Below are 72,089 nucleotides of genomic sequence, written 5' to 3'. Positions count from 1 at the left end.
GGCAGAGATTTCTTATCTTTGTGGCTTTTGCACCTACCCCAGAGGCTGTCATACAGTAGCCATCTAGTGTTTGTTGAATGAATAAACAACTGACACACCTTCATTGCCATCTGACCTTTGAAGAAGTGATCTCACAGCCTCCCTTCTGGTTTCCAGAAAGAAGGGGGGAGTATTCTTTGTTGAACCTTCAGAAAAGTAAGCCAGACAAGGAAAATGAGGATGGCTGGGGAGAGGAGAGGGCGTGTTAGGTTGAGGGAACTGCCTGTGCAAAGGCCAGGGGGCAAAAAAAAGCATGGCACATTCAGGAGCTGCAAGTAGCTCTGGATAGCTCCCCTTCAGCCAGTTGCAGCAAGACACTGCTTTCTGAGGCATGTACCTCTGGAAGGCTCCCTACCTATGACCACAAGTTTTACCTTTCCCCAGGCCACCAGGGTAGCAGAACTGAGCAGTAGAAGGTGTGGCCCTCACTGGGTGCTTGGACCCTGCGCTGCCAGCCTAGGAGTTCATTCTGCCCTCTCAAAATGGTACCAGAAGGGAGCCTGTTAGATCACCTCTCCAAGGGTCAGATGGGAATGAAGGTGTGTTACTCACTTATTCCTTCAACAAACACTAGATAGCTGCTCTATGACAGCCTCTGGGCTGGGTGCAAGAGCCGTAAAGATAAGCAAGTTTTGTCAAGTCCCTGCCCTTCCTGAGTCCCCAGCAAATGGGAGACAAACATATACGTAGGTAATTATAGAAAATCCTGAATAACAATGGCTTAAGCAAGATAAAAGTTTATTTCTGTCTCACATTAATCAATTACAGAAGTAGGCAGCTGCATGGAGTGCCATACTTTTTGGAGATCCATTCTACTCTCTGTTCTTCCACTTGTTCCTCCACTCTCCACAGCATAGAGCTTCCACTGTGTGATCCAATATGGCTGCTGAAGCTCCAGCCATCTTATCCTCACTCCAGCCAGCAAATGGAGGAAATGGGAAGAAAAGGGCACTCTTTCTCCCTTTAAGGATACTTCCCAAGAGTTTTCCACACCTCTTAACTCATGTCCTATTGGCTAGAATTTAGTCAAATGGCTACAGCTGTCTGCAAAATAGAATAGGACTATAGACTTCTTCCAGGAGTCCATATGCCTGGCTAAAAATTGGGAGGCCTATCACTAAGGGCAATGAGGGAAAAAGTCATCAGGGGCAACTAGCAGTGTCTGCCACAAATCAGTACCTTTCCTGGATAAGAATGTCAGAATTCTGAGCTAGGAGTTTCCATCACTGCATCTCTTTTGGGCACGGGGTCTCTGATGTGTGACCTCCATCAGGAAATCTTAGGTTGTTGGTGGTGATTAGAAGGCTGGCTTCTTGTAGGCCCTAGATCCCAAAGCCGACTCCCCTGCCCAATCTGCTTTCTCCCTTTTTCCTTCCCGAGTATTATTTCCCAATAGATCTTTTGCATCCCTAACTCCATCTCAGCTTCCGCTTCCCAGAGTCTGACTGGCCAGGGGGAGCCACAGACATTGTGCATCATTCCAATCTGCTTATCTGACAGCGCCTTGCTCTGCCCCTTCTCCCAGCCACTGCTGTGGGTTCCCTGCAGGCTTCCACCAGTTTCCAACAGGTACAACCCAACAGTGCCTCCCCTCTGCCTGTGCCGTGCCCCTCCCTTCCTGCCAGGGTTTCTCTGATGCCGCGGCCTGGGACTTCCACCAGTACCTGTTTGATGCTCAGGCACCTGTAACCAGGAAGTGCACAAGGCCACCTCTGACTAGTAGCAGGAGGCAGCCAAGGGGTAATTCCTTCTCCCTTCCACCCCCAGGTGTACAGTGCTGAGATACATTTCGTAAAGCCCCTGAGATGTCCCAGTGCGATGAAACACAGTCGCCTGCAGGGGTGGCCAGTCTGATAATGCATCCTTGTATGGGCTTTCCCATTTTCCCTGTTTCTTTTCCCTTCCTCCCTCGTTCTTGCTCCCTTGGGTCACTTCCCCATAAACTGCCTGCAGGAAGCCTTTGTCTTGCACTCTTCTTTCAGGGCAACTCGGTCAAGACACAGGATGTATAGGCAAGCCTTGCCCTCCCTCTGTTCCACTTCCCCTTTGTTGTCGTTAGTTGACACTGAATCTACTCCGACTTATGATGATCCCGTGTATAACAAGACGACACATGTTGCCCAGTTCTGCACCATCTTCATGATCCTTGGTATGTTTGAGTCTGCTGTTGCAGCCATTGGGTCAATCCATCTCATGGAGGGTTTCCCTCATCTTCACTGACCACACCCCCTTTATCAAACATGATGTCTTTCTCCAGTGATTGGTCCCTCCTAATGAAGTTTCCAAAGTAAGCAAGTCAAAGTCTCAGACAATATTCTGTGATCCATAGGGTTTTCATTGGCTAATTTTCAGAAGCAGACTGCAAGGCCTTTCTTCCTAGTCTGTCTTAGTCTGGAAGCTCCGTTAAAACCTGTCTGTATGGGTGACCCTCCTGGTATTTGAAATACTTGTGGTATAGCTTCCAGCATCACAGCAACATGCAAGCCACCATGACAAACTGAGAGATGGGTGATGGCCTCTTTCCCTTATGTATCAGGAAATGTTTCGAAGACAATTTGATCTGAACGTAGAAAACCCAAATTCAAATCCTAGTCCCACCACTTTTCGACTATAAGTCCTTGGGTTCTCTGTGCTTCCACTCTCTGGTGTGCAGGTTGCAGGTAGGCATGCTTACACCCTGGGCCAGTGACATGTTGCACACCTTCAGGGGCTCTGTGGAATTGTGCAAGCATAAGGTCCTACTTACACAAAAGGGTTGAATGAAAGTGTGCAGATGTGTGTAACATGCTGCTTGGCACATAGTAGAAGCTGTACAGAGTTTACTTCCCTTTCTTCTGCCATTATTCTGGGAACTTCCTAAGATCAAGGAATCTGTTTATCTCATCAGACTGAGAGCTTGCTGAGAGCCAGAGCTGTGTCTCCTTCATCAGATAGGGAGCTTTCTGAGGGCAGAGCTGTGTCTCCTCCTCAGATCAGGGCTCCCTGAGGCAAGGCTGTGTGTCCCCCTCAGACTGGGGCTCCCTGAGGGCAGGGCTGTGTCTCCCTTAGATTGCGGCTCCCTGAGGGCAGGGTTGTTTCTCTCCCTTACACTGGGGCTCCCTGAGGGCAGGGCTGTGTCCCCCTCACCCTGAGACTGGGAATCAACTTGAGAGCAGGGCTGTGTCCCCCCCACCCTGAGACTGGGAATCAACTTGAGAGCAGGGCTGTGTCCCCCTCAGACTGGGGATCCCTGAGAGCCGGTGTCAGGAACTTCCCTACTCCTTCTTCTAGCTGACTAGCCTGATGCACTCCCTTACTCCATCCCCACCCTACCAATTTGTCAGTCTCCCTTCTGCCTCAGAAGATCATTTTCCTCTTTTCAGGCAAGCATGCCCTTCTCCCTTGTCCCTGCCTCTGACACTATGGCTGAGTCAGGCACCCCCTCTTTTCCTCCTGCCCGAAGAGATGAGGATTAACACATTGAATTACACTAACTGCAGTTTACCCTTTGGTGGTTAAAAGGGATAGCAGGCTTCAGGCGGAGCAATCCTAATTACAAGGCAGGACCACTGTTTTTTTTTTACCAAGAGACAAAAAGGATGCTCTGTGCCTTGTCCAAGCCCAGCCAGGGATATGTAAAGCTGGCAGAGGCTTCTAGGGAGCTGGAGTCAGTTGGGCTCCCCTGAGGAGTTCCCTGAGTTCTACCCACCTTTAAACTGACAGAGCAGCCTGGGGAGAAGAGTGACCTTTGCACAGAGGAAATGAAATCCCTCAGCACACCAGGCTCATTAAGAGGCATCAGTGATCCAGAACCACAGTTCTCTTCCCTCAGAAAACACAGAGGCTGCGGGCAGAACAGCATCCCGGCGGAGGCTGGAGTGGGGAGAGGTTCACAGAGCCTCAGCCTGGGCCGCAGCCCCGTCCACCTGCCTGGGACTCACTCCTGCAGAACCACTTCCTGTCCAGGGCCAAGGACCCCAACTTGCCATCACACCAACAAGAGCCAAAAGTTATGTCTGGCAGGCAATCTTGGTGCCCCTGCAGTTTTCCAGGACATTCTTCCACTTTTTATATTTATGTTCTCCTTCATTCCATCATTTTTCCTCTTTCTTTCTATCCTTCCTTCCTTCAGTCAGTTATTGAGCACAACTTTGTGACAATGCTCAGCCCTGGGGATATCACAGTGAACTAGAGGGACAAGGACCCTACCATCATGAAGTTTCATTCTAAAAGAGGGGACCAACAGTAAATAAATAATGATACGGAATAGTGGCTCATATGATTTTGATGGGTGTTTGGCATAGGGTGTCTTAACCAGCCGGGACAGATGCTACAACGTGGGGTTAAAGTCTTCTATCATAAAGCTAGAAGTGACTAGATATTGAGTTCGTATGCTTCATTCACTCCTTCATTCCTTCCCTACTTATTGAGCCCCAAAATTTGCCAAGTACTGTCTGGGTGGCAAGGAAGCCAACAAATCTCTCTCTCTCAGGAAGCTCATTTTCCAGAGTGGGAGAGAGGCAACAGACACATTAAAAACCTTAAATGGTTCTGAAGAACCGTTGTCCCAAGTCTGACCCCCAAGTGCCAGGCATTTGTGTTGTGTTTTAGAAGCTTCATAGACTTTATTTCCAGCACCCATTCTGGGAGACACAATTATTCCCAGCTCACAGGTGAGGAAACCGTGGTCCCCATGAGGGCAAAGACTGAGTCCTTGGATGGAATTCTGTGCTGCCGAGGGTGCTCGGAATAAAGAAAATAATACATTCCAGTAGGTCAGAAAGAAGTCTGGTACCCATCACCAGCTGAACGGATAAACAAAATGTGGCACATACAATCAATGGGGTGTTATTCAGCTATAAAGAGAAATGAAGTCCTGACAGATACTACGACATGGATGAACCTTGAAACATCATGTTGAGTGAAATAAGCTAGACGCAAAAGGGCAAGTATTGTACGATTCCACTTACATGAAATATCTGTCAATTGCCATTGAATCAGCTCCGACTCAAGGCAATCCTATGTGTGTCAGCGTAGAACTGGGCTCCGCAATGTTTCCAATAGCTGATTTTTGGAAGTAGATCACTAGGCCTTTCTTCCGAGGCACCTCTGGCTAGACTCAAACTTCCAACCTCTCACTGAGCAGCCAAGCGCTTTGCCCATTTGTACCACTCTGGGACGCCACACGAAATATTAGAATTGGTAAATCCACCTACTCAAAGAAAGATTAATGGTTACCAAAGGGTGGGGGAGGGAGTGGTAGGGAGCTAAAAATAATATTTTTGTTAATAACTCACAAGAGACCCTGGACTCAAAGGATTTTTCTAGGAAGGAATTTCCAGATTCCTCTAGAACTTTAAAAAAAAAAAAAAAAAGAAGAGCCTGCCCCTTCACTGGGACAGGGAGTCACTGTGAATACGCTAGTCCACTGTCCGCCTTGTTGGCTGCCGTGTCACCTGCTACGCACCTGATAAACCATCGCCGAGGGAAGGAAGGACGGTTGCAGGACCCCACACTCGCAGAAGCTCTGCACGGAGGCACATTTCTTTTCTTGATAGCGACAGTTCCCTGAGGCCTTGGGGAAGAAATCATTTTAAATGTAATGATTTCTTTTTACGTATGTCTATTGACTTTCCTCCATGTTCCATTGGCATTTTCCAATTCTTAACCAACAGAAAAGCACAGTTACACCAATTCCAAGCAAATGAGGACATACATATTCATCAACACCATCTCTCTGCTGCCTGAGCAGGGATGCTGCTCCACCTGCCAAGCTCGACCTTTCAGGCCAGCATCGCTTTGCGGGTGGGACTTCCTGTCCCTTCCTTCTCCCACTTCCACGTCTTGTTCCTGAGTTCTTCAGTCAGGGTGTGTCTTAGTTTCCTAGCGCTGCTGGGACAGAAAAACCAGAAGTGAGTGGCATTAAGAACAGAAATTTATTTTCTCATGGCTTGTTGTTAGGTGCTGTTGAGTGGATTCTGACTCACAGCGACCCTACAGAACAGCGTGGAATTGCTCCATAGGGTTTCCTAGGCTGTAATCTCTGTAATCGGTATGGGAGCAGATTGCCAGGTCTTTTCTCCTATGGAGCGGCTGGTAGGTTCGAACCATCAACCTTTTGGTTAGCAGGGGAGCGCTCACTAACACTGTGCCACCAGAGCTCCTCTCATAGTTCAGAAGGCTAGAAGTCCAAATTCAGGGCACTGGCTCCAGGGCAAGGCTCTCTCTCTGTTGCCTCTGGGGGAAGATCCTTGTCTCTTTCGGTTTCTATAGCTCCAGTGTTCCCTGGTTCCTTGGCAATCTTCATGTGGCATTTATCTTTCCCCCACAACTGTTTGTGCATGTACTCCTGTGTCTAATCTGTGGTGATTAGGCTAGGGAGCCCTAGTGGCACAGTGGTTAAAGCGCTTGACTGCTAACCAAAAGGTCAGTGGTTTGAAACCACCAGCGGGAGAAAGATGTGGCTATCTGCTTCTATAGAGATTTACAGTCTTGGAAACCCTATGGGGTCACTATGAGTTGGAGATGACTCCATGGCAGTGGGTTTGGTTTTTCTGAGTGTAGTGATTAGGCTTAGGACACAGCCTATCCTGATGTGGTCTCATTAAAATAACAAAGAAAATCCTATTTTCAAATAGGATGATATCCACAGGTATTGGGGTTAGGATTCCAACACATATTTTGGGGAGAAACAATTCAATCTCTAACAGAGTGAGAAAAGGAGGGACATAAACAAGACTCAACTCACAGATTTCTGTTGTGCTGCTCAAAGCCAGGAACAGATGTCGAGGCCCGACAGGTGAAGCTGCTGAGTCAGGTAAGGTCTTTGTCTCACCCTTGAATTTAAAGGACCTTTGTTCAGGTCTGACAGTGTGTACTTAGTGTTAGGACTCTGGGAAAGTTCATGAAAGGCTGCTGTGGAGGCTTACATGTAAGTCAGGAGCAAGAGGCAGAAGGGACATCACAAGGTGTATCCAGGTATTTCAGATTTTTAAACACTCAAGACTTTGGATCAAACTGTTTTATCTCTGAGCCTACAATGAGGATCCCTGTTCTTGTCTCCCATCTAGAAGGTCAGGGTGGCCATATGGACCACAGCTGGTACTCTATCCATACTCCCTCAGGTGCACAGCAGCCTACTTTCACATGCCTGAACCTGAATCATGTTGCCTAAGGCGCTCTTTGGTCTCTGGAACCCTCTCTGCCTATTCATGGCAGGCTGGGATTAATGGAGAACTAGCCTCAGGAACAGCCCTCAGAAGAAAGATTGATGGGAATTGGTGCATAAATATCCCAGCTCCTTCACCACAGAGTGGGCTAAGGTACATGTTCTACACTGAGTCCTAAAGCTCCTAGCAGTTGCCTCAGTGGTCACCTTCTCCTTACCACACACAGTATTAACTTCCTTCCCTTTCCTATTCCACTTCCCATTCCTCTTTCTGTGTTCCCTGGGATCATCTCCTAAATAAGCTACTAGCGTTCAAGTCCTTGACTCAGGGTTTGTTTAAGGGGAACCCAAATGAAGACAGCAGCATCACTGTTAGGTGTGTGGGTTCTAGTGCTAGGCTGTGTGGTGTCAAATCCCAATTTTGCCACTTACTAGCTACCTGATCTTGAGCCAGTCACCTAGGCCCTCTGTGCCTCAGTCTCTTTGCTTGACAAATGTAATAATGACAGGCCCTACCTCATACAGATGTTCTAAAGATTCCATAAAAATCAAACCCACCGCCACCAATTTGATTCCTACTCATAGTAACCTTGTAGTTCTGAAGATTAGATGAGTTACACATGCAAAGCCTTACAGTATTTCCTGGCACATGGTAAATGATGCTTTAACACAAGTCCCACAAGGTTAAGCACTTTTTCATTCTTTTACCCCCATGAACGCTATTGACTGGACAACGGAGAGTAATTGGCAAGTATGTATTGAATTGCCCCCCTTTGTTCCTGACCTTGGCTGACTCTGACCCCAGGTGTTCCTGACATTGGTTTAGAGAACTTAACCTTCCCTCCTTCATTCCTGACTACACATTCGAATGCTGAGTCTGTGTCCTCAGGCCCTGGTCTCTGGTTGCTATCCTATCTCTGGATATCTGCATCACTCTTAGGTTGTATATACCCGCCGCCATTGAGTCGGTTCTGACTCACAGCAACCCTACAGGACAGAATAGAACTGCCCTCTTGAGTTTCTAAGGCTGAAATCTTTACAGAGGCAGACTGCCATGTCTTTCTGCTGTGGAGCAGCTGGTGGGTTTGAACTGTTGATCTTTTGGTAGGCAGTGAGCACTTAACCAAATGTGCCAAAACAACTATTGGCTTCTGGAAGGGGAGTAGTATATATATATATATATATCATTGCTTCCTTTGCTTAGGCCAATAGTTCTCCTTAGGCAGGGGGGCCTGAGACTATGACTCTGCCCTCTAAAGGCACATGTCCAGGCTGGGGAGGAAAGCCTGTGGTGACCCAAGGTTGATGTCTTCATATCACATGAAGCCTTTTCTCTGGCTTCCATTCCCTTCACCTTGGGCAAGGGGCTGACAAGAAGCCCAGGGCAGCCTCCCTTAGGATTGCAATTTCTAATTAGTCTCTGCTCTTGAAAAAGAGTAAAATGCTACACAAATATAAGTTGTTAATAAAAACAGTTAATCTTGTTGGGGTTGAGGATGGGGGTGGCAGGGCCTCTTGGTCCTCCTTGTTGGAGGCAGCACAGTAGAAAACAGGACTAGAATAAAGTGAAACAGGAGGCCAGCCCCAGCCCATTACTGACTCACTCTGTGACCTTGGACAAGGCATGACTTCTCTCTGGGCCTCAGTGCCCTCATGATAAAATGAAGATTTTAAAGCTCCTCCCATTTCTGATTTCAAGGGAAGCCTCACGAAGGATTGGAGGTAGGGGGACAGATATTTAACAGCTATTAATGGTTAAGTGCTCAGCTGCTAACCAGAAGGTTGGTGGTTCAAATCCACCCAGTGGCTGTGCGGGAGAAAGACCTGAAGACCTACTCCATAAAGACAACAGACTAGAACACCCTCTATTCTGTCACACGGGGTGGTTATGAGTTGGAATCAACTTGACAACAGTAGCAACAACACGTGTCGGGGAAGTTCCACCCATGGATGATGACCCTGTTACACGACGATTGCCTCTCATTTTACAGATGAGGACGCCACGTTTAAAGGAGTTAGATAACTCACCTAATGTCACAGCATTTGTAATGGCGGAGCTGGGGTGCCATCCTTTCCATTGTAATAGGCTTGCTCCCTGTTACCTCTGGCCAGGTGAGGAGGAATCTTCCTTCTCTCCCTGAAGCTCATTTAAGGAGTCATTAGGAATGAACACGGGCTGGGAGGAGGAAGTGTGCGTGTATGCCTACATATCTTCTTGTGTGTGTTTGTATCCTATCTTGTGTCTCTAGGCAGACCTCCTGAATTGGTTTTCTTTAGCAAGGAAAACAAAGCCTGCACTTTCCAAACTCCAAATGCTTTAAAAAAAAAAACCTGCTGGAAAATCCATAACAATTAACCAGATCCGCCTGGGAAAGAAAAACCTGGAACCTGCTGAGATGGCCCTAGCAAAGGCAGGATATTCTCCAGCTCTGGTTAAAAATTCAGAAGGAGCATTGGCATATGATATGAGGTGCAGTCTTTTACTAAAGACATTTAATGGCCCACAATTCAATTTGAACTGAAAAAATCCCCCCAATGACTCCTTATAAAGTCTTCCTGAGTCCTAGGTCGATATCTATGGGGCTGGTGAGGAGCAACTATTGATTAGCTGTCTCCGCCAATGAGCATTACAAGCCAAAGAGATTGGAGGGGAGGCAAGTGCGACGTTACAGGGGCAGCACCTAATAAAATTGGCACCTATTGACTGGCCGTGGTGCCGTCCAGGCCGGAACAAAGGATGGCTAATGCAGGGACTGAGAGCTAATCAAATTCCCTGGGAGCCCACTGCAGACAAATGAATCCTCCTACAAGGAGGCACATAGCAGGGGGCCCAGAAGCCAGGTTTCCAATAATTTCAAGCCAGGAGATCTTGGGCTGTGAGGTAAGCCCTGATCTTCCAAGACTTGAAGATTCATTGCCTTTGAAGCAGTTCAGATCACATAAAAAAATCTGTTACTGTGATACCACGTTTGTCCTATGCCGCTGATCTGATAACCTCAGCCATACAGAATATAACAAGAATTCCAGAGCAAGAAAAAAAATGGCTTTTAGGCATTAAAAAAAATCACGACAAAGTCTATGCACTAAAATACATATACTATTTATTCAAGGGAGGAGCCCTGGTGGCACAGTGGTTAAGAATTACAGCTGCTAACCAAAATGTCGGCAGTTTGAATCCACCAGCTGCTCCTTGGAAACCCTGTGGGGCAGTTCTACTCTGTCCTAGAAGCTTGCTACCAGTCAGAATTGACTTGAGGGTAAAGGGTTATTCAAGGGGGATCAATTCAGACTCTCATTCAGAACCTATGAACTCTTGTTTTATACACAATTCTAATAAACTTATTATTTTTTTCCTGGTCTCACATGCCATTTGAGTACTACAACAAGTAAGACTGAAGGAGGCAAAGATGGCAATCCCGCAACAGCAAGGTTCCTGAGAGTAATTGTACTGATAGCTTACTGAAAGGGCTAAGGCAGAGGAACTGCAAGACTGAGGTGGACAGCAGTGTAACTTGGAACCATTCAGGGCACGGACAAATATCAGCAGTCCCACACTGCTGAGTCCCCAAGATCTGCAGCACCCAACATGGTACAACAATCCGTGTTGATGACCGGTTATCAAGAGCAGTTTAGATCAAGTACGGTTACTTCTGTTGTTGTTGTTGTTATGCGCCCATCGAGTCGATTTTGACTAATACTGACCCCACGTGACAGAGTAGAATCAACCCAGAGAGTTTTCTAGGCTGTAATCTTTACAGGAGCAGATCACCAGGTCTTTCTTCCTCAAAGCTGCAAGGTGGGTTCGAACCATCAACGTTTTGGTTAGCCGTTGAGCATTTAACCATTATGCCACCAGGGCTCCTAATACAGTTTCTCCTAGTAGGCCCTTTATTAAACTTTCCTCAAATTATCCTGGTTGGAGGGGTCATTCATCTCTTTCCAGTTCCATTAGGACTCTAATGGGGACAGCTAGAAAAAGAACTATTTTTAAAAACTCACATTGTTTTTAAATAATTGGAGTTTTCTCCTTTAAAAACCGACATTTTGGCAAATATCCTTTTCCTTTTGAAGGAAAATCTTCATAAAATGCATCCCTTATTTTCTCGTCTTCTTAAAGATTGGTAACTGCACTTGATCTAAACAGTCACGAACATGGATTGTTGAACCGTGCTGGGTGCTGGAGATCTCGGGGACTCAGGAGTGTGGGAATACTGATATTTGTCTTTGCCCTGCATGGTCCCAAATCTCAGAGCTCTCCACCCCGGTTTTACAATTTCTCTGCCTTAGCTCTTTCAGTAAGGTTATGGACCTCTTGGCTGTTGGCAAGGTTGCTACTTTTAGCACAGCCATCCTTACCTACCTCAATCTTATTTGTTTAAATCCATTGCCACCCAGTCAATTCCGACTCATAGCAACGCTATAGGACAGAGTAGAACTGCCCCATAGGGTTCCTAAGGAACGGCTGGTGGACTCGAGCAGCTGACCTCTAGGTTAGCAGCTGAGCTCTTAACTACCGCACCACCCTGGCTGCCTTATTTGTTCGCTAGTACTAAAATGGCATGTGAGACCAGAAAAAAATCAAGTTTATTAGAACTGTGTATAAAACAACGTGGAGTCTCTGGGTGGCACAAACTGTTACTCATTCAGCTGCTAATGGAAAAGTTAGAGGTTCAAGTCCATCTAGAGGTGCCTTGGAAGAATGCCTTGACTACCTATTTCTGAAAATTCAGCCATCGAAGACCCTGTGGAGCACAGCTCTACTCTGACACACGTGGGATCGCCACATATAGAGGTCATCATGAGTCAGAGTCAATTCTGAGGCAAGTGGTTCGGGCTTTACAAAGGTGTGGGCAGGGAGGCACACACAAGGGGGCGTGCTGTGACCCCTCCAACAGAAGTCCAAAAAAAAGAAAACTGATTGCTGTCGAGTCGATTCCAACTCATAGAGACTCTATAGGACAGAGGAGAACTGCCCCACAGAGTTTCCAAGGCTGTAATCTTTACAGAAGCAGACTGCCACATCCTTCTCCCGAGGAGCAGCTGGTGGGTTTGAGGTTAACAGCCTAGTGTTTAACCACTGCACCACCAGGGCGTATCATTGCAATCTTGAAATATGAAGAGCCTGAGGAGAGGGAGACAGGGAGGGAGAAGTAGAATAGCCTGAAGTTCAGTGTGGTCACTAGGGGATGCGGGGAATGAGGACCACACCGAGTGACACTGTCAGAGGGAGTGACTCCAAAATGACTGTCTATAAAATTTTTGTGCATTGTTTCAACAGAAATTTATTATTTTTTATAAAAATATCCCTGTAGTGATTTACAACAAAAACATTTTTCGTAAGCCCCGCCTACATGCATCAACATACCTACAAGGCGAAAACCCAGGGGGCATAGTGGTTAAGTGTTACGGCTCCTAACCAAAAGGTTGGCAGCTCCAATCCACCAGGTGCTCCTTGGAAGCTCTATGGGGCAGTTCTACTCTGTCCTATAGGAATCCACTCGACAGCAATGGATGGGGTTTTTGAACCTTCTAATGTGCTCCGGTCAGAGCTGTCATTATTACCCAGTTAAGTGGTTTTGTCCGCACTCGCTACAAGTACATGTTGTTGTTTTCATGGCTGCTGGTGTTTTTATAGCCGTTGATTTTCTCAAACATTCTGATGTTTTAGCTAAAATATCGTGGTAATTAGTATTTGTGAACCTATATCAATAACTTTTTTGAGAAAGAAGTAATAATTAAAGGAAAATGAGAAAACTTTTTTAAAAAAAAGGCTTCTCAGTTACTAATAATGTAACCAATAATGTAATTCAATGCAGAAAAATGTCACAAAACAAGCTTGTTTTAGTATTCATATAATCGAAGAAAAATTACATTTAAGAAATTTGCAACTGTATTTATCATATATTATTCTACCATTAAAATTGATAATAAACATTACTAAGGATTCCATATGGTCTGGTACCGGAGGAGGTCCATGTGGGGTGGGGCGGTGACACCATGAGTTACTGCACTGAGTGACACCAACCCTAGTGATGCCACTGCCAAGAGCTCGCTCTCTTTCTCTATACAATCTGCTCCCCACTTGCTAAACTCAACCGGAGGCCAGACATCAAGGGAACACATGGTTAGAGTGCATGGTTTTGGCCTCCTGGGGCCCTGGTGACACAGCGGTTAAGGGCTCATCTGTTAACCGAGAGTTTGGCCGCTGGAACCCACCAGCCAAGCCCCAGGAGAAAGATGGGGCAGCCTACTTCCCTAAGGAATACAGCCTTGGAAACCCTATGGAGCAGTTCTACCCGGCTGCTTTGAGTCGGAATTGACTCAATGGCAATGGATCTTTTTTTCTTTTTTTTCAGGTTTGGGGCAGCAAGCAGCATGGAAGAGGGTGGAGAGTGACCATAGGATAGTAGCCAGAAGACTCCCTCCTGCCTTGCCTTTTCCAGGCCGTTTTGTCCATCCCACTATGTATTGGACACAGGAGCTTGAGGTAGTTCGCACCTCTCCTCAACTCCCCCCCGCCCAGCTCTGGCCCCGGTTGATCCTCTTGTCTTCCCCAAAGCAGGGCAGACCTGACCTAAAGTTCCCAGTTCTCCAACCCCTCTGTGTCCCACAAACATACGTGGGCGTCCGCATCTTCAAAAAAGGGCAGAAACTCATTTCACACCCTAAGACCTTTCAAAATGGAGCCCACCCTTTATTCTAGCTCGCCCAACCAGAGAGAATCCTGCGCTGCTGCCACGGCCGCTGCCACCGCCGCCGCCACCGCCGCCGCCACCGCCACCGCCACCGCCACCGCCACCGCCACCAGTGCTGAAAAGAACAGAGGTGGCCACTCTGCACCTGCACAGACTGATTTGCACCAAACCGATCTAATTAGCACATTCCGAGCTATAATTAGGCTTCCAGGGGAAGCATGCCAAATGCCATTAATTATGGATGTGATCTTAAATTATTCACTTGGAATGTTTTATTTTCCTTGATATGCCCCTTTCATCTCCCACTAACTTTTTGTCACATCCAAGAATAGATCCCATTAAGCCTCCAAAAGCGGAAGTTTGTTATGTTAAAGAAAAAGTAAACTGAAAATTAATCACTTTTTTTTTTTTTTTCTCTAATAGTGGTGTTGATGGTGATCAGGAAACAGCCAAAAGAGAAAAATAGACCCCGTTTTCTTCCCTACCTTTTCTTTCTGCAGATCTTTGGTCCATTATGGTTTTTTTTTTTTTCTTTAAATTTTCTTTATTTTTTTGTTGTTGTTGAGAGTATACACAACAACCCATACATCAATTTAACAGCTTCTACGTGTACAATTTAGTGACACTGATTACATTCTTTGAGTTGTGCAATCATTCTCACCCCCTTTTGTGGAGTTGTGCCTCCCCCATTAACATAAGCTTACTGCCTCCTACATCTTTCAAGTCAATGTTGTCAATTTGATTCCATAGAGAGAGTTCTTAAAAGAGTATAGTGCCCAAGGCAGACATTTTTTACTAATTAAGCTAGGCTACTATTTGGTTTTAAGAAGACTTCAGGGAATATTTCTGGTTCAAGGTTCAAGGATTATCTCAAGACAATAGTTTCAGGGGTTTATCCATCCTCCATGGCTCCAGAAAGTCTAGAATCTTGAGAATTTTAAATTCTCTTCTGCATTTCCCCCCTTTTGATCAGGATTCTTGTATGGTATCTTTGATCAAAATGTTCAGTAATGGTGGCTGAACACCATCCAGTTCTGGTCTCATGGCAAAGGGGGCAATTAGCCACACAGCCCATATCCTCCTCCTATTTTTGACTCTCCTTCTTCCTCTGTTGTTCCACGTTGAACAGAGACCAAGTGTTGTCCCTTGGATGGCTGCTTGCAAGCTTTTAAGGCCCCAGGCACTATGCAATGAATTAGGAGGTAGAACAATTGCACTAAATATGTTATTAGGCCAATTAACTGGGATGTCCCATGAAACCATGACCCTAAACCTCTAAACCAAGGAACCAAATCCCATCATGTGTTTGGTTGTACATAAGCAGCCTCAGCAGCTACTTTTTTTTTTTTTTTTAGCCATTGTTGTAATATATCTATCACACAACCTTTGCCAATTCAACTGTTTACAGGTCTACAACTTACTGACAGCAATTACAATAATTGGCTGTGCAACCCTACCCTTAATCAATGTGATTTTTCCATCTCCATTAACTCCTTTTCCCCCTCCCTCCCATCCCTGGTAACAACTAATAAACTTTGGTCTCTATACATTTGCTTTTTCTTGTCTTTTTATATAAGTAAGGTCATACAATATTCATCCTTTTGTGATTGGCTCATTTTGCTCAGCATAATGTCTTCAAGATTCATCCATACCGTAACATGTATCAAGACTTCATTTCCCGTACTGGCTGAGTAGTATTCCACTGTATATATGTATCACATTTTGTTTATCCATTCATCTGTTGATGGGCATTTAGGTTGTTTCCACTTTTTGGCTACTGTGAATAGTGCTGCAATGAACATTGGCATACAAGTCTGTTTTTGAGTCTCTGCTTTCAAGTCTTTGGGTATATACCTAGGAGTAGAGTTGCTGGATCATATGGTAGTTCTATTTTTAGTTTTTTGAGGAACCACCACACGGTTTCCCCAGCAGCGCAACATTTTGCATTCCTACCAGCAACGAATAAGGATTTCAATTTCCCTACATCCTTACTAACACTTTATTTTCTTTCTTTTTTTATCTCCCCCATTCTAGTGAGAGTGTAATGTTATCTCATTGTGGTTTTGATTTGCATCTCTCTGATGGCTAAGGAGGCTGAGCATCTTTTCATGTATTTGGTGGCCATTTGAATGTCCTCTTTGGTGAAATGTCTATTCAAGTCCTTTGCCCATTTTATGGTTGGGTTGTCTTTTTATTGTTAAATTGTCAAAGTTTTATATATATTTTGGCTATTATATTCTTGTCAGATAAATGGTTTCCAAAGATATTCTCCCAGTCAGTAGCTTTTCACTTTTCTGATAAAGTCCTTTGATGAACAAAAGTTTTTAATTTTTATGAGGTTCCATTTATTTTGTCTTTTGCTGTGTGTGCTTTTGTTATCATATTAGATAATCCATTGTTGAAAGCTGTCATGGATTGAATTATGTCCCCCAAACATACGTGTATCAATTTGGCTAGGCCATGATTCCCAGTATTGTGTGATTGTCCACTATTTTGTCGTCTGATATGATTTTCCTGTGTGTTGTAAATCCTATCACTATGATGCTACTGACATGTATTAGCGGCAGTTACATTGATGAGATCTACAAGATTATATAGTGTCTTAAGCCAATCTCTTTTGAGATATAAAAGACAGGAGCTAACAGACAGACATGCGGACCTCATAAAACCAAGAAGCAAGAGCCAGGAAAATAGGAGGTTCTTTAGACCTGGGGTCTCTGTGCTGAGAAGCTCCTAGACCTTGGAAGGTTGAGGACAAGGACCTTCCTCCAGAGCCAACAGAGAGAGAAAGCCTTCCCCCGGAGTTGATGCCCTGAATATGGACTTCTAACCTACTAGACTGTGAGAAAATAAACTTCTGTTTGTTAAAGCCATCCACTTGTGGTATTTTGTTACAGCAGCACTAGATGACTAGGACAAAAAGTGACAGCATTGCCCCAGCTTCTTATTCTAAGAATTGTATGGTTTTAGTCTGCACATTTAGGTCCTTAATCCATTTCGAATTTATTTTTGTGTATGGCGTGAGGTAAGAATTCTGTTTCTTTGTTTAGCATGTGGAAATCTATTTTCCCCAGCACCAATTATTGAAGAGACTCTTCTTTCCCCATCAAATGGACTTAGCATCTTTGTCAAAAATCAGTTTGACCATAGATGTATGGGTTTATTTCTAGACTCTCAATTCTATTCCATTGGTCTATGTGTCTATTGTTATACAAGTACCAGGCTGTTTTGATTACTATACCTGCATAGTATGTTTTAAAATTGGGAAGTGTTTGAGTTCTTCTATTTTGTTCTCTTTCAGCATTGGTTTAGCTCTTTGGGGCCTCTTGCCTTTCCATATAAAGCTGAGGATTGGTTTTTCTATTTCTGTAAGGAAGGCTATTGGAATTTTGTTCAGGATTGCATTGAATCTATAGATCACTTTGGGTAGTATCAACATCTTAACAACATTAAGCCTTCCAGTCCATGAACATGGAACAGCTTTCCATTTATTTAAGTCTTCTTTAATCTCTTTCAGCAGTGTGTTAAAGTTTTCGTTGTCTAGGTCTTTCACGTCCCTGGCTAGATTTATTCCTACGTATTTTATTTTCTTAGACGCTGTTGTAAATGGAATTGTTTCTCCAGTTTCCTTTTCAGGTTTCTTATTGCTGGTGTAATAGAAACCCAACTGATTTTTGTTTGTTGACCTCATACCCTGCAACTTCACTAAATTCCTCTATTAGCTCTAGAAGTTTTCTTGAGGACTCTTAGGGATTTTCTCTACATAGGATCGTATCATCGTGAATAGAGATAATTTTACTTCTTCTTTTCCAATCTGGATACCTTTTATTTCTCTTTCTTGCCTTACTGCCCTGGCTAGAACTTCTAATACGATATTGAATAGAAATGGTGAGAGAAGGCACCCTTGTCTTGTTCTTGGTTTCAAGGGGGAAAGCTCTCGGTCTTTCTCCATTAAGTATAATGTTGGTTGTTGGCTTTTCATATATGTCCTGAATTGGATTGAAGAATTTACCTTCTATTCCAAACTTCTTTAGGATTTTCATCAAGAAAAAGTATTGGATTTTATCAAACGTTTTTTCTGCATCTGTAGAGATAATCATGTGGTTCTTTTCCTTTGTCCTGTTGATATGGTCTATTACATTGATTTTCTAAAGTTGAACCATCCCTGCATTCCTGGAATTAATTCCACTTGGTCATGGTTTATGACTCTTTAAATATGCTCTTGGATTCTGTTCACTAGTATTTTGTAGAGGATTTTTACATCTATATTCATAAGAGATATATTGGCCTGTAGTTTTCTTTTTTTGTAGTACCTTTGTCTGGTGATCAGGGTTATGTTTGCTCAATAGAATGAATTAGGGAGTATTCCTTCCTTCTCTATCTTAGGAAAGAGTTTAAACAGTATTGGTGTCAATTCTTCTTTAAATGTTTGGTAGAATTCCCCAGTGAAGCCATCTGGCCCAGGACTTTTTTTTTTTTTTTTTTTGGATGGGAGGTTTTTGATCACTGATTTTGACCTCTTTACTTGCTATAGGTCTGTTGAGACTTTATGTTTCCTCTCGAGTCAGTCTGGGTAGGTTGTGTGCTTCTAAGAGCTTGTTCATTTCATCTAGATTATCCAGTTTGTTGCCATACAGTTGTTTATAATATTCTGTTGTAATTCTTTTTAGGTCCATTATTGTTTATCAATGCCACCTTGCTCATTTTAAATGGGAGCCCGGATGTGGATGTCTTAGGCAAGTTGCCCAGATGCAGACCCTGAGAAAATAATTCATGTGTAAATCATTTATTTAGGGAACAGGGAAGAGAGTGGGGGAAAAAGGATAGCAAATGGCAAAATTGTCACGAAAGGAGAGACTGAAAGGGCTGACTCAATAGGGGGAGAGCAAGTGGGAGTACGGAGTAAGATGTATGTAAACTTATATGTGACAGACTGATTGGATTTGTAAATGTTCACTTGAAGCTTAATAAAAGTTAAAAAAAAAAGTATAGCAAAAAGGAAGAAGTCAAGTAAGGTAAACTCTCAGGCAACACCCCAGCCTCAGCCTGATTGGCAGAGAACTCTGTAACATGAATTACACCTCTGAATTTGTAAGGTGAAGGAGCTGGGTTCTCAGGCTGCACTAGTCAGCCACTGACTATGGACTGCTGGAGGTGGAACAGATGTAAACCACCAGGCACTTGCCTGCTGATTAAAAGGGTAGACTAAGAAGTTCCAGTAACCCAAAAGCAGGATTTGAAGACAATTCCAGGTATAGGGTATGAGAAGAAAAGTACACAGAAGCAGGGAGAGTGGGCACACAGAAATGATAAAAGAATCTGAAGGATCTGGGTCAAGAACCCACCAAACCAGTTGCCTTTGAGTTGTTCTGACTCACGGCACCCCATGTATATCAGAGTAGAACAATGCTCCATAGGGTTTTCAGTGGCTGCTTTTTTTTTAGAAGACTACCTGGTTTTTCTTCCCCAGTGCCTCTGGGTGAACTGGAACCTACAACCAAGGGGGTTAACAGTTTGTACCAAAGGGACAGTGTCAGCTAAAGGAGCCTCAATAGGACTGCGGACAGATAGAGAATGGAGAGCAATTCCTTTTTGAGACTCAGGAGATCAGCATGACTGTGTGTGGTCTGTCAGCTCAGATGCACTGAGCACCCACGTAGACCTACCACTGTGCTGTGTGCTGTGGTGGAGATACATGCAAATCCTGTTGCGCTTACACTCTCATTTCAGAAACTTGTCTAACATAAATGAAATAAACAAACAAACAAAAAAGGTAGTACAGATTAAATACAGAGATGTGTGGTTAAGACAAATTGATAGAAAAGGCCCTAAATATGGTGCCAGTGATTGTTGAAGGGGTCGGAGAGTTTCCCGCGAGAATTAGAACTTCAGCTGGGCTCAGAAGGATAGAAAAGAAAGGTACTAATTTCTCACATATAATGTTTTGTACTTTACAAAAAAGTCTCTCATCTATTGTTTCATTTAATCCTTGAAATAGGACCCTGAGGAGGTGTGATGGTTAATTCTATAAATTGACTTGGCTAGGTTAAACTGCCCAGTTGTTTGGCCAAACACCAGGCTACTCGCTGTTATAAAGTGCTGCTGTAGTTACATGGGTTTAAGGCAGTTGGTCTTAAGTAAAGCAGATTACTCTCCATAATGTGGGTGGGCCTCATCCAATCAGTTGAAATCCTTAAGAGCAAAAAGGAAGTTTTTCTCAGGGAGTATTATGCCTCCAGACCATACATGGACATTTTAAAGGCTAGAGCTCCTGCACTCTTTACTCTCCCCATTGCCTGGCCTATGGATTTGCGGATACAAAGCTTCAGGAATCTACAGCCTTTCACCTGACCCATACATTTTGGACTTGCCGTCACCGAAAATCACATGAACCAATTCCTTTAAATGAAGCTCTCTCTCTCTCTTCTATCTCTCTATCCATATATGTACACCAAAAAAACCAAACTCGTTGCCGCCAAGTCTCTCCGACTCACAATGGCCCCATATATTGCAGAGTAGAACTACTCCGTAGGGTTTTCTTGGCTGTAATTTTTTTTTTTTAATCTTTATGGAAGCAGATCACTAGGTCTTTTTCTATGGCACCACTGGGTGGGTTTGAATTGCCAACTTTTAGGCTAGTAATTGAGCACAAGCTATCAAGTGCACCACCCGGGGACTATATATAAAGTATATATATAACACCAAAAAAACCCTCAACATATATATAAATATTGGAAACCCTGGTGGCGTAGTGGTTAAGTGCTATGGCTGGTAACAAAAAGTTGGCAGTTCAAATCCTCCAGGCGCTACTTGGAAACTCTATGGGGCAGTTCTACTCTGCCCTATAGCGTCACTATGAGTCGGAATTGACTCAACAGCAGTGGGTTTAGTGGGATATATAATATATATAAGCCCGGAAAAGGCTTATATGAGGAGGAACTGTGGCCCTCCAGCAACAGCCAGCACCAACTTATTAGCCATGAGAGGGTGCCATCTTGAAAGTGGATCCTTCAGGCCCACTCAAGCCTTCAGATGACTGCAGCCCTGACTGACAGCTTGATTGCAACCTTATGAGACATCCCAAGCCAGAGCCACCCAGCTAAGCTGCATCCAAATTGCTGACCCAGAAACCATATTTGTAGTTGTTTTAAGCCACTGAGTTTTAAGGTAATTAGTTACTCAGCAACAGATAATACAATCACAGCAGAGAATCCCAGGTCCCCAGTGAAAAGGAGCCTTCTTGGTCTCATCTAAGGTACATGTCAGCACAGTGTCACAATACAAATAACAGAATACCTGAATCCAAAAGCTTTTGAAAACATTGGGAAGCTTTGCTGAAGGCTCTCTTTCAGGAAGGAGGAATGAGGCGGGAGTTACATTTCATGGCAGAGAGCAAAACTCCTTAAATACCTTCTTCACCCTGTTCTCTCCTTCTGGAAAACACTTTACAAGTCTAGCCTAGCTATGGGGCCCTGGTGGTGTAACGGTTAAGTGTTCGACTGCTAACTGAAAGTTTGGGGGTTCGAACCCACTCAGAGGCTCCATGGGAGAAAGACCTGGAGATCTGCTTCCGTAAAGATTACAGCCTAGAAAACCCTATGGGGCACTTCCGCTCTGTCACAAGGGCTTGCTATAAGCTGGAATCAACTCGATGGCACCTAACAACAACAGACAGCCCAGCTGGTTCTCTAGTCATGCCTCCCCAATCCTCCCATGAGTAGCATCTGTCTCAGTGTCCTGCGCCTACATGTCTGTCACTCATGGCAGGTACTACAGAGGCAAGTTGCCAAGCAGTATAAATACCCTTAGAAGTGGGGATGGCTGTGATCCTTTACTAAGTTGGTCCTTGTCACTGCAGTAAGAGCAGTAGTGAAGAAGCATGCAAGGTCACTGAGAGTCCAGAGGAGAGCATGCCTGTCTGCTGGGGGTCACAGCAGTTTCACAGAGGGAAGAGCACGTGAGCTGAGACATGAAAGATGCCAGGAGAATGTGCAGCCATTCCTGGTCGAGACCACAGGTTGTGCAAAGGCACCGCAACCTAAGAAAAGCAGGTGTGTTTGGGGAATGGTGCCCATGGCACCTGCACCTAGAGGGAGCTCCAGGGTTCAGAGGTTTGTGGCTAGCCTGCCTGGCAGGGTGTGGGATTCTCAGAGCAACTTGAGTTGGCCTAACCTTGCGTTGTTCTTCTCTTATTGGAAAACAGCCCTATGTGGGGATCGGTTTGGTCATAATATAATGGTGAGGTCTTTGCTAGCAAGTTTGCCTCTCTGGGCCTCAGGAGGCTGTATACAGTCAGGAGTCTCAAACTTGAATTAGCTTTTTCACTTGAAAAACCAAACCTAACCCATTGCTGTGGAGTCAATTCCAACTCATAGCTGAGTCCTCAGAGTCAAGGCAGCACCTAGGAGGTCTGCATTTTAAGAAGGCTCCCAGGGGCTCTTGCTGCAGGTGGTACTCGCATTTCAGTAGCTTCCTAAACTGTCTCGATGCTAAGAATTACCTGGGGTGCCTGTGAAAAACCCAGGTTCCGGACACTGCCCGGTAAGTCAGTTGCAGGACCAGCTGCATAGGCACCATGTGGGGATTTGTCATACATGCAGATTCTCAGGCCCCGAGCTAGACCTACTGAATCAGAAACCACTAGTGGGGCCAGCCGTTTGTTTTAACAAGCCCTGTAGGTGATTCTGATGCATGCAAAAGGAAGAAAACATTGGCCTAGAGTTTGCATTACTTAACAGTCACCTAGGACCCTCTTAACTCTTGGTGCCTAAGGTTTCAGAAGGCCTGGACTCTACCCAGCTTGCTCCGGGCCTCTCCAGGAAAAAAAAAAAAAAAATCCAGGAAACAGCCTTGATCTCCCATTTATAAGCAAGTAATATTTGGAAGAGCCGAGGACCAGGTAATTAAAATCCTCTGCCTCAGAACACGCACACGGATCCCTCTTCCACCTTAGGCCTCTGGGTGCTCCCCTGAGAAGAATGGAGGCTGTGGAGAACTTCTCAGATCCAAGGTTTACCGAGAATGAGGCCGGGTCAGCAGGGTCTACTTCCTTTTATTAATTCATTCCCGCCAGCTGCCATCTCATTTTCTGGAAGGCAACCCGCGGAGCCTGACTCCCTCCCTCCTTCTTCCCCACAATCTCACCCTCTCCTTCCCTCCCCACCACTCTCCCAGACAGGAGCCCCTCTAAAACTATAACAAGGAGATTAGAGCAGGCTGCTGGGCCCACCAGTCATTGGGAAAATGGAAAGCTCTCCTGTTGCCCTTTTCAACACATTGTTTAATTCTGGGGCAGAGCCGTTATCTCAAGGCTTGATGGGGAAAAGGTTCCTAGCTTCTCACTCCGTTATGGGGGCCCCATAAGACCCTCTATTCCTTCTCATCTTTCATGCCAGTTTACCAGTTGCCATCATGTACATTCTGACTCTTGGCAACCCCATGTGTGTCACAGTAGTACTGTGCTTCACAGGGTTTTCAATGGCTGATGTTTTGCACATAGATTGCCAGGCCTTTCTTCCAAGGTGCCTCTGGGTGGACTCAAACCTCTAACCTTTCAACAGCCAAGTGTGTTAACTGTTTGCACCCCCCAGGGACTCCTCCTCTCTCATAAGAATGCCTAAAACCCCACCCCCCAACATCAGCACAGCATTCCTCCCATCCTGTCATCTTACACAGATGCTTCACCTATTTATTCATTAATTCACCATTTATTTGTTAAGCACCTTCCTATGCCAGATTTGTGCTAGGAGCTGAAGATGCCTGACATTGCATATGACACTGAAAAGGAAATATTTTAAGCCTTCGCAGACAATGCTTGACCCTACTAGCTTCATCAGAGCTGCCCAATAGCTGACAACGGTACCTTGTAGGTAGAACGGATGGGGCCTTGCGAGAGTGGGGACAGGCAGTGAGGTAGGGCATTGGAGGAAAACTTGTCTGACTTCAGCCCAGAAACACGTTTACTGAGCAGTTAATGTGATCTAGGAATTTCATTAGGGGCTCAGAGAGAGGCAAAGTACAGTCTGAAATTCAAACTCCAGGCCTCATGAGGTGTATCTTGCAGTGTTCTTCCTTAGTTTTCTAAGAGGCATCCCAGTATAGGGGGCAAGGTCCTGGTTTAGCAAACAAAAGAACTGAATACAAATTCCATTCCTTCTTCTGGCTGTGCTCTTGGAGAAGTCACTTTATTCTGTAAGCCTTGCATATTCTGTGGTGGGGGAAGGGATTACTCTGTAAAATTGGAGTTGTCATAACTGCTCTGTTGTTAAGAGCATATGAGACAATTGTGGCTGTGCTTTGCTATGGAGAGCTGTAGATATGTATTCATTCTACAAATATATATTTAGTAGGTATATGAGCCTATGAGTACTCTGTGTTTTCATGAGCCCTGGTTGCACAGTGGTTAAGAGCTACAGCTGTTAATCAAAAGGTCAGCAGTTCAAATCCACCAGGGCAGTTCTACTCTGTCCTATAGGGTCGCTATGAGTCGAAATTGACTCGATAGCAAGGGGCTTTTTGTTTGTTTGTTTTATCTGCTAACTGTGAGGGTAGAAGTGGTTCAGTGGTAACAGTCTTGGCTTCTTTGTGGGAAGCCCAGGTTTGATTCCCACCCAATGCCCCTCATGCATCGCCGCTGCCCATCTATCAGTGGAGACTTGTGTGTTGCTAGGCTGCTAAACAGTTTTAAGTGGAAATTCCAGACTAAAATGGACTAGGAAGAAAGGCCTGATGAAACACAGCCAATGAAAACCCTGTGGATTACAAAGGTCCAATCCACAACTGATCACAGGGTTGGCGCAGGACTGGGCAGTGTTACTCCTCTGTGTATAGAGTCCCTGTGAGTGGGGGCCCACTTGATGACAGCTAACAACAACAATGTGCTTACTGAAAGGTTGGAGGTTTTAGCCTACCCAGAGGTACACTGGAAGAAAGGCCTGGTAACCTACTTCTGAAAAGCCAGCCCTTCGAAACCCTGTGGAGGACAGTTCTACTCTGACACACATGGGGTTGCCATGAGTTGGGGTTCACTCCACAGCAACTGGTTATGTGCCAGCCATGATTTAGGCACTGGGGACACATGAACACAATGGACAGAAATCCCTGCCCTCATGGAGCTTCCAGTCCAGTGGGGGAAGATGGGCAACAAGCAAATAAATATATAATGTGCCCATGGGTGTCAAGGATTCTGGAGAAAAGTGAAACAGAGTTAGGGGGCTAGGAAGTACTGGGAGGGGGGTGCCGTTATTTTATATAGAATGTCCAGAGAAGAAAATTGACAAAGTGATATTTGAGCAAATGGGGAGAGGGTCACATGGTTATCTGCAGAAAGAGTATGCCAGACAGAGAGAAATACAAGGCTACCAACGAGGTGAGAGTCAATTGTTAAAGTTTCAGTAATTTTGCTAGCCACTTGTTAAATACAAACCAAATCAAACCCAACCTGTTGCCATCAAATCAATTCGGACGCATAGCAACCCTACAGAACAGACTAGAACTGCCCCACAGCGTTTCTAAGGAGCAGCTGGTGAATTCAAACTGCCAGTCTTTTGGTTAGCAGCTGAGCCCTTAACTACTGTGCTACCACAACCATAATTAAAAATTAAATTAGGGTTCGGGGCCAACATGCCACCCTAGACAGACATACCATGCTGTCCCTCTGCGGCAAAGACCTGAAAATTAAGTAAAACAGTACAGACATCAATCCTGGAACCCTGAGCATTAATGAAGGGATAAAGAACTAGATCAAACACTGAATGGAAAAAGAAACTGAAGGAAAACAGAGAACAAGGAGAGATACGGAGTGGAGGTCCCCTGCCAACTAACATGGCCATCTTGAAACACAGCCAGCAACAACCCCAGACAGGGAGTACAAAAAGGCCACTACACGGAGGTCTCAACAGGAGACAGAACACCCGGTAACCAGAGAAACATGCTTTCCCGATCCTCACCCTACTGGCAAGTAGAAGCAAGAAGACACCCCCCATCCTGCCAGCCCCCACTGCTGGGGTCCGTAATACTAGTACCCGCCCAGGCCTGCTCCACCCCTTCCTGCTGAGCAGCTTTTTTTTTTTTCTTTTTTTCTCCCTTCCAACTAGCTCCATATGCCACCTCACCCTCTTTCTGCTGGCTCCCACCATATCACCATGTTTTTTTCTTTTCTCTTTTTCTCCCTCCCACCTGGCTCCATACACCACCTCCTCTCCCTTTTTGCCAGCCCCAGGGTCCACCCCACCCCCACTCGCTGGTCCCCACTGTGCTGCTGCAGTGAGAAAACCGCCAGCCCACTGCCACCATGGGTCAGCCTCACCCCCACCCACTGCTTCCGCCACGCCATCAGTTTTTTTTTTTTCTTTTCTTCCTCCCTTACATCTAGCTGTGTAAGCCCCCCTTGCCATCTCCTGCTGAGTGACTTTTATTTTCCTTTTAGTCTTTCTTCCTTTTCTTTATCCCTCCCACCTCACCCCATACACCACCCCCACCCTTCCCACCAACCCCTGCCATACTGCCATTTTTTTTCTTTTCTTTCTTTCTCTTCTTTGTTCCTCCCACTTAGCCCCATATACCACCTCCTCCTACTTCCCACTGGCTGCAGGATCTGACCTGCCCCCAACCACTAGCTCCCACTGCACTGCCTCCTTTTTTTCATTCTCTCTTTTCTCTTCTTTCTCCCTCCTAGCTAGCCCTATGTGCCACATCCCCCCCCCTTCTGTCAACGCCACCACACTGCCATGTCTAGAGCGCCACTGACATTCAGGTCTGCCACCATACCAGGCTCAGGCCGCCCCTCCCCTCTTGCCACTTGAAAGGCTGCTGAACAGTGGGAAGCAAGCATGTACCAATCCCCTTACGACGCCCCCGCCTATCTGACAAGGGGCTGTGAACACTCCCACACTGCTGAACCAACATCAGGAGTCAGACAGTGCTTGCCCAGTTGACCTCAGGCACCTCACCAAACCAGAATACAGCAAAGTGGGCTCGCCCTGCCTGCTGCTGCCCTGCCCACCCACACAAGGTGGTGAGAGCTATTGTACTCACAGATAAGCAAGCAGCAAAGCACGCCTGGCCTACCCACCCTGACATATCAAAACTAAACGAAGAAGCAGAATGAAACAAATGAACATACAACCAATAAATAAAGAAAATGATTCCTTAATGTCACAGAGACAGCAGACAATGTCAAAACATATTTAAAAAAGCAGGACAAGATGGCTTCAGCAAGTGACCAAAATAAAGAATCAGATGACTTTCTGGTAGAAGGAAATGCATTGGAAACACTTGATATGGAAATCAAAAGACTAATATTTAGGGTTCTCCAAGAGATTAGGAAAGAGATCAAGGAAAACACAGACAAAACCGAGGAAATAATAGACAAAATCATGGAAAACACAGACAAAACCAACAAAAACATAGCCAAAATCAAGGAAAACAAAGCAAATAGAAGTCAAGAAAATAATACAAGAACAAAAACTCAAAATAAATAAACAATTAGAAATCATACAAAAACAGCAACTAGAAATCTAAAAGATAAACCAAAAAAAAACCAAACCCAATGCCATTGAGTTGATTCCGACTCATAGCGACCCTATAGGACAGGGTAGAACTGCCCCATAGAGTTTCCAACAAGCGCCTGGTGGATTCGAACTGCCAACCCTTTGGTTAGCAGCCGTAGCACGTACCCACTACGCCACCAGTGTTTCCATCTAAAAGACAGACAATAAAATTTCAGAAATGGAAAACTCAACAGAAGGTTTTAGGGGCAAATTTGAAACAATGGAAGACAGAATTAGCAAGATTGAAGACAAATCTATGGGTGCCACTTTGAGGAAAATAAGAGAAAAGAATGAAGAAAAACTAAGGATTATGTGGAAAAACGATCAAGAGCAAAAATCTGCACCTGATTGGAGTTCCAGGACAGGGGAAGAAAACGGAAAATGAAGAGAAGATTGTTGAAGATTTGCTGGCAGAAAACTTCCCAAATATTTTGAAAGACAAAAAGCTGATCATCCAAGAAGCTCAGTGGACCCCATAAGAATGGATGTCAAAAGAAAGCCACGAAGACATATCATGTTTTGTTTTGGCAAAACAAAGAAAGAACTCTGAGAGCAGCTTGAGAAAAATGGAAAGTCACTTACAAAGGGAAACAACAAGACTAAACTCTGATTACTCGGCAGAAAGTATGCAGGCAAGAAGGCAGTGGGATGACATAAAAAATCTTAAAAGAAAAAAACTGCCAACAAAGAATAATATATCCTGCAAAACTCTCTCTCAAGTAGGTTGGCAAAATTAGGACATTTCTAGATAAACAGAAATTAAGGAATTCATAAAAACCAAACAAAACTTACAAGAAATATTAAAAGGAGATCTTCAGTTAGAGAACAAATAACGTCAGACAACAACCTGAGTCTAGGACACAGGACAGCATCAGCCAGATACCAACCTAGGTAGAGAACTCTCAATAATAAAACAAAGCTAAAAGACCTAAAACAGCGAAACATCTCGAGATGTCAATCTGTAAATGATGACAATATCAAAACAATACAAGGGGATAGAAAAATACTAAATAGGCAATAGATAAGTGGTAACTCTTGTGAAGGGTAAGATAGTATATGATACTGGGGAAGCCACCACAACATGTACAAGGCAAGGTCATGGAAGCTTCATAGACTCATCTAAACTCCCTGAGGGACTGAATTACTGGGCTGAGGGCTGTGGGGACCATGGTCTCAGGGAACATCTAGCTCAGTTGGCATAACATAGTTCATGGAGAGTATGTTCTACATTATACTTTGGTGAGTAGCATCTGGGGTCTTAAAAACCTGTGAGCAGCCATCTAAGATACTCCACTGGTCTCACCCCTTCAGGAGCAAGGAAGAATGAAGAAAACTAAAGACACAAAGGAAAGATTAGTCCAAAGGACTAATGGGCCACAGCTACCACAGCCTCCACCAGACTGAGTCCAGTACAATTAGATGGTGCCCAGCTACCACCACTGACTGCTCTGATAAGGATCACAACAGAGGGTCCTGGACAGAGCTGGAGAAAAATGCAAAACAAAATTCTAATTCACGGAAACAAACCAGACTTACTGGCCTGACAGAGACTGGAGAAACACGAGAGTATGGCCCTCAGATACCCTTTTAGCTCAGTAATGAAGTCACTCCTGAGGTTCACCCTTCATCCAAAGATCAGATAGGCCCATAGGACAAAACGAGACTAAAGGGGCACACCAGCCCAGGGGCAAGGACTATAAGGCAGGAAAGGACAGGAAAGCTGGTAATGGGGAACCCAAGGTTAAGAAGAGAGAGTGTTGACATGTCATGGAGTTGTTAAGCAATGTCATAAAACAATATGTGTACTAACAGTTAAATGAAAAGCTAGTTTGTTCTGTAAACCTTCATCTAAAAAACAATTAAAAAAAATATATAAGGGGGAATAAATGGTGTAGGTATGGAACTTTCAACTGCAGAGCAGGTCAAGGTGATATCAGTAATAAAATACTGGTTCAAGCTTAGGAAGATAAGAGTAAATTTCAAGGTAACCACAAAGAAAGTTAAGAAGCCCACTCATCAAAATAAAAAATAATTAAAAAAGTATAGAGACTCAGTAAACACAAAATCTATAATAACAAAAGAAATGAAAAGAAAATCCACAAACAAAAGGAATTCAGGACAGAAAATAAGAGGAACAAAGAAAACACCAGGACCAAAAAGGAACAAAAATACCCCAACAATATAACAGCAATAAACTCATACCTATAGATAATCACATTGAATGTAAATGGCTTAAATGCACCTGGAAAGAGACAGAGAGTGGCAGAATGGATGAAAAAACACGACCCGTTAATATGCTGTCTACAAGAGACACACCTTAGATACAAAACAAAAATACATCAAAAATCAAAGGATGGAAAAAATGTATCATACAAACAGTAACCAAAAAAGAGCACAAGTAGCAATGCTAATCTCAGATAAAATAGACTTTAAGGCAAAATCCACTGTAAAAGACAAGGAGGGACATTATATAATGATTAAAAGGACAATCCACCCAGAAGATGTAATCTTAATAAATATTTGCACACCCAATGACAAAAAAAAAAATTTTTTTTTTTTCAGGGCTCCAAAAAACATAAAACAAGCTCTAACAGCTCTGGAAAGAGAAATAGACAGTTCCCCAATAATAGTAGGAGAAAATGCCATACTTGGTAAAGGACAGAACATCTTGAAAGAAACCCAACAAAGATATGGAAGATCTAAAGGCCTCAATCAAACAACTTGACCTTATAGACATACATAGAACATTCTACACAATAGCAGCAAAGTATACATTCTTTTCCAAAGCACATGGAACATTCTCCTATAGAATAGACCACATTTTAGGCCACAAAGCAACCACGATAAAATGCAAACCATCAAGATAATACAAAACATTCTCTCTGATCACGAAGCCATAAAAGTAAAAATCAATAACAGGAAAAAAGAATCAAATACATGGAAACTGAATAACACCTTGATTAAAAACAATTGGGTAACAGAAGAAAACAAAGAGTGGATCAAAAAATTCCTAGAATCAAATGAGAATGAAAACACACCGTACCAAAACCTTTGGGACACAGCAAAGCCAGTGTCCAGAGGTCAATTTATAGCACCAGAGGCACACATGAAAAAAGAAGAACAGTCCAAAATCAAAACATTAGTCCTACAACTTGAACCAATAGAAAGAGGGCAGCAAAAGACTCCCACAATCACAAGAAGAAAGGAAATAATAAAGATTACAGCAAAAATAAATGAAATAGAGAACAGAAAAATAACAAAGAATCAACACAACCAATAGTTGGTTCTTTGCAAAGATCAACAAAATTGACAAACCATTGCCAAACTAACAAAAGAAAAACAGGAAAGGAAGGGAATAACCCACATAAGAAATGAGATGGGGGACATTAAAACACTCAACTGAAATAAAAAGGATCAAAACAGAATACTAAGAAAAATTGTACTCCAAGAAATTTGAGAACCTGGAGGAAATGGATAAATTTCTAAAAACACGCTACCTACCTAAACTAACACAAAGAAAATCTGAGCAGACCCATAACAAGAGAGGAGACTGAAGAATTAAAAAACAAAACAAAACAAAAAACTGCCCCCCTCCCCCCTCCCCCCGCAAAACCCTGGCCTAGACAGCTTCACTGGAAAATTTTACCAAACATTCAGAGAAGATTTCACACCAGCACTAATCAAACTATTTCAGAGCATAGAAAAGGAAGGAATATTCTCAAATTCATTCTATGAACCAGCATAACCCTGATGCCCAAACCAGGCAAAGACACCACAAAAAAAAAAAAAAAACTACAGACTACTATCTCTCATGAATATAGATCCAAAAATTCTCAACAAAATTTTAGCCAATAGACTTCAGCAACATATCAAAAAATAATATCCCATGACCAAGTGGGATTTATATCAGGTATACAAGGATGGTTCAATATTAGAAAATCAATCAAGGTAATCTACCACATAAAGAGAATAAAGAAAAGAATCAAACTATCATCTTAATAAATGCAAGGAAGACATTTGATAAAGTCCAACACCCATTCCTGATAAAAACTCTGAATAAAATAAGAATAGAAGGGAAACTGTTCAACATAATAAAGGGTACATTTACAAAACCAATAGCCAACATCATTCTCAACAAAGAGGTTGAAAGCTTTCCCCCTGAGGATGGGAACAACACAAGGATGCCCTTTATCACCACTTCTATTTAACATTGTGCTGGAAGTCCTAGCTACAGCAATAGGGCAGGAAAAAGAAATAAAGCCCATCCAAATTGAGAAGGAAGAAGTAAAACTATCCCTATTAACAGATTATATGATATTAAACACAGAACCCCAAAGATTCCACAAGAAAGTTACTTGAATTAAAAGAAAGGCTCAGCAGAGTAGCAAGATACAAGATCAGCATACAAAAATCGGCTGGATTCCTATACACTAACAATGAGAACTTCGAAAAGGAAATCAGGAAATCAACATAATTTATAATAACCCCTAAAAAGACAAAATACTTAGGAATAAATCTAACCAGGGAAGTAAAAGACCTATACAAAGAAAACTACGAAACACTACTGTAAGAAACCTACATAAATGGAAAAATGTACCGTACTCATGGATAGGAAGACTCAACATTATGAAAATCAATTCTACCCACGGTGATCTACAGATATAATGCAATCCTGATCCAAATACCAAGAGCATTCTTTAACTAGATGGAAAAACTTATCACCAACTTTATATGGAAAGGGAAGAGGCCCCGGATAAGCAAAATATTATTGAGGAAAAAAAAAAAAAAGTAGAAGACCTCATACTACCTGATCTCAGAACCTACTACACAGCCATAGTAATCAAAATAGCCTGGTACTGGTACAATGACAGACGCATTGACCAATGGAACAGAATCGAGAACCCAGACATAAATCCATGCACCTATATAGTCAGCTAATCTTTGACAAAGGACCAAAGTCCATTAAATGGGGGAAAAGATAGTCTTTTTAACAAATGGTGCTGGCAAAACTGGATGTCCATCTGTAAAAAAATGAAACAGGACCCATACCTCACACTATACACAAAAACTAACTCAAAGTGGATACAAGACCTAAATGTAAAACCTAAAATGATAAAGATCATGGAAGAAAAAATAGGCACAACACTGATGGCCCTAATACATGACATAAGTACAACATAAATTGTAACTAACAATGCACAAACAGCAGAAGATAAACTAAATAACTGGGAGCTCCTAAAAATTAAACACTTATGCTCATCAAAAAGAATGAAAAAGACTTCACCAAAAGAGTTAAAAAGGGAACCTACAGACTGGGAAAAAATTTTGGCTACAACACATCCAACAAGGCCCTAATCTCTAAAATCTACGAAATACTTCAACATTTCAATGACAGAAAGACAAATAATCCAATTAAAAAAATGGGCAAGGGATATGAACAGACATTTTACCAAAGAAGACATTCAGGCGGCTAACAGACACATGAGGAAATGCTCAGGATCATTAGCCATTACACAAATGCAAATCAGAACTTACGAGATACCATCTCGCCCCTACATTACTGGCAGGAATCAAAAAAACAGAATAACAAATGTTGGAGAGGCTGCAATAAGATTGGAACTCTATGCACTGCTGGTGGGAATGTAAATGGTACAACCATTTTTGAAAACAATATGGTGCTTCCTTAAAAAGCTAGAAATAGAAATACCATACCATCCAGCAATCCCACTCCTAGGAATATATCCTAGAGAAATAAGAGCCGTCACATGAACAGATATATGCACACCCATGTTCATTGCACCATTATTCACAGTAGCGAAAAGATGGAAACAACCTAAGTGCCTATCAACAGATGAACGGATAAACAAATTATGGTACGTACACACAATGAAATACTACGCAATGATAAACAATAATGATGAATCGGTGAAACATCTCACAACATGGGCAAATCTGGAGGGCATTGTGCTGAGTGAAATAAGTCAATCACAAAAGGACAAATACTATATGAGATCTCTATTACAAAAACTCAATAAAAGGTTTACACTAGAAAAAAACAATCTTTGATGCTTACGAGGGAGGCGAGGTACTGGGGAGGGGAAATCACTAACTGGATAGTAGATAATTGTTAACTTTGGTGAGGGGAAAGAGAACACACAATATAGGGGAAGTCAGCACAACTTGAGCAAAATAAAGTCATAGACACTTCCTAGACACATCCAAACATCTTGAGGGACAGAGTCACTGGGGCTGAGGGCTGTGGACCATGGTGTCGGGAGACATCTAGGTCAATTAGCATAGCATAGTTCATAAAGAAAATATTCTACATCCTACTTTGGCAAGTAGAGCCTGGGGTCTTAAAAGCTTGTAAGCAGCCATCTAAAGTAAATCTATTGGTTCCATCCTGTCCAGAGCAAAGGAAAATGAAGAAAACCAAAGACACAGAAAAATATTAGCCCAAAGAACTAACAGGCCATATGAACCATAGCCTCCACCAGCCTGAGCCCAGAAGAGCTAGATGGTGCCCGGCTACTACCATTGACTGCTCTGACAGGGATCACAATAGAGGGTCCCAGACAGAGGAGGAGAAAAATGTAGAAGAAAATTCAAATTTCAAAAAAAGACCAAACTTACTGGTCTAACAGATACTGGAGGGACCCCCTAGACTATGGCCCCCAAGCACCCTGCCAACTCAGACCTGAAGCCACTCTCAAAGTCCACCTATAAAGCAAACAATAACACATGTGAGGAATGTGCTTCTTAGTTCAATCAAGGACAGTAGACCAAATGGGTAACTCCTACCCAAAAGCAAAGATGAGAAGGCAGCAAGGGACAGGAAAACTGGATGAACGGACACAGGGAACCCGGTGTGGAAAGGGGGAGAGTGCTGACACATTGTAGGGGTTGTAACCAATGTCACAAAACAATTTGTGTATACATTTTTGGATGAGAAACTAATTTGTGCTGTAAACTTTCACCTAACGCACAATAAAATTAAAAAAAATTAAATTATATAAAGTTACTATTAAACACATTGTAGCAAAAAGAAAGATAAATACCCAAAACCCATTACTTTTTAATTATTTAGTGACATTTTACTATTATCCATGCTCTTGAGGTTGTTTACATCCATTGTAGGTGTGTGGTGGAAATGCTATATAGTGGTGAGCTCAGTGACATCATGTAGGTGTAGCCTGATATTGGCCGCGGTAGGAATATTTACACCATGGAAACTGGCAAACACTACAAATCATGATTTCCCGTCTCTTCCCCCAGAGAGCTGATTGTTAAAATTTCCCAGTCCATCACTGCCCACAGCCCCTACAAAGAGCATCGGAGCCAGGCGCTCTCAGATTGTTCTGTGGGAATAGAGGAGGTGGGAGTTAGTGCTTAGAAAAATCTCAGATTCAGGTACAGGAAATCAGGGTGTGTTCGGAAGGACCCCTAGCTCTGCCCCACTCCCCGGGTCCCCGTATCTCCTGGAGCTGCCCCTCCTGCATTATTGTCTTTCTGCCTCCACTTCCCCAGTGGACTGCAGCCAACTTCCTTATTCCCACGATTCAGTCAAGAGCCAGGCAAGCTTTCTCTAGCACCCGTCCCCATGTTTATAGGGAGGATAATGATAATGGTAACAATTAACATTTGTTCTTCTTTTAATTCTCTCAACAAGTCTATCAGGTAGACATGGTTATTGTCCTGTCTCACAGATGGGGTAACTATAGCACAGAGAGATTTAGTAACTTGTCTGAAGTCTTTCAGCTAGGCCTGGGATTAAGAAGCATTTTCCCCAAGCAGTTAATTAGTATCTGCCTTGAGCAAGGCTAGGTGACAAAGGCTGGTGGAAGGTGTGTATGCGAAGAGGTGGGAGGGATTGGTGAGGACAGGCTGTGCAGGAAGTCCGCGTCGCCCTCTCTAGTAGCTCAGAGTCTGCTGTTCTGGTTTCTCACAAAGGGTTAATGAGAAACTGAACATCTCTGGGTCAGCTGTTATGTCACCAACATCCTTTGTAAGAGCATCTAGGGAATAAATCCCTCTTGGAATGACAAATTGCTCTTTGTGAACTCTGAGCAGAGACCACCCTCTTTGGAAGAGAAATCTCATCTCTCCAGATAAGCTTGTTTGCTTTCTTTTATGTGCTACCATGAACTATATAACCTGACCATAACCATCTTAGAAATTTGTATCCTGTAAGCTCAGTGTAGCTCTGTGTAATGGGTTATAGAAAACATAAAGGCCCAATGGAAATTTCCACTGAAGTTGGGAGTGATCTTTCTTCCTGGGAAAATACTCTTGGACAAGAAAATAAAAATTATTTTGTTTGCCTGAAACCATAAAGACAAGAGTGTTAGAGGAAGGAGTCAAGGGACTCCTGCTTTTCTAGAAGTTTCCTGATGTTCAGAAGATCTTGAGGGCACTGATTCCCCTGGCAAGAAGCACAAGATCTCCAGAACTGAGGATCTATGTTCAAGAGATGAATGGAGTCAGGCTAACACCACTTGGAAAACCAGAAATTATGGGAATAAGCACCATTGCATCCAGAGTGAACTGATGTTGAAAACATGAGGTCCATGTGTCTGGGGGCTGAGTGTGTGATGGGGGCTCCCTACCTGAGGGTCAGAGGTGACCCTCTCAGCACATATAGCTACTGGGGGTAGCTGATTGACAACATGCACTTGTTTCTGGCTCTAGGAGACAAACCAACCTCCCCAAAATCAGAACTCTTAAGTATAAGGTATTTTCCTTTTTGCCTGGGCTACTAGGATATTCACAGGTAAAATTAGTGTTCAGCTAGTGACTCACTCATTCCAGGTTCCTGACATGTCTACTTCTTGGTAGCTCTTTTTTTGGATCCTTGTTAATCTAGTTGCTGTCAAGTCAACTCTAACTCATGGTGACACCATGTGTGTCAGAGTAGAACTGTGCTCTATAGGGTTTTCAATGGCTGATTTTTCAGAAGTAGATCACCAGTTCTTTGCGCTAAATAAGAATGGAGGCAGCATATGATACAAAAATACAGTCTTTTTCAAAGTCAATCCCTACCCCTAAAGAGTAACTCTTCATGAGTCCTGGAGAAGGAGGAGCACTGGTAAAGGGGGTCTTTGTACCTCTCTGCATGGTGTACTGCTCTTCTCTCCTCCAAGACCCTCTGCTTCCATTACATGTTCCTCTAATGCACTTATTCCCCAAACAGCATCAACTCTTCCACATCTTTCAGGCTCTTGCCTGCTCAAATCTGTCCATCCATTCATCTGTCCACCCATCCACCCATCCACCCATCCACCCATCCACCCATCCACCCATCCACCCATCCACCCATCCACCCATCCACCCATCCATCCATCCATCCATCCATCCAACCATCCATCCCTCCCCCCAACCACCATCCCCCCAACCACCATCCCCCCCACACACCCACACACCCACCCACCCACCCACCCACCCATCCATCCATCCATTTATTCCCCTCCACTATCTCAGCAAACACTGAGCACTTTTCCTCTGTAACAAAACAAGGGTATAAATACAATCAGGAATTGGTACCTACCTTCCAGCAGCCTTTGTATCTAGTAGGTGAGATAGATTTGCCAATAGGTAAGTTCAAGAGGTGTTAAGAAAGCTGGGGAGAGAGTATGGGCTCTGGGGCCAGGCTGCCTGGGTTTCAAATTCTGGCTCCACCATTTAATAGCTGTGCAACCTTGGGCAAGCTACTTGACTTCCATGTGTCTCAGCCTTCCCATCCGTAAATGGTGTCTCCGATGTACCTACCTCAGAAAATGGTTGTTCTGACTACCTGCTGCTACGTAATGAAGCACCCCAGCATTTTGCTACATCTCATGATTGTGTGGGTCAGTTATTTGTTCAGGACTTGGCTAGGTAATGTTTCTGTTCCAGAAAGCATTCGCTGAGATTGCTCTATGATATTCATCTGTCCTGGAGGGTTCAAGATGGCTTCTCTCACATGGCTGGCACCTTGCCTGGGATGGCTGAAGGCTGGGCCCAACCAGGGCTGTCAATGACAGAACTTACATGTGGCCTCTCCAATATGGCAGTCTCAAGCTAGTCAGACTTCTTATATGGCAGTCGAGAGCTCCCAAAGAGAGTTTTCCAAGAGATGGAAGCAGAAGCTGCCCGTTTCTTAAGGCCCGGTCTAGAAATTGGCATGCATCACTTCCACCTCATTCTGCTGGTCAAAGTAGACACAGGACCTGCCCAGATTCAAGAGACTCAGACCCACCTCTCCATGGATGGGTAGAATTTGTGGCCATTCTTTAATCCACCACAGTTACATGAAGATTAAATGAGTTAATCCATGTAAATCCATGTAAAGCAGACAGTGCAGTGACTGAAAGAGGAAGGGCCATACAGGTGCCTGTTGTTACTATTATCACCTCTGTGCTGAGTCTTAGAAGATGAATTTATGCTTTCAGGGTAAAGAGGGAGGAGTTCCTGGGTACCACAAAGGTTAAGGTACTCAGCTGCTAACCCAAAGGTGGGTGGTTCTAGTCTACTCAGAGGCACCTCAGAAGAAAATCCTGACAATCTACTTATGAAAAATTAGCCACACATGGGGTGGATATGAGTTGGAACTCACTCAATGACAACCGGTTTTTTAGCTTGGGTAGAGAAGGAGCTATGAAGAGCTGGGGAGAGTTCCAGGTAGATGGTGCTGCTTGTGTATACTGGGTCTTATGGGCAATTTTATAGGAGTCCTGGTCTCTGCTAATTCAAAGTAGATGATCTAACCAGCCAATATATGCAAAATATGTTGCTGTTGTTAGCTGCCATTGAGTCAGCCACAGACTCATGTCAGCCCCATCACAAGCACTACACTGCCTGAGCCTACACTGTCCTCATGGTGGGTTTAGAATTGGACCATTGTGAACCACAGGGTTTACACTGGCTGATTTCCAAAACACGTAGCTGACTAATAATTGATGGGTCTCACGTCCTTCTGGGGAAAACCCAGGAACCCAGCCTGGTAGGAGACACTGGGGCCAGGGTATTACCTGGAAGCCTCCCCCCTGGCACAACATGCAGGGTTAGCTCTGAGTAGCCACTTGTGTGGCAGGCTGGGCTCACAGACCCCAGAACACGCGTGTGACCAGAGACGACTGCGGGCTGCCTGCCTGGCTCCCCCTCCCAGCACCCGCTGCCTAATTGGAAAGGGCCTTTTCAACATCTTAGCAGAAAACGCAGTTTTTCTTTCCTTGATGCTGTGATTTGACTGGGAGTTAGCAAAGCATCAGTAGAATCCTAAATGTCTATTTAAAAAAATCAGGCCTTCATCTCAGCTTGGCACCACAGGGCTCCCGCTCTCCCTTTGAGGGAGAAAGATAAAACGCCTTCATGCGTGTCCCCCTGCCTGCAAACGCAGGCTGGTTAAATATCCCTGGTAATGTCTGAGCTGTGCCAAGGATTTTATCTCTTCCCAGTAACAGCTCCTGCCTTTAAAGGGCTTCCACAGGGAGGGGCTGTAAAGCGGATGGAGGAGACAGGCTAAAGAAAGGCTTCAGGAGAGGAGGGAGCATCTCAGAAGGCAGGGGTGGCCATGCTAGGGGGCCATGGTGCCTGATGCCACGCTAGACCCTTTACATAAATCGTCTTATTTCATTCTCCTTACACTAGGGGTGGGAGGTGGGGAGGAGGGTTATTTTTGTTCTCTTTTATAACTGAGAAACCTGGAATGGTTGAGTAACCTGTCCAAGGTCACACCCATGAACAGTACAAACTATAAACAAGCCTTGAAGGAAACATGGCATGAAAAGCATAGGCTTATGGGGCTCAGTCTACTCAAGTGTGTCTGACATCTGTGCTTTTTATCTGTGCTGCTAGGAAGTACACGGGTCTTCTCCACCTCCTCCTCATTGCCCAGCACCCCATTACCAACCCACAGATGAGGGAACTTGATCTCAGGGTTCCCACTCTGGGCGGGGGCGGGGGGGGGGAACCCATGACTGGTGCCACAGCTTGGTTATATGGTGACTTAGGAAGACCTCAAATCATAGCATGCACTGAGTCTGAATGAGGGCATAAAACCATGTCAGAGAACACAAAGTGTGCTGAAGGGAAAGGGAAAGGGACATTTTGACAGAGCCTTAAACGGAGGGAAGTTGGGAGGCAGTGGATAGATCCTGGTGCTGCCCAGGGAGCCAAGAGCTATGGGTTTACATTCCTGTCACATCACTAAGTCACCACTACATGACCTTGGAAAAGTCCGTCTCCACTAGGAACCTCAGTTTCTTCATTTTCAAGAGAGACTATGCTCTAAGCTTTCTGAGATCCATTTTAACCTCATACTCTTGGATTCTGTTAGGGCCAGTACACACAGCTGCACAGGTCGTTCACTGCACAATTCCAGGAAGGTGCCATTCACAGGCTATGCGCAAGTTGTATATTGCTGTGGCCCTTCCATAAAGGGGGGATATGGATATGCAAAAGCTGGACAATGAATAAAGAAGACTGAAGAAGAATTAATGGCTTTGAATTACGGTGCTGGTAAAGAATATTGAATATACCATGGACTGCAAGAAGAACAAACAATTCTGTCTTGGAAGAAGTACAGCCAGAATGATCCTTAGAAGGGAAGATGGTAAGACTTTGTCTCACATACTTTAGACATGTTATCAGGAGGGACCAGTCCCTGGAGAAGAACATCATGCTTGGTAAAGTAAAAGGTCAGCAAAAAAGATGAAAACCCTCAATGAGATGAAAGACACAGTGGCTACAACAATGGGCTCAAACATAGCAATGATTGTGAGAACAGTGCAGGACCAGGCAGTGTCTCCTTCTGTTGTACATAGGATCCCTATGAGTTGAAACTGACTTGATGTCACCTGTTGTGGACTGAATTGTATCCCCCCAAAATGTGTTTAAACTTGGCTAGTCTGTGATTCTCAGCATTATGTGATTATCCACCTTTCGTCATCTGATGTGATTTTCCTATGTTATAAATTCTACCTCTATGATGTTGATGAGGTAGGATTAGTGGCAGTTATGTTAATGAGGCAGGACTCAATCTACAAGGTTAGGTTGCGTCTTAAACCAATCTCTTTTGAGATATAAAAGAGAGAAGTAAGCAAAGAGACAGGGGGACCTCATACCACCAAGAAACAAAAGCCAGGAGAACAGCGTGTCCTTTGGACCTGGGGTCCCTGTGCTAAGAAGTTCCTTGACCAGGCGAAGATTGATGACAAGAACCTTTCTTCAGAGCCAACAGAGAAAGCCTTCCCCTGGAGCTGATGCCCTGAATTTGGACTTGTAGCCTCCTAGGCTGTGAGAGAATAAATTTCTCTTTGTTAAACCTGTCCACTTGTAGTATTTGTTACAGCAGCACTAGATAACCAAGGCAGCACCTAACAACAACAACAACATGGGTAGAAGAGAAGAAAGGACATGAGAGGGGGCAAGGAAGGGAGGAGTTCCAAGCAGAGGGAAGAAATGGGCGTGGCAAATCTTTTCTCCAATTAAAAGATAAACAGTTCTTTATACTGCACAAAGAGGTGATCAGGTGGACACGTCTAGGCCTGCAGAGGGAGGTCTGTAGGGTATGTCACCAAGCACACTCCCTACCCCATCTGATCTAGAGTGCCAGACTTTGTCCATTTGGGAAAGATCCTGTTCTTGGTTCTCAAATGTAGGCTCACCAGTTTTCAGAGGCAGCTTCTTATGGGGCTTCTTCCATGACTGAGCCCCATAAGTCTATGCTTCTCTTGCCACAGTTTTTTCAGGCTTAAGTATGCAGTTTGTACTTGTTGATAAATTGTCTCAAGAGAAAGAACTGTGTGTCCTTCTCAGACTAGGGGGCTACTAGAAGGCAAGGGCTGTGTGCCCCCTCAGACCAGGGCTCCCTGAGGGCACGGCTACGTCTCCTCCTCAGACTGGAGCTCTCTGAGGGCAGGGCTGTGTCTCCCCTCAGACAGAAGATTCTGTGACATCAGAAGCTGTGTCTCCATCCTTCATTCATCCGTTTAATACTTACTGATGACCTCAGTAAATATTGATTTTACTGATCAATGCACTGTTCTAGGCACTCAGAATATTATGTTGAAAAAGACAGACAATATCCCTGGTTTCATGGAGCTGACAATCTAATTGTGGGAAACGACAATTAACAACACCCGTGGTAAGCAGTGAAGAGCCCTGGTAGGGCACCTGGTTAAGTACTCAGCTGCTCAGCAGCACAGTAGAAAGACTTGGCGATCTGCTTCCGCAGAAATAACAGTATAGAAAACCCTATGGGGCAGTTCTACTCTGTCCTATAGGGTCACAATGAGTCCGAGTCAACCTGATGATAACTCACAACAACAACATGGTAAGCAGTGATCAGTGTGAAGAAGAAAATGAAAGCAGGGTCAGTGGTGTGATCATGTGGGCTGTGTGTGGCTATGTCAGCTGGGGTCTTCAGGTAAGGCCTCTCTGAGTAGGGGCTTCTGAGCTGAGTTTCAAATGATGAACAGGAGTCAGCCATGGGGAGGTCTGCGTGAAGAGTATCCCAGGCCGAGAGAACTGCCAGTGCAAAGGCCCTGAGGTGGGTGGGAGACAGGGTCGAGAAGAAGGTCAGTGTGTCTGGACCTTGTGAGTGAAGGCGGGTGGTACAAAGATGAGGTTTGAGAGGTTGGGGGGTGGGTTCTGTGGGGGCCACCATGAGGAATGAGAGCTGCCAGTGAAAGGGCTGGGATTCCACCCATCCCATGGGGCAGACGGGTGCTCCCTAAAATTTCTGTGGCTTTTCTGTAACACTCTGGCTAAGCTCTGAATGTCTGCAGGTGAAGACTCTGTCTCCTGTTCCCTGCTCAGAACATGGAGCAGGCAAAATTCCAGAGGCATTTGAGGGGAGAGATACTAAGTGGTCAGCTGGGTCAATATTGCCTTAATGAGAACATGTGCTTACTCTTATGATTGCAAGGTTTCTCCTCTCCATTTTAGTGACCAAATAATACAACATATATGTATGTCATGGGTTGAATCATGTCCCACCAAAATATCTGTCAGCTTGGCTAGGTCATGATTCCCTTGTATGACTGTCTATCATTTTACCTTCTGATGTAATTTCTCCATGTGTTGTAAATCCTATCACTATGATGTAATAAGACGGATTAGTGGCAGTTATACTGATGAGGTCTACAAGGTTAGATGGTGTCTTCAGCCAGTCTCTTTTGAGATATAAAAGAGAAAAGCGAGCAGAGAGACAGGGCACCTCATACCACCAAGAAAGCAGCACTGGAAACAGAGTGCGTCCTTTGGACCTGAGGTTCCTGTGCTGAGATCCTTCCAGACCAAGGGAAGTCTGATGTATCACAAGGACCTTCCTCCAGGGCTGGTAGAGAGAGAAAGCCTTCCCCTGGAGCCAGCACCTTGAATTTGGACTTCTAGCCTACTGGACTGTGAGAGAATAAACTTCTCTTTGTTAAAGCCATCCACTTGTGGTATTCCTGTTATAGCAGCACTAGATGACTAAGACTACATGTATGTATATATGTATATATGTAAGTGTGTATATATATATATATATATATTTGCAGTTGACAGGATGTTGATACATTGGAGTACTACGTAAATTTAAAGAAGTCATAAAGAACATTTTTTACCTTGGTGAAAAAAAAAAATTCCTCGGTAATAGCAGAGGAAGTATGCCACCAGGGCCCCGCCTGCAGTGCCACCTCCCCCCCCCCCCCCCACTTCCCCAGGGCTAAACTTCCTGCCTTTCCCCAGCCTTGTTATTGCAGACCTGGTCCCTGGAGTGCAGCCACTCATTTTCTGATCCTTATTAGAATCATAATCAAGCTGGCAAGAAGACCTCTTTGGCTCCAAGTTTGGACTTAGAAATAGGGTGCCTGAGAAGCAGGCAGTTAGGCAGACACTGGAAGACACGGCCCTCACCTCCCGCCTGTTCCCGCAGCCCCACGGTAATCACCAAAGTCCAGGCCACTCTTCTGCCTTTTCTCTACCCCCACAGCATGGAGAACTTACAACAGACGTTATTTGGTACCTGGCCTTCCCATGGACCCCCCCCCAAAGGTGCTGTTAAGAGGCTAGGCTATGAAGTCACACTGACCCATTGTTGAAGTTCAGTGAGTCAGTGAACCTCTCACGTCCTCTGTTTCCTCATCTGTACAATGGGGATAAGAGTACAGGCAGTCACCCAATAGTTACAAACATACAATGGCTCCTAACAACGAAGGGGTGCTACTTTGTGATGTGCATTAAAACGTTATTATTATTACAGTATTATTATGTTAAAGATGTGTATCTGGAAGTGTTCCTTTAACTTTTTTTTAGGCAGAGAAAGGTACGCTATATTCTATACACTAAGACAAAAATTTGACTGACATTAGATGTGAACCATACCTAACTATTCCAACTTACATACAAATTTGACTTAAAGACAGATTTAGAAACTGAACTCGTTTGTAATCTGGGCACTGCCTATATGTACTTTGCAGGGTGAAATTAGATAACAAATACATAGAAGGGGGTTCCATACATCGTACTAGCTGCTGTGAGTCCATTCCAACTCATGGCGACTCCATGTGTATCAGAGTAGAACTAGCTCAGCTCAACACCCAGGTAACAGCCTCCATAGCTACTCTACAAACCCAAATAAATTCATCGGCAGCTGTAGTACTTCAAAAACCGAAGAGGATTAGACATGTTGGCGGCTAGCCATGGGGGTATATGTGCCATGCTAGGTGAATAATGCTGTTTTTGGGTGAACCAAACTGGCCAAGTCCCAGAACATATCCGCCACTTTTTAGATAAGGCCAGACAACTCCAAACAGAAGCCGAACAAAGATGGAGCTCTTGGTCATCCATCTGGTTATGGGGATCTTGGCTAATACTGTTCCTTGGCCCTTTAATGTCTTTGATTCTTCTTTTGCTGTTTGCACCATGCCTCCTTAAAATACTAACTCATTTTGTATCCTCCAGATTACAAAAGTTTCAATTACAAATGGCTGTAATTCAGACATTGTCAAATAATGCAAGTCCCGAAAGCCCTTTGGATCAAGGTGCCCAACACTTCCCTCCTTGGCTCCCAAAGTCAAGCAAACCCCCACTACAGAACAAGTGCCTCTTCTGGGGCCAGCTCTATGCCCCAATGACAGCAAGAAGTAGACAGAAGACAGACCACCCTCCTTCAACAACCCCAAAGATTTGGGAGAATGGCACTTGAGGGAGGAAAGATGTAAGAGGCTGGGGAAGAGCTTGCACTTGGGAAGAGGAGGAGACAAGGGCAGTGACATTCCTCAATAAGATGGTCCCTACGTAGTTAAACATTTAGCCAAGGAAATGGTCCCTGTAGGGGTCCCTAACTTGGTAAGGTCCCTAACTTGATAAGGTCCCTAACCTGATAAGGTCCCTAACTTGGTAATTAAATGTTAAGCTAAAGAAATAATCTCTATAGGGGTCCCTGACTTGGCTGCTAAACGTTAATAGAGAGAGATAAGAGACAAGAAGGGTATAAAACCCTAAGAAAACGACCATCGGGGCTCTCAGACTTTTTCTATAACTGAGTAGCCTGCTTGACGCTCCCTAGTCAAGTGTACTTTTGCTGCTAACCCTCTGCTAGCTAATAAACCTCTGCTCGATTGGCACTATTTGTCTCAGTGTTTGAATTCTTTCCTACACCGAAGACAAGAACCGAGGCTATTCTCTGGTAACAGGACTATGCTCCATAGGGTTTTCAATGGCTGATTTTTTGAAGCAGATCACCAGATCTTTCTTCCAAGTGCCTCTAGGTGGACTTAACCTCCAACCTTTCAGTTAGAAGCCTAGCATACTCACTGTTTGCACTACCCTGGGATTCCCCATGCATCATAATAAAAAAAAAATAAAATCATAATAAGTAACAATTATTAGACTTAGTACATGCCAGGCACTGTGCTTAATTTTTATAAGGAACATCTCATTTAGTCTTCCTAACCTAGTGAGTCCCCATTTTACAATTTTGTCTGCATTTTGCAAATGAGGGCACTGGGGTACACAGAGGCCATACAGCTCTTTTAGGAAGGCTACTGGGTAGTAGTTTTCAACCAGGGGCGGTGCTATCTCCCTGGAGGGCATCTAGATATAGGAGTTTGTGGAGTTTGGTTGTCATGGTGGCTGAGGCCACAACTGAGAGGGAAGGAGGTAAGGATTCCAAGTAGCATTTAGTATTACTAATCTTCCTGCAATGCATGAAATAGTCCTACTCACAGGAGGATTGCCTAGCGCAATAGTGTCCCTGACTTAAAAAACACTAATTCCAGAACAATCCCTCATTAACAGATGCATTAGGGGCAGAGCTAGGACAAGAGCCAAGTCCCCACGTTGACCACCAACCCCTTCACCACACAGAACCCAAGCCAGAATTTGAACCACTTTCGGGGGAAGACCAGTTGGAAGCACTGGATTGGTGCTTCCTCTCAAAAACACTGGGTATGGCTCTGTGATCCCCCACCTCCCAGCCTAAAGAACAACACTGTCACCCAGCCCCGGCTTGAAAGATGAAAGCCATTATCTTTGATGGGATTCTCAGATTTTCATGGCCCCCCCCAGCCATCTCCCACGAAGAGAAGGTGATGATAATTACATTTTTGCTCTTCATACCCTGTAATTAATAATTGCAATTAATCCGGCACACTTAGTCAAATAACACAGGGCCAATTGGCTGCCTTGTCTTTCTCCTTTTGATTGAGACAATCTGTGGATCCGTGTTCTCAGAGGTTCTGCAGCCTGATGCAGTTAACTCAGCGGGACCTGTCAATGCTGCTACATGGCAATTTGCGTGGCATCTGGAGAGCTGAGCAATGGAGTATGACCAGGGGAACTGTGCCTATTCAGATGGGGGCTGATGGGCAAAGAGTCACAGTCCTGAGTTCTGGGCAAGGTGTTGGACTAGATCTATTTAACCTTGACTCATCTGGATGCAAGACAGAGCATCTGAGGGTTTATTCTGGTTCCAGATGAAGGTCAGCCTCCTGCTCCCTCCTTTCACTGGGTGTGAGAGGTGAGTCGTGGACTGGCTCCCTTCTCTTCTTGCCCCAAGGGATTATGGCTGGGAAACAGCTAGAGAAGCCTGGGCTTGTTTCCCACCATTGTAATCTTGGCCTCTATCTAACCATCTTTCTCAGATCACAGTGGGTCCTAGAACATCTGTCCCCCAGGAGGTCTGGGTTGAGGAATATCAGATGGCTCCCCTATCCTCAAATCTGTTCCTGAAGGCTGTTCCTGAAGGCTTACTATCCATGGTGTCTGAAATTCTGCCTTTGCAGATTCATTCCTTTGGGACCAGGTGGGGTTACTTGTTTGAGTTCCCCAGTTATGTCAGTTAGGATTCTTTTCATGACAGATCATAAATTTAGAATCCTTTAAACGATAGAACACTTAGCTTGTTCTTAGGTAAAATGACAATTTATAGACTTTATAACTGAAAAGTTTAGAGAGACTGGCTTCAGGCATGGTCTAATCCAGAAGTTCCCATCATCTCCAGGGCTCTATCTCCCTTTCTCTGTGATTCCCTAGTCTGGTCTACTCAGTTTTCTCTTCTGGCTAACCCCTTCTACACCACGGTAATAACTGTGGCTACAGCACCAACCAGAGACACACAGGTTCTCTCTCAGAGGTTCCTATAGAAGAAGAGGAAATACCTCTTGAGAAGTCCCAAGCAAACATCTCTTCACAACCCATTGACCCAATTGGGCAATGTGCATCCTATACCTCCCTCCCCCAATAAAACACTGTGGTCCAGGTGCTGAGAAATGTTGACTAACTCAATGCCCTCAGGAACTACCCTTGAATTCAGCTTAAGGTCCACCACACCCAAATGATACGGGAGACAATGGGGAGAGAGTAGTGCCCCAAAGGAAAGTCTGGATGCTGTCGGTTAGGAGAGCAGGGAAATGCAACCAGTAAGTGTCCACTCACCCACTGAAAACCAGTTACCCCTGGGCAGTATCATAACACTGATTACACAGAACAGGAATCAACAAAGGCCCTTGGGCCAAAGCATGGATTTTTGTAGACAGCTTTTATTGCAGCACAGCCGCGTGCATTTCTTTGCATATTGTCATGGTTGCATTCATGCTACAACAGTAGAGTTGACTAGTTGGGACAGAAACCTCATGACCCACAGAGCTTAAAAACATTTACTATCAACCCCGTTAGAGGAAGAGTGTGCTGACCCCTGACTTAGAATGTTAGGAATAGAAGGGGGATTAAACATTTTCTTAACCAGTTGGTGTTGAGTTGATTCTGACTCATGGCAACCTCCTGTGCATCAGAGCAGCACTGGGCTCTGAAGAATTTCAATGGCTAATTTTTCAAAAGTAGATCACCAGGCCTTTCTTCCAAGGTGCCTCAGAGTAGTCTCAAACTTCCAACTTTTTGGTTAGCAGCTGAGCACGTTAACTGCATCATCCAGGGTCTCCCTATAAAATCAAGTCCGGGTCAAATTTGGAGACTTGGACTAGATGGGGCACAGGGCATTTTTAGGGCACTGAAGCTATTTTGTATGAGACAGTAATGGTGGACACAGGACATTATGCATTTGCCCAAATCTATAGAACTGTACAACACACAGGGAACCCTGATGTAAACTATGGACTTTAGTTAATAATAGTGCATCAATATTGGCTCATCAGTTGTAACAAACGTCCTGCAGGAATGTGTTGTTGTTGTTGTTGTTAGGTGCCACCGAGTCGGTTCCGACTCATAGCAACTCTGTGCACAACAGAACAAAACACTGCCCGGCCCTGCACCACCCTGAAAATCGTTGTTATGCTTGAGCTCATTGTTGCAGCCACTGTGTCAATCCACCTCGTTGAGGGTCTTCCTCTTTTCCGCTGACGCTGTACTCTGCCAAGCATGATGTCCTTCTCCGGGGACTGATCCCTCCTGACAACATGTCCAAAGTATGTGAGACGCAGTCTCGCCATCCTTGCTTCTAAGGAGCATTCTGGTTGTACTTCTTCTAAGACAGATTTGTTCGTTCTTCTGGCAGTCCATGGTATATTCAATATTCTTCCCCAACACCGCAATTCAAAGGCATCAATTCTTCTTCGGTCTTCCTTATTCATTGTCCAGCTTTCACATGCATATGATACGACAGGTGCACCTTAGTCTTCAAGGTGACGTCTTTGCTCTTCAACACTTTGAAGAGGTCCTTTGCAGCAGATTTACCCAATGCAATGTGTCTTTTGATTTCTTGACTGCTGCTTCCATGGCTGTTGATTGTGGAGCCAAGTAAAATTAAATCCTTACTTTTACTTTGCAGGGATGTAAGATGCTAATAATATAGGAGAAACAGTGTGCGGGGGGAGGGTGTGTGAATATAGGAACTCTCTGCTTTCTGCACAGTTTTTCTGTACACTTAAAACTGCTCTAAAAAGTAAAGTCTATTCAAAAGAATCTGGGGGATGCACAGGTCTGCTCCACCAGATCAGGAGACTTGGACTAGGGTGTGGGCCAGAAGGAGGAGCAGCCTGGGTCTGCGCAAGCCCAGGCTGAGGCTGCGGTCCCATTGTGCTTCCTGCTCAGGGGGCCTGCTCTATCCTCCAGCTGCCTCAGTTGTGAGTGCCCAGCGAACTCTTCTGAACCCTTCTGGGGAAGAAGGTTCATGCCCTTGAGGTCCAGGTAAAATGCCTCTGGTGCTCCAGACCCCAGGGCAGGTCTTGCATCTTTGCCTTCATTCACGCTGCTTCAGGAGTCCAGGCTGAGTGCCAAGCCAGCCTAGGGAAGGAACCATCGGTTAAACAATAGACATGCAACACCTGATGGATGAGTCCTAGAAAAATCAGCAAACTCATTAAAAAAAAAAAAAAAATCACCTGGAATTTCCCAACCCAGCCATGCAGAACCACCTGACCTTAGAGAGGTCCCTTAACTTGCTCCAAATTATTGCCAGGAAATCTATGGCCCATTAAACAAGCAAATGTTCCTTTTGTGATTTTTCTTTTTTCTTTTTTTTACTTTAACTCTCTTAAATAAGCTCAGGCCTGACCTACAGGAGAAGACGCTGGGCCTGCCTGTTCTCTTCATCAGACTAAACAACTTCCCCCACAGCACTGACTCTGGGGTTTGGTTATTAAATCAGCAGAATCCAAATGCTCACAAGATAAACTCCTGATAATGCAGTGATAGCAATTACCCTGGAGAACTCCAGCTGGTACAAATCACCAGGGAAAGTGTCACCAGCAGCAGGCATGCTGGCTAAAACAAATGAACAGGTAATTTGCTGGTTTACCACACAGGCGCAAAAACACAAATGCAAAGGGGGTCCAGTGGCCAATGGAAAGGCATTGGAGTGGAAAATTCCTCTACCTTAGCCAGGGAAAGTCCCAGAAACACGGAATCTTCCTGGTCTGTAGATTCTTCCTCTCCTCTACTCCAGCCATTTTGGGCCAGTGTAGTGAGCTAACAACAACAATGGAATATACAGGCAGAGGAAAAAAAAAAAAAAAAAAACACAGGCAGAGGAGGCCCTAAAATTAGCCAGGTCTCATCCCCAGCCCACCCCAACATTTCCTGTAGGGTGAGCATGCTACACTGGTATGCCTCACTGTGCCCCGGATTCTCTCGTCTGCTTCTTTTTTCTGTGCCCCGTTTCTCCCTTTCTCTTTCTTTATCACTGCTCCTTTTCCCAAGGTAGGATTCTGGGTGGCACAAATAGTTAAGCGCTCAGCTACTAACCAAAAGGTTGGTGGTTCAAATCCAACCAGAGGTGCCTTGGATCTGCTTCTTAAAGGCCACAGCCATTGAAAACTCCAGGGGACGTAGTTCTACCCTGACACACATGGGGTTGCCATGAGTCAGAATCGACTTGATGGCACCTGGTTTGGCTTTGTTTTTTCCTAAGGCAGATCCTCTATGGCTTTGCACTTCAGTCCCTGAGTCCTATCACCCTCATATCCGGAAGTTCTTCCTAAACCCTAACCTAGGCCAGCCTTGGGATGTCTCAGTCACATTTTCCCTTCTCTCTTCAAAGGTTCTGTCTTCTCTCTGGTGACCCCAGTCTAGCACTAGGGAGTGGCCAGGATCCCCCAGCAGGGAGATCTAGAGTGAGGCCCAGAGCTGCTGCCAGCCCTATAGCAGCCTTGCATATGTTAGAAAGGAGTCCCTGGGTGGTGCAAATGGCTAACATGCTCACTGCTAACCGGAAGGCTGGAGGTTGAATCCATCCAGAGGCACCTCAGAAGAAAGGCCCAGCAACCTACTACTGAAAAATCAGTCATTGCATACCCTATGGAGCACAGTTCTACTCTGACACACATGGGGTCACCATGAGTTACAGTCAACTTGATGGCAATTAGTACATTAGAAAAAGGTTCCCCTTCCTTGGGGTAGATGCAGCTTCCATGTCAGAGGGCACAACCTGGCACCTTTATCCCCTATTCACTACCTTGGCCAGGTACCCTTGCGTGCAGTAGGTGGAAGACGGGGCTGGCAGGACCAGATGTGACTTTGGGATGGGAACTTGGTGGGGACCACTATGGGCTAACTGGCTGCCTGAAAGAGGCAGAAACTAGAGTAACCATTACCAAACTTAGACTTACCAGGTGAGCTTGTTTGATACACAGATTCCTGGCCCTGCCTCAGGAAGTCCAGCTCCCCAGGTGATCCTGACCAAGACCACACTTTGAGAATCCCTGGTTCCCTAGGACAATTTCTGACTTTTACCCCAAGGGTAAACACATTTTAGCTCTCACCCTAAATAAGCTTGTGTTAGTGTATACCTTCTATACATGTAGCACTGACAGCCAGGATATTAAGTGATAATAGGAAAACAATGATTAAAGATAAAAATAAATATAAATGGAAATTATAATTTCCACTGGCTGGAGCTAAACATTACAGAGAGAAACTTTCTTCTTACTCCCAGTTTCTGCCTTATGACCCTCAGGGGACGTGCTCTCCACTCCATTGGGAACATGAAGTAGTCACTCCATTGTTGCCCCTTCTCTTCATCTGGTCCCACCCTCTACCTCCCTAGCCCCAGTCGACAAGGCTGATTCTCAGGTGGGAACTCAACCCCTTATGATCAGGGTGAAACCTCAAGGCTTCCCTTCTCTCCCACTGTGAATTCCTCAGGGTTTCATTTCCTTCACAGGGTGAAAGAACACTGTAGAGGCTTATGGCTGGGCACCTCCTGACTTTTGGGGTGCACTTGACTATGAGTGCTTCATACCTGTGTTCCATGGTTTTGCCTTTTGCTGTAGGAAAGCCGGGAGGTCTCTCTCAGTCATGTTCAGCTCCAGCCAGTGTGCTGTGAATCAGCCTGCATTGATTTAGTGGAGTATTGTATTTCTGGTGACATGTTCCTTCACCTGTAAAATGAGAGGGCTGGATTGAGTGATCACTAATGCCTGTTCCAATTCTGGCAAATGAGGGTTCTATAGTCCCTGGCAGCACCATTGGTGAGCAGAGGAGAAGTGACAGTATTTGGAAAAGAGGGGAAAACCTGATTAGTAAGGAGATAATTGTCCTTCAGCTAATTCTTCATGACAGAAACTTTTGGGAGAGTCAAGCATCCCCTCAAAAAGAGCAGGATGACCTTGAGCTTCAGTGCTGTGAGAAGGATCGACAGTTATCTGAGCCAGGTTCTAGTCTAGACTTGACCTGGAACAGGCTGTCCTTGAACAATTTCTTCTCATCTTAACCTCCATTTCTTTTCCTGAAAAAGATAAGATTGGCCTAGGCAATCACTGTGGGCCCTTCCATGGGTATGGTCTAAAATGGGTTTTTTCAAAATGAGGGTCATGAAATAAATTTTCATTTCTTAGTGACCAGTATGATACTGGACAGGTTTCAGAAGAACTTTCAGACTAAGACAGACTAGGATGAAAGGCCTGGTGATCTACTTCCAAAAATCAGCCAGTGAAAACCCTATGGATCAAAACAGTCCAATTCATAGCTGATCATGGGGATGGTGCAGGACTGGGCAGCATTTCATTCTGTTGTGCACAGGGTCACCATGAGTCAGGGGCCAATTCATCCATAGCTAACAACAGCAGTTTTATTTTAATGAGATAACAAGACAGGGTAGAAGAGGGCAGGGCAGGGTGTGGAAGAATAGAAAGTTTCCTTGAAATTTCTGTTTCGTGTATGTGTGTGCGTACTGGGTCACTGTACCAGTTAGGGTTCCAAGAGGAAACAGAGGCACACTTAAATTAGGATAAGTTGAGTGGGGTTTCATAGAAAAAATATTTACAAAGGCGGGGTGGGGAATACCAAATCATTGGTGCGGGGCCAAAGGGCTTGCAGCAGCAGAGCTATTACACAGCTTGTCTTAGGCTGGGTTCTCTAGAGAAGCAAAGCCAGCAAAGTGTATAAATATACATAGAGATTTATATCAAGGAAACGGCTCATGTAATTGTAGAGGCTAGAATGTCCCAAGTCTGTGGATCAGAATAGAGGCTTCTCTGAATTCAAGTAGCCGCAGGTGCAGGTGAACCCAAGAGTGGCAGGTTGGAGAGCAGGGCTCCTGCTCACAGGCTATGAAGATCAAAGAATTCCAAGATCGGCAGATAAGCTGATAGCTCAAGTCCCAAGAACTGGAGGTCAGATGAACAGGAGGCAGCTGCAGGATCCAGCGCGAGCAAAAAGCTTATATTCTGCTTATATTCAGATACAGGCCACAGACCTAAGTAAACGCCCTTTCAACTGATTAGCTACTCACAGCAGATCCTATCATGGGAGTGATCACATATAAACACTGATAATCATGGCCCAGCCAAGTAGACACACAATCTTAACCATCACACAGCTGTTACAGAGGAAAGGAGTCCTTTTGGGAGCCCAACAGAAGAATGATGTAGAAAGGCCACCTTGAGATGAGTAATGGCCTTTGGTTGAATGACAGCCAGCCTACTGCAGCCAAGCTGGAAGGAAGCTGGGACAAAAACCATTGGCCTCACTCTCCTCCCTCCCTACCATGTCCTGCTGGAGATTATCCCATTGGCAAAGCCTCCCCAGCAGCCAGAGAGCAAGACAGCTGTGGTTGCAAGGCCTTAGAGTTCAGCCTCCTGGCACAGACGACAAGGGGATCCGGAAGGACAAAGGGATGATTCTGGCACAATGGAGAAGTAAAATTTATTTCTTACCATAAATTGCCATCAAAAACACTTGAAAGCCATTATCCATAAAATACCCCAATATCACTGAGAGCCAGCATGGGCTTCGAGTCAGCCAGAAAAGGCTTGAATCCTGGCTCTGACACTTGCAAGCTGAATGACCCTGAAATGACTCCTTAACCCATTTGAGGGTTAGTTCCCATACACATAAGAAGAGGGATAATAATGCCAACGGTGTAGGCTTATCATGTGGATTGGAGGTAACAATTGAAAAATGGATGACAGTCTATAATCCCATGTTCTAAGAGTCACAGCAGGAATTATTTGCTGAGGACAGGCAGCCCCTTTACAATGCTGGGAGATGGGGAGGGCTGTAGCCAGCTTCTGTTTCTTTAAGCATCACCGTTGTATTTGTTGGGCCTTCTTTCCTCTCCATCTTTTCCATCCAGCCCTTGGCTACTCTGTTCCTCCTGCAGGCAATTATTGAAGGAATGATTTATAAATTACAAGGTGTTTATTGCTCCTGGGAAAAGCACAGGCTAGTTGTCGACAGAATTTACTGAGAAATTAAGAGGTAAAAGGGATTAAAGCCCAAGGAAGAAAACAGAATGAGAGTAGCTTGCCTGGGGAGCCCAAGGTGGTTTCGTGTCTTCTGTGCAATTCTCGTGTGCAGTGGCAGCTCCAGGAAATGAGGGGCCTGTTCTGTTTCAGAGGGAAAACAGCTAGGCAGTTTCCTCCATGCCTCCAGCCACAGCTTCGGCTAAAGCACTTGTTCCCACCTTGTCCTTGCTCCAGGGACCTTGGTCCTTCGTTCTTAACTGGGATCCCAGACTCTGACTTTCCAGGGAGAAGCCCCTTCATTTCTCTCTTTAGCAAACACTAGGGCTTCCTTTGTCCTAGTAGATCTTGTCAGACTGCTCACATTTCCATTAATTGGCCACATGTTACTGGAGCCTCAGTTTCATCATCTGGAAAATGGAGATAATAACTCCTGCCTCGAGGGATCGCTGTGAAGTTTGGAAATAATGTTCTAGACTTCCTTGGAGGTGGGCCATTATTTTTGGCTCTGAGCTGCATGATGAGTGGGTCTGGCTGGCACTGGGTAAATGTCTTTCTCAGATGCCAGCTGTGGCCGTCCTCCCCATACAGGCTTCCTCTGTAAGCACGTCAGCCTGACTTGTGGTGAATTCTCTCTCTCATGATTAAAAGATGTTGATGCCACTGAAGGCTGCCTGTGGCTCTGCTGAAAGACACTGATAATTATACCTGGTGCTCAGCCTGGGCAAAGGCTGTGGAGAAGACTGCTCTGCTGGAGCCTTCAGCCCTGTGTGCATTTACGTTAAAATCAAGGGCTTCACTCTCCAGCCACACAAACACACACACACACAGACACACAGACACACACACACACAGAGGAGACTCCTCAGCTGCAAATCAGCTTGTGGTTGGGCCTTTGGTAACAGATGAAAAGGATCAGGGGAGCAAGCCAGGAGCATGGCCTTGGAAGGAATGACAGCACAGTGTCTCTGAGGATGTCTTCCATGAAATGCAGTGACAGTATGGGGTGCTGGCCGAGAGCTGGGTTCCAGAATCAGACTGCCTGGGTTCTAATCCAGGCTCTTCCACTTTCCAGCTGGGTGGCCTTGGGCAATATACTTAGTTTCTCTGTGCCTTGGTTTCTTTCACTGAAAATTGGGATTGAAGTACCTACCTCAGAGGGTTTGATGATGATATCACGAGTCAATATGTCAAGAGCCTAGAACAAGTCCTGGCACATAGTAAGCAAGTGTTCAATATATGTTAGCTGTCATCATCATCTTCATCTTCACCATCATCATCTGCATTATCTTCTTCATCTTCATGATCATCTGCAATAGCGTCATTGTCTTCATCATCTTCATCATCTCCCTGAACCCGACTTGTGTAGTGAGAGGAGCCCTGGACTAGGTAAGGTAGAAGAACATTCATTTATTTGCTGTTATTATTTTTCTGAATATACCATTCCAAATAGGACTTGAGATAAATTATAAACACCCTACATGTCACCGAAATAAAGAGAATTAGTACAAGAGAAGATTTGGGTAAGGGGAAAGTAAGGGCAAGGTTAGGATGTAGAATGCCCCTCATGCAGTCCTGTGAACTTTCTGGAGATGGGCCATTACTTTTGGCTCTGAGCTACATAAAAATGTGCTCAGTTGCAAAATTCACTAACAAATGCAAGGCAGTTGCAAAATTGATGAACTTTACCAACATAAAGTTGAATAAAAGAAAAACCCAAAACCCAAACCCATTGCTGTTGACTTGATTCCAAATCCATAGTAACCCTGTAGGACAGAGTAGAACTGCCCCATAGGGTTTCCAAAGAGTGGCCGGTGGATTTGAACTGCCAACCTTTTTGTTAGTAATAGAGCTCTTAACCACTGTGCCACCAAGGCTCCTAAATCAGACACAAAAGAGTACATGTTGTGTGTGGTGGGTTGAATGGTGGATCTCTAAAGCTATGTCCCTGTCCAGTCCTGGGAACCTATGAATGCTGCTTTATTTGGTCTTTGTAGATGTAGCTAAGTTAAAGAGACTGAGATGAAGAGATCATCCTTGATTATCGGGGTGGCCCTAAACCCAGTGACACGTATCCTTACAAGAGACACACAGAGGAGATTCGCCAGACAGAAGAGGAGAAGGCAGTATGAAGACAGAGTGATGTGGCCACAAGTTAAGGAAGCCAAGGAATCCTGACAGCTACCCGATGCTGGAAGAAGCAAGGGAGGATTCTTCCCTAGAGCCTCCAGAGGGAAACTTGATTTCAGACTTCTGGCCTCCAGAAGTGTGAGAGAATAAATTTCTGCTATTTTAAGTCATCCAGTTTGTGGTAATTAATTACAGCAGCCCTGGGAAACCAATACGCCGTGGGATTCCATTTATGTAAAGTACAAAAAACAAGCAAAAGTAATCCATGCTATTAAAAGTCAAGATAATTGTTATCCTTGGAAGTGGGCTAGACTGGGAGGAGAGCAAGGGGGCTCTGGGAGGCGCTAGTGATGTTCTATTTCTTGATCTGGGTGTGGCTGACAGGGATGCATTCAGTTTGTAAGAATTCATCAAGCCGTGTGTTTATGATATGTGTGTGAGCATGTAGTTCTTGAAAATTTAAAATAAAAGCCACTTGCTTGGTAAAAGCATAGCTTTTCAGCACACTGAGAAATTACTGAGAAGCATTTCTAAACTCTAAGTAACGTTCATTGTTAATGACAGAAATAAACAGCCAATCCTTATTGGCTCTGTACTCTGCTAAATGTCACATGAGTTCTCCTCTCAGCTGTCCAGGGAGGTGGTGTGTACCCCGCTTTTACAGATGGGGCAGTTTAGGCTTAGCGAGGTTAGATAACTTCTCTGCACCCCAGATCCCTTCCTGGTAGAAGGCACTGATTTGTAACTACCCCATCCACCATAGTGAACGCTTTGAGGACAAAGTGCAGAATCTATTCAAGAAATGCTAGGGGGATAAAGGGAGGGAGAAAGGGGGCCCGTTATTGCACTGTCATCAGTCACTGTGTCTTGACACTCTGAAATCATTTTTGTCTCCTCTCTAATTCCTATAGCACTTATAGGCAGTGCCAAACGGCATTTAATTGCTTTTCGTCACTAGGCCTAAAACGTTCTGTCAGTCGGGCCTGTGCCTCCAAGCTGCACAATTGTTTGGCGTGATTGAGGAATGAAGAGCTGTACTGCTCTTCCCCACAGGAGAACAGCCTGGGTGGGAGAGGGAGGAGGGGAAGAAGTGAATTAAGGTGGTGGTGGGGGGTAGGGAATGGCTCCCTCCCATCTGCACGAACCTTACTTAGTTCTTAACCCCGCACCCAGGGGCCAGGGCAGGGGGGAGTGTACGGCTCCAAACCAAACATGTGTCCTCCCCAGTCCAACACCAGAGCCTTGGACTATCCTGTCCCCATGGCCCTTTTCCCACCCTAATGGAGTCTTTGTCTGAATTAAGGCCAGTGAACGGCCCAATTCATGGCCAATTCACCACTAACCCGCTGTCTTAGTTTCTTAGTGCTGCCGTAACAGAAATACAAGGGAATGGTTTTAAAGAACAGAAATTTATTTTCTCACAGTTTTGGAGGCAAGAAGCCTGAATTCAGGGCACCAGCTCCAGGGAAGGCTCTCTCTGTTCGTTCTGGGGAAAATTCTTGTCTCAGCTTCTCCAGTCCTGGCATTTCTCGGTGTGATGGTTAAAGTTATGTATCAAGTTGGCTGGGCCATGATTCTAAGTGGTTTGGCAGTTATGATGGAGTTTGGCAGTCATTTGACGTTGTGATGACTTCCATGATGAGATTTGATATAATGTGTGATCACTTCCATGATGGGATCTGCTATGAGTAGCCGATCAGTTAAAACGGAGTTTCCTTGGGCACGTGGCCTACATCGAATATAACTGGACATTCTGGCAAGTCTCGTGGGTTTTTGCTCACTTTGGATCCTGCACCTGGCTCCTACTCATCTGGACGCCAGTTCTTGGGACTTGAACTAGCAGTTTACCTGCAGTCATGCCGATCTTCGGATTCATTGATCTTTGTAGCCTGTGAGCAAGAGCCCTACTCTCTGACCTGCCGATCTTGGGTTCGCCCGTCCCTACAGCTACGTGAATCAGGAGAAGCCACTATCCTAACTCACAGACTTGGGAAGCTCCATCCTCTGCAACCTCATGAGCCATTTTCTTGATGTAAATCTCTCTATGTACATACTTGGAAACCCTGGTGGTGTAATAGTTAAGTGCTATGGCTGCTGACCAAAAGGTCTGCAATTCGAATCCACCAGGCGCTCCTTGGAAACTCTATGGGGCAGTTCTACTCTGTCCTATAGGGTCACTATGTGTCGAAATCAACTCAACGGCACTGGGTTTTTATGTATATGCTTCCACTCTTCACTGGTTTTTCTTCCCTAGAGAATCCAGCCAAGGACACTCAGTTTCTTGGAGAACTCCACACGGCATCTCTCTTTCCCCCATTAGTGCTTGCTTTTCCCTGTGCCTAATCTGCTTTTTGTATCTCAAAAGTCATTAGGTTTAAGACATACCCTATGCTAACATGGCCTCATTAACATAACAAAGAAAACCCTCTTCCCAAAAATGGAGTTAGAATTCCAACACGTATTTTTTGTGGGAAAGGGGGACACAATTCAATCCATAACACCTGCATTTAGACTGTCTTTGCCTAAAAATCCCTCTTTTCTGAGGAGACTTCAGTCAACACCAAAAAGGCTCCAAGAGCAGTCCCAGGGAGACATCACCGCCTTCAGATCCCAGCAACTCTTTCCCTCTCCCTCTGGAAGTGTCAGGGACGTGGCTTTCCAGCCCCTTGGGAGGATCGTGCCTTTCTGCCACTGCTTGTGTTACACTGAGTCAACATTCAATGAATAATGAGTTACAATAATAATAACTGGAGGAAATTTATGCCCTGGCATCTATGAGGCCCAAAACAAAAGGGGAAAACCCACAGTAAATTACACCCTGGGACTAGTGAGTGAAGAATGCAGGCGTCTTTCCCCAGAGACCTCCAAATCAGCTCATTTAAATTAATAAATCCAACTTTCCTCTGTGCCTGAATAGAGGCTTATTTGTGTGTCTTAGAATTAGCCAAAATATCCAAGCGAGCAAATGGAGCAATTAGAGTCCTTCTTTACACAGGGAGATTCTGAGACACTGTCTAAGCTTGCTGACTCATATTTTGGCTGAACGTAGGAAAAGCAAAAACAAAACAAAACAAACAACACTGAATTCAACCTGGCAAATGGATTGCCTCTAAGTCTCCATGCTGCCAGATAACCGAACTGACTGCGTTTTTCACTTTTCAGTCACTTCTTTGGCATTTTCTGGGTGTGGCCTAAAACCCTGATGCAGGCCTGTTCTTCTTGAAAAAAGTCCTTGCAGAGCTTCTGTGGGCTTGTTTTGACAGGCTCACCTGCAGAGACATTTTGCACCCTGGGCTAAAATTTAAAATATTTTGCAAACTGGAGGGCATGGACACAGATCCATCAGAAAGGACGCTGCACAGTATGGGAATGGGGGATCTGCAGGCCCTTGCTGGGCAGCATTAACTGGTTAGTTCCTGCATCTTAGAGGGTCCCAGGGGGAGAGGCAGGGCGGGGCAATCGGAGGGTTCAAGGCAGCAGCTTTTTACCAACAGGGAAAGAAGCATTTTAGTATTTCAAGAGTGCAGTGCACTGGGTATCAGGCCTACTTCCACCACGCTCTCAACAGCTGGGGAGAGGGTGGAAACTCTAATCTCCCTTCTTTGGGTCACCTTGGAAACCCTGGTGGCGTAGTGGTTAAGTGCTATGGCTACTAACCAAGAGGTCAGCAGTTTGAATCCACCAGGTGCTCCTTGGAAACTCTATGGGGCAGTTCTACTCTGTCCTATAGGGTTACTATGAGTCAGAATTGACTCAATGGCAGTGGGTTTGGTTTGGTTTGGTGGGTCACCTCTGATCTGTTATCTCTAACCCCATTCTTCTCAGACTGCCCCTAATCTGTTTGTCATACCCACCCCGGCTCACATAAAAATGGTTTAAATGAATACGCTTTAGCTGAGGCCTAACTTCTGTGTCTATTTAGGTTTGTCCTAGAATGCTATTGTGTGTGCGTGTGTGTTTGCGTGTGAATAAGTGTGTGTGCACATGCTCACAGGTGTGAAGGTGGCCGAGGCAGTGGAAATAGGAAGGACCAAATGATGAAGTAGGAAGAGCCCTGGATTAGAAGTTGAGCACTGAGGCCTAGTCCTGGGTTGAGGTGGAATGTAATTCTCAGGGAGGGCAGGGACAGTGGTGGCTCTGTCACCAAGAACAGCTGTGGGCCCAGGCTGGAGGATAGAAGGCCTGAGAGAGGGCCCAGGGTTGGAAGGAAGGGGGCGGGGGGTAGATGGAGACATTTATATGAAATGAAATGTCTGGGTTAGGAGAGGCCCTCTGGTCCAGGGTCGTTGTGTGAGTGTATGTGTGTGTATGTATGCACATGTTTGTGTGTGCCTGTACATACACTTGTGAGCATGTGTGAAGGTGAGGGGAAAGACAGCCTAAGTTGACAGTACCCTCCAGATTGGGGGTGCCACCCCTAGGATATGAATTGTACCAATGGCTGATAAATGGTGCCCCATTCAGTCTCAGTAAACCACTTAGAGAAAGTGTGCTTCCTGTCCTTATAACCTTAGACTCTGCCAGGTTGCCAAGAAGGGAATATACTTCCATCAGGGGACACTGAACTTGAAGCTATGACCACTATATGGTCATTTTGGGCTCCTCCTGCTAGTGGATTGGCAGACAAACAAAGGAGTTACTATACAGGTGGGGGTGACTGGCCCTGACCAGCAGGAGGAGCTGGGTTTGCTGCTATGCATGTGGGGCAGGAAGGCGCATGTCTAGAACTCAGGAATTCACTGGCTGTCTCTTGGGCTTCCATGCCTGGTGGTAATGGTAAACATAATTGCTGCAATCACGGCCTAACAAAGGCAAGGCAACTTAAGGTCAGACCTCTTGGAATGAGGCTCAACACTACATTGCCAGACAAGCAAGCCGGCCAGGCCAGAATGCTGGTCAAGGGAGAGGGAAGTCTAGGACATGTGTTGGAGAAGGGAGATGATGAATAACAACGATGGTCTCAGGACCAATTGCCATCACAGGGACTGTAGCTAGTTCCATAGACTTTCTCAATTAAGTTTTAGCAGAGATTACCGGTGGCCACCACCTTGAAGGAAACTCTGCGATGGGTTAGATTTAGCGATTCAAGGGGTGGATTGTATCAGACACCTTTTATATACCACTTCACACCCTACTTTTCACTCCAGCCACTGCTATGGCAACTAGTCTTGTGCAGGCTTCAACCAGTTTCATGCAGGTTATAATTTAACAGAATCTTACATAAGTCCAAAGAGCCCTGGTAACACAGTGGTTAAGTGCTTGGCTGCTAACCAAAAGATCAGTGGTTTGAACCCACCAGCTGCTTCATTGGGGAAAGATGTGTCAGTCTGCTTGCATAAAGATTTATAGCCTTGGAAGCCCTATGGGGTCACTATGAGTCAGAATCAACTCGATGGCAGTGGGTATGGGGTGGGTATGTAAGTCCATGCCATATAACTCTTGTTTCCTGTACTGGGACTTCTCAGGCACTGAGGCATAGATGTTGGCAGGAGCTCACTTGGCACATATCCATGAGCAACCCAGAGCTGTGTGGCACAACACTTGGCCACTGGGAGAAAGAAGACAGTAGAATGGCACCCCCTCCTTTCATTCTCTAGACAGAGAGTTCTGAGACGTATTTCCTAAGTCTCCTTAAAGGATCTCGTCAAGATCAAACCCCTGTTGCCCACACTGGTGACTGGATCCTTAATGCACAGTCCTTCTGGCTCTTCCTCCTTCCACTTTTGCTCTGCAGTCTCTCACTCTTGCTCTTTGGGATCACACCCCAAATAGACCACTTGCATGCCAGCTGTCATCTTAGAGTCCGCTTCTGGGGAAAATCCAATCTAAGATACTCCCCTTACCGTCTATTCTCAATACACAGGAATGATCATTCAAAAATATTGAGCCAGGTCATGAACCCACTGCTCAAACCCTCCAGTTAATTGCCCAGTTCTAGATACGCTCCTTCCTGCCTTCACTGTGTAGCAGCACATCCAGATCCTACTCACAGTAACAGCCAAAAATCCTTAATCTAACCTGCATGATCTGACACCTTATGTCCCACCATTCCTTCCCCTTACTCCCCTCAAGCTTAGGGTTTCGCATTGGCTGTTCCCTCTGCCTGGAATGCTCTTCCCCCCAGAGGTCTGCACGGATAACTCTATTACTCTTTCCAGTCTTTCCTCCAATATCATCTCAAGGTAGGGTGACCAACCATCTCAATTTCCCTGGAACTCAGAGGTTTTCCTGGTTGTGGGACTTTCAGTGCTAAAAGTGGGACAGACCCAGACAAACTGGGATAGTTGGTCACCCTATTTCAGTGATACCTGACTCTTTGAGTTAAAATTTCAATCCCTCCCCTTCTCTCACATGCTTGATTCTCACTTATTGTGTTCTTATTTTTATTATTATTTTTTTCATAGCAGTGATCACCTCTGGATGTCCCTGAGTGGTGCAAATGCACTTGACTACTTGAAAGGTTGGCAGTTCAAACCCACCCAGTGGCACCACAGAAGAAAGGCCTGGAGATCAGCTTCCATAAAGATTACAGCCATGAAAACCCAATGACATTCAGTTCTCTTCTCGGTAACACATGGGGTCTCCATGAGTCAGAATCCACTCAATGGCAATGGGTTTAGATTTTATTTTCTGGTTTAATCACCTCTAACCTACCACATAGAGCCCTGGTGGTGCAATGGTTAATAGCTTAGCTGCTAACCAAAAGGATGGCAGCTTGAAACCACCAGCTGCTCCTTGGAAACCGTATGGGGCAGTTCTACTCTGTCCTATAGGGTCACTAGGAGTGCTAAACATCTCGACGGCAAAGGGCTTTTTTTTGTTTGTTTTTTTGTAACCTACCACATAATTTTCTTATGTATTATGTTTATTGCTTCTACTATTTCCTGTTGTATCCCTGGCATCTTGAACAGCTTAGAACAGGGGCTGTCAAAGTGTGGTCCCCAGACCAACAGCATCAGCATCACCTGAGGACTTGTTAGAAACGCACATTCTCAGGCTCCACCCCAGACTTACTGAATCAGACACTCTGGGGCTGGGGACCAGCGACCTGTTTTAACAAGTCCTCCAGGAAATTCTGATGCATGCTCTAGTGTGAGCACCATTGCCCTGACACCTGGGAAGTGCGACTCCTGCGGGGCAAGTCTTCTTAGTCCGATCTATGGAAATGGGTTCTTGCTGGGCTTTTTCTCAACTGAAACCAGTCTCTGGGTTGAGGATTTTTCACTGTTAGCTAAAGAGGAATTTCTGTTCCAACGTTTGAGGCCCAGAGTGAGAGCTGGGTTCATCATAATTAACCCAACACAGGCTGCCTGTGTGCAGTGAGAGATCTTGGCTCTCTTGTCTCATCACAGAGAAGATACTCTTACATTTTCACATGACACAGGGCTGCTTTTCTCCTTTCGCCAGGGAAGCTCAATTAGCAATATCATGGTGGGTTATTCAAAGGGTCACAAAGAGGGAGTGGAAGGGGAGGCACAAGAGAAACATCTGATCTTCCTGCTTACTGAGAAATAAAACAATTTTGAACTGTAGCTGGGGAGATTAAGGCTAGACCTCAGGAAAGACTTTCTGAAACCAGGGCAGTAAGTTACAGAATGCAATAAGGGCCTAAGTAAATTATGAAATCCTCTCTCATAAATACCTGCCTTGGGACTGGTTTTATCTAGGGGCAGAGAAAGTGACGAGAGTTTTCATGACTCAGGGAATGGAACTGAGGGATAGTTGGCTTTCAAAGAGGAGTCAGAGGAGCAACCCTGTGGATTTGAATCCCCTTTCCCCATTTGGGGCTGGATAATTCTTTGTTGTGGGGAGCTATTGTGTATATGTGTTGTAGGATGTTTAGGAGCATCCCTGGCCTCCACCCACCAGGTATCAGTAGCATCTCCTCAGCCTTCTCCCCCCACCCTCCAAGTTGTGACAATTGAAGTGTCTCCAGACATTGCCAACCATCCCCTGGAAGAAAAACTGCCCTTTGTTGAAAACCACTACTCTATTAGTACAATGGGAGCCCCTGGGTAATGCAAACAGTTAATGCACTGGACTGCTAACCTAAAGGCTGGAGGTTCAAGTCCACCCAGAGGCATCTCAAAGAAAGGCCTGGCAATCTACTTCCAAAAAACAGCCATTGAAAACACTATGGACCACAGTTCTACTCTGACACACATGGGGTCATCATGAGGCGGAATCGACCCAACGGTAACTGGCTTACCAGTACTGTGAGGCCAGGAGGCTCTGTAAGGTCTTTCCCAGCACTGATACCCCAGGATTCTATCAAACGGAGAGAACACCATCCACAGCATACTGGGCAGCGGAAAAATCATGGTGGGCCTCGACCCCCAATGGACAGAGCATGTGGCCTCCAGGTCATGTGCTCTGTAGGCTACCACAAGGCCAGCCAGGCCCTAGATGGCTACCTTTAAAATCCTTATCTTCCAGACCAGCTGGCAGGGCTTTCCAAGACCACCTAGTCTAGGGATTTCAAACTTCTATCTACAGGGTCCCTATGAGTAGGAACTGACTCGATGGCAATGGGTTTGGTTTGGTTTTATCTGGGCTAGTGGCAGAGGGCACTGAAGCCACACATTGTAATTCCCCCTCCCATCTGAAAACCAGCACCCCAGGCCAAGCTTTCTCAGGAAATCAAGGCCCTAAGGTGATAGCTAACAGATAAAAATGTTACTACCAGATTCCTAGCCTCTGCTATTTCAGACATTATTTTCAGAAGGGCCCTTAGGTTGAGGCAGGTGAGGCCGAGCCGTACAAGTGCAGAGGTGGTACTACCTTTATTTCAAATTTTGGTGTTTCGTTCATCATGGACTTTATTGCATCAATTTTTTTTTCTTTTAAATATTGCATTGAAATATTACCTGATTACTGAGCTTTTTGGTGCCCCCTTAAACTTTCTGCCTTAGGCAAATGTCTCACTGGCCTCACCCTAGTCCTGGCCCTGATCATCAAGGTTTTACAATGTAGAACAGCAGGCCTGGGGTGAGGAGTCTGCCAAAGGGAACAGCCAAGGCCAAAGGGAGGCCCCAGACACCTGGTATTACAGCCCCAGCAGGGACTACCCAATGTGAATACACTGGGCCCCCCTACCCCCTACAAAAAAGGCCATTGCCATCAAGTCGATTCTGACTCACGGTGACCCCATGTGTTACAGAGCAGAACTGTATCATAGGATTTTCTTGGCTGTAACCCTTATGGAAGCAGGTTGTCAGACCTTTCTTTCAAGGCACCACCGGGTAGGTTTGTTTGTGCCACCCAGGGACCTTTTAAATATACTGAAGATAAACTAAACAGAGGCTCCTAGCCTTGATTCTTGGGTTCTAGGATACCATATACCATTTATTCATTTATTGACGAATCATTCTCTAAGTGCCTGCTCTGGGACAGACATTGGGTAGACCAGTGGGATGGCACTCACTTCCCGGGAAAGGAAAACAGGCTTGTAAACAAATGAAGCCTAATGCCAGTGATAAGGACTGTATAAGGCACTGTGGGAGCCTACACGAGCAGTGATTCATGCCATTTGATCTGCAGAGACCGAACCGAAATGCAAGAGAGATTTTTTGTCAACCACAGGTCATTTTCCAAGTTTGCTAACAAGCCTGCCAGCAGCACAGCGGTGAAATATGAACTGGGAATTAATTTAGCTTCATTTCCTTTAGTCACTTAGGTAACAATCAAGGGACTTTCTACCCCATTTCACATAGTGAGGCTCAGTCACGTGGAAACAGTTAATGAAATGATCCCACATAATTAGAGGGCTTAATTGATGAAAAGCCAGAGTACTTTTTTTTTTTTTTTACTGCCAACTCTCTTTTTTTGAGGGGGAGCTAGAGTGTTCAGGGAAGAAACAGAAAGAAAATAATATGCTTTTGAACAGTGGTCCAACTGCCCATTTTACAGATGCAGAAACTGAGGCCCAGAGAGGGCAGGCGACTTGCTCAGGGTCCCACCCTTAAAAGAGAACTTATAAATAGTAGTGCAGGCACACAGCCCAGAGGGAAACTGTGAGGGGACAGAGGAGGCAATGTCTGCCTCCTTTTGTCTAATCGTACAGTTAACGTGCACTGCTTTCTGCAATAAGAAATTGATTACACAGCAGCTAATCCCTACGATGGTGATAAATGGTGCTAATAACCAAGCATTTTGTTTGTCACAGGAGGTGGGGTGAGGGGGTGGGGTCCCTGACAGCTCTGCCAGGTCTTTCACATTCTGGAGAGGTGGAGCTGGGGTAGCAGAGAAGAGAGTCAGGTGCCTCCCCAGCAGTCCTGCATGTACCTGCCCATCCAGCTAAGTTCCCTGTAGCTGAAGCATCTGCTGTCACATCTTACTCTCTTCTGGAAAGATGGAGGGCAGGAAGCACCACTGGTTCCATTCTATGGATGGAGAGGCTGACATTCAGAAATGTCTGTAAATCTGCCTAAGGACATAAACTAAATGAAGAAAGTACCACCCCAGAATGTTCCTTAGGAGCAAGGATGGTAAGACTTTATCTTGCTTATTTTGGACACATTATCAGAAGGACCAAACCATAGAGAAGGACATCATGCTTAGTAGAGGGTCAGAGAAAAAGAGGAAGACCGTCACTGAGACAGACTGACATAGTAGCTGCAGCCATGGGCTCAAACATAGCAATGACTGTGAGGATGGCGCAGCACCAGGCAGTGTTTTGTTTTGTCATGCATAGCGTTGCTATGAGTTGGAGATGACTCGAGGGCATAAAGCAAGTTGCTGGCAGGTCCGCCTGGAGCCCGGACCTCTGAAAGTACTTTTCTGCCCACCTTGATTCTCCATCAGCCTGCACACAGTTCCGCTCCTTGGAGTACAACAGATCAGGGACTGCCCCTTACCACCATTCACCACAAGGAGGTGCATGTGTTCTTCTCCACCATAGGACCAGCAAGTCTCTATTGAACTCCACCAGTGCCGGGAAACTCATTACCTCCTGAGGCAGAGCAATCTATCTTTGGAACTCTCTGTAAGAAAGTTCGTTCTTGTAGCTTCTTTGGTTTTCTTTTATAAAGACACAGTGCATCTCCCCTTGAAGACTCCCCACAATATCCTTCATCCCTTATTAGCCCCTGTTCCCTTCCCTGGCCCTTGTGTGGCTGACCTTTGAAATACCCTTTTCAGTGATGATCAGGGATTCTGTGGTTATTCACTTGCTGGGAGCTGCAATGGAAGGGCCTTTGTCCCCAAACCAGGATGTTGCAAATGCAAAGGCACGGGGATTGGGGTAAGTAGCATAGAGGCATGAAGCCAGCCTGGTGGGACTCCAGGGAAGCTCAGGCTGGCGCCCCGCCTAAGTGGGCAGCTCAGCTCAGCTCCAGCCAGCAGTGGTCTCAGGAAACTACAGACTCAGAGCTGCCAGAACTTTGCTCTGTCAAGAGAAGCCAGAAATCTGAGTTTCTATGTGAAATTTCCCAAGTTGTCAATGCTGGCAATAAATTCGTCTTTTTGAAATACACTGTGTGATCAGCTCAAACAAAACACACACCACACGTAGGCTGCCCAATTGCAAACTATGATTTCAACCCTTGCACTGTCATGAGGCTGAAAAGACTGCAGGGGAGCAGGGTGGGTAAGGGTCTGCTGGAGAGGGGTGCATAACAGGCCCCTTCTCCCTCCACTGTGTAGGCGGAATAGGAACAGAGACCATTTTATGCTGGCCCCATTGCGCCCTGTGTCCGAAAACACTCTGCCCACCCTCCACCCCACCTCAACCCTGCCCCTGCGTTTTCAATGTCTCTCTTCCTCACCTCATCACTGTCTTTCCTTTCTCATAGGTAAGTGAGAGGAAAAAACGATCAAGCTGGTGCTTTCCAGGGCTGGCAATGCTCGTCTCAAATGTCTTCTCAGCAAATTTCCTTGTTTTCAATTACCTCCTAACACACCTCCAGGGAGCCCAGCCAAGCAGGAGGATTAGCAGAATAATGAGTTTAAATTATTTAGGTTTTTCCCCCTGTCTTTATTCTGTGGCAATGTTGAATCTAATCCAGGCCCAGATGTATTGGATGATACATGACAGGTTATGGCTAATAACTGATCTCATTGTCAAATTAATATGCAAATTCCTCCTCAGAGCTAAGGAATGAAAGAAGTGAGTTGGGGACAGCAGGGAAGAGAGGGGTGTGAGCAGGAAAGGAGACGACAGGAGAGGAAGCTGCAGTGTTCCCTTTTTTTTTCTGCAGTCTAATGAGAATTTTTATATGAGAGACAGGGAAGAGGAGACTTGATAACGTGGAGAATCTTCTTTCATGAACAGTCCCCAGATGTACTCGAATCTTCCTCTGCAGGGAAGTTGCATTATCTCGGAGAGTCAAAGCTGGAGAGGAACTCAGCCCATTTTATAGACAAAGGAACTGAGACCTGAAGTTCCACAGCATGTTAGCAGCAAAGCTACAAGCCAGAATACTGAGGACCCCTGTTCCAGCAAGAAAGAGAAGATCAGGCTTTTCTTGAGTGAGTAGCAGGGAAAATGGGATTCCTTCTCACTTCTGACTCTCCAGAGGTTTTACTCTGCTGTATAAAGCAAAATCTACATTCAATTTCTTCTATTGCAATGTCTCTTTTTCTCTTTCCAGTCTACCCCGGCAGGGATCCATCAAGACCAGCCTTAAAAGACTTGTTCCTCCAGGAAGCCTTCCTTGATTACCACCCTCAGTCTGCCCACCTCTTGGGCTCCTCTGTCCTCTACCCACATCAGCCCATTTATTATCCCATTTAGTTCAAGAGGCAGGTCCTCTATTGTATAGAATTCTCTATAGGGCCGTTATAGATTGAACTGTGTCACCCCAAAATATGTGTTGTAAACCTTAACCCCTATATCTGTGGTTATAATTCCATTTGGAATGGGTTATATGTTAAGAGGCCATATCGGTGTAGGGTGTATTTTAAGCCGATCATCTTTAAGATACAAAAAGAGCAGGTTAGGCACAGAGAAGCAAGCAGAGATGCAAGAAGGTAGATGCCACACCATATGAAGATCACCAGTGAACCAAGGAACAAGGACCTTCTCCAGAGCCGAAGAGAAAGCCTTCCTCTAGAACCGGTGCCCTGAATTTGGACTTCTAGACTGTGAGAAAATAAACTTTTATTTAGTAAAGCCGCTGCTGTTGAGTTGATGCTAACACAGCAACCCTACAGCACAGAGTGGAACAGCCCTGTGGGTTTCCAAAGCTGTCAATCGTTACAAAAGCAGATTGCCGATCCAGGAGGCGGGGCCAAGATGGCGGACTAGGTGGATGCTACCGCGGATCCCTCTTACAACAAAGACTCGGAAAAACAAGTGAATCGATCACATACATGACAATCTACGAACTCTGAACAACAAACACAGATTTAGAGACGGAGAACGAACAAATACGGGGAGACAGCGATTGTTTTCAGAGCCAGGAGCCAGCGCACCAGGCAGGTGACCTTCGGAGCCCGATTTGGGGCAGAGCCCAGGGGGGCAGACGGCACAGACAAGGGGCCCAGCCCTAGCCCCTGAACTCATCCCGGGAGCGAGCCCAGCCGGTTGGCGCAGGCGGCGTGGCGGCGCAGCTGGTGGGAGAAGTCCCTGGGAGGCAGTGACTGGTCTTGGCGCGGGGAGAGCAGGGTCCCAGCTGGGGAGCCGTCCCGCCCGGATTTTGGCGGTGCGGGCGGGGCGTGAGCATGGGGACCACCTACATTTCCCTGAATTGACCCCGGGGGGGGTCCAGTCGTTCGTGCGGGAGGCGCCCACCCAGTTGCGCGAGCGGCGTGGCGCGCCGGAGGGAGAAGTCCCCCGGAGGCAGAGGCTGGTCTTGGAGCGGGGAGAGCGGCATCCCAGTGGGGACGCGCAGTCGCACTTGGTTCGTGGGAGTGGTGCGCGACGCGGCTGGAGGGACGGGGAGCCCCCGGGAGGCAGCGACGGATTTTGGAGACAGGAGTGCACCGTCCCAGTAGGGGAGCCTTAACCTTGGGGGTGGGGCTGACAGCAGAAGATCTGACCGTGATGCCAGCGGGCCAGACCCCCGGAGGGTAATCTCCACACACCCAGTACATATAGGCGACACACCCCGCAGAAATCTCAGATATAAGAGTCATTCCAAGTAAGACAAACAACTCTGGCTATATTCTGAGGTGCTACATTCCTAGCTCTCTGACCCCTCCCCCACCCTCCCCAGGCGGCTCCATTAACATCCGAAAAGCCTGAGCCAGAGGGAGAACTCTGATAGGGATCTGACTGCATTTTTTTTTTTAGCGGATTTTCTGGAAAAACTAGTTTCCCAGTGATGGCTCGGAGACAGCAGTCCATATCAAACCACATAAAGAAGCAGACCATGACAGCTTCTCCAACCCCTCAAACAAAGGAATCAAAATCTTTCCCAAATGAAGATACAATCCTGGAATTATCAGATACAGAATATAAAAAACTAATTTACAGAATGCTTCAAGACATCACAAATGAAATTAGGCTAACTGCAGAAAAAGCCAAGGAACACACTGATAAAACTGTTGAAGAACTCAAAAAGATTATTCAAGAACATAGTGGAAAAATTAATAAGTTGCAAGAATCCATAGAGAGACAGCATGTAGAAATCCAAAAGATTAACAATAAAATTACAGAATTAGACAATGCAATAGGAAGTCAGAGGAGCAGACTCAAACAATTAGAATGTAGACTGGGACATCTGGAGGACCAGGGAATCAACTCCAACATAGCTGAAAAAAAATCAGATAAAAGAATTAAAAAAAATGAAGAAACCCTAAGAATCATGTGGGACTCTATCAAGAAGGATAACTTACGAGTGATTGGAGTCCCAGAACAGGGAGGGGGGACAGAAAACACAGAGAAAATAGTTGAAGAACTCCTGAGACAAAACTTCCCTGACATCATGAAAGACGAAAGGATATCTATCCAAGATGCTCATCGAACCCCATTTAAGATTGATCCAAAAAGAAAAACACCAAGACATATTACCATCAAACTTGCCAAAACCAAAGACAAACAGAAAATTTTAAAAGCAGCCAGGGAGAAAAGAAAGGTTTCCTTCAAGGGAGAATCAATAAGAATAAGTTCAGACTACTCAGCAGAAACCATGCAGGCAAGAAGGGAATGGGACGACATATACAGAACACTGAACGAGAAAAACTGCCAACCAAGGATCATAACCAGCAAAACTCTCTCTGAAATATGAAGGAGAAATTAAGATATTTACGGATAAACACAAGTTTAGAGAATTTGCAAAAACTAAACCAAGACTGCAAGAAATGCTAAAGGAGATTGTTTGGCCTGATGACCAATAATATCAGGTACCAGCACAATACAAGGTCACAAAACAGAACGTCCTGATATCAACGCAACTCAAATAGGGAAAGCACAAAAACAAACAAATTAAGATCAATTCTAATAAATAAATAAATAAACAAAATAATACACATAACAGGGAATCATGGAAATCAATAGATAGAAGATCACAATAATCAAAAAGAGGGACTAAATATAGGAGGCATCGAACTGCCAGATGGAGAGTGATACGAGGCGATATAGAACGATACAAGTTAGGTTTTTACTTAGAAAAATAGGGGTAAATAATAAGGTAACCACAAAAAGGATTATCAATTCCATAACTCAAGAAAAAAGCCAAGAAAAACGTAACGACTCAACTAACATAAAGTTAAACATTATGAAAATGAGGATCTCACAATCTACTAAGAAAACCGTCTCAGCACAAAAAACTATGTGGAAAAATGAAATGGCCAACAACACACATGAAAAGGCATCAAAATGACAGCACTAAAAACTTATTTATCTATAATTACTCTGAATGTAAATGGACTAAATGCACCAATAAAGAGACAGAGAGTCACAGACTGGATAAAGAAACACGATCCATCTATATGCTGCCTACAAGAGACACACCTTAGACTTAGAGACACAAACAAACTAAAA

Source organism: Loxodonta africana, chromosome 1 (genome assembly GCF_030014295.1).
Source record: "Loxodonta africana isolate mLoxAfr1 chromosome 1, mLoxAfr1.hap2, whole genome shotgun sequence".
Taxonomy (NCBI): domain Eukaryota; kingdom Metazoa; phylum Chordata; class Mammalia; order Proboscidea; family Elephantidae; genus Loxodonta; species Loxodonta africana.
Note: the sequence above shows the minus strand (reverse complement) of the source record.